Source organism: Bos javanicus, chromosome 3 (genome assembly GCF_032452875.1).
Source record: "Bos javanicus breed banteng chromosome 3, ARS-OSU_banteng_1.0, whole genome shotgun sequence".
Lineage (NCBI taxonomy): Eukaryota > Metazoa > Chordata > Mammalia > Artiodactyla > Bovidae > Bos > Bos javanicus.
The window spans coordinates 23,941,816-24,013,636 of record NC_083870.1 but is presented as its reverse complement, the minus strand read 5'-3'; the positions used below and the strand labels follow the sequence as shown (position 1 = coordinate 24,013,636).

Sequence of the window (71,821 nt, the reverse complement as noted above, 5' to 3'; positions counted from 1 at the left end):
AATGTGGAAGCATTTCTTTTAAAAGTTCATATTCCTTCATGTAGCTCAATAAAAATGATCAACGTTTTCATGACTAATCTGGAGGAAGCCGTGGTTTACGTGAAAACAGTCTCTTTTGTTTTCCCCTCCATTTCCAGATATCAGCCTTTCCTATTCAGAGAAGCAGCATGGGACTGGGTTGGGCAGAGTGCTGGGGAAGTGGACAATGGGATTGATGAGGACTTACTACGTTTTAGGCACCTACTGAATGACTCACTTATTTAACCCTCACCAGAAACCTACGAGGTAGGGATGACTGGCTATTCCCTTTTATGAATAAGGAAACATGTTCACAATCACACTAACTAGTGAGAGACCAGGACATTTAACCCAGAAAACCTTGAAAACCCTTATCTGCCACTGAATTGTGTCTCCTGCTGGTGAATGAGCTGCCAGGGTGCAGCGGGAGCTCTGGACATGGAGTATTGACTCTTGGGAGAGCCCAGATCTCTTGGGTCACCTCCTTCTTGCCCGGTCCTGTGCAGGTGTTTGAGGAGAGGAGGACTGAGGAGAGCCCCTCATGGAATCTGGGAGGTTTTCCTACCCTCGTCAGCCAGGAGGAGAGGGAGAGGCAGAGGTGCAGCCAGCCTCACTGCCAGTGCCAGTGTCCTTGAAGGTCCCTAGAACACACGTGGATGGATGCGTGTGTTGGCCACTCCGGTAACTCAGAAGTCAATAATCCAATGTTCTTTCAAATCACGGTGAAGCCACATGACAGGTTCCTAGGCAAGTAAAGGGAACAGATGTGAATGTCCCTGAAAATGTCTCTCCCACTCGGTGCAAAAGTAGAGATTTAGCTCCTCCAGATTTAGCTCCTGCTCCTCCTGCTTCTCCTTCCTCCTCCCCATCTCTCCCTCACCCTGCCTCCTCTCTCCCCTTCCCTCTCTCCTCCTCAGCCTCTTTCCCTTCCCTCCATCGCTCCCTAACCACTAGCCCTCTCATCCTTCTCAGGGTCCCCGAGGAAGGGAGGCCAACCGAGACATGTTTGGGGACTTAAATGATGACATGTTCATTAACTGACTGGAGGACAGGCAGTCAAAAGAGACCCTGTCAGACCAACAAGGACCGTGCGACCCAAAGCAGGAGAGGAGGTGGCCCGGGGAGGGTGGGGGGTGGGGGCAAGGGGTCGGGGGCGGGGAGGTGGGGCTGTCTCTTCTACTCTGGGGGTCGCCTGTCTTTGTGAGCCACAGCTACAAGAGTCACACCCAACACCAACATGGCCTCTCTCTTACCCAGGGAATTTACAGATTATGAATTCAGTTGAATTTGATGCGAAGGAGATTGTTTAAGTATTCACTCTTAAGGGGAAAAGGGGAAAAGCACTCTGGCCCGGAGGAACAGGTTTCATCACCTTCAAAACCCCAAAGGGGAAAAAAATTAAAAAAAACAAGGGACAGAGGATCAGCCCTGGGAGATCAGTAAATGGTCCCAGGGGTGAGACAAAGTGAGAGATGGAACACCCGCTTCCTCCAGTACACAAAACACAAGAGGCAGCCTCTGTCCAGCCTCGTGATATGCAAACCCTCATATGTTTATGCCGATAAGGAAGGAAGGAAAGGAGGGTGGTGGAGTCTGAGACAAAAGTTCCCTCCAGCCGTTTTTAGTCTAGTGAAATCCCACAAACATAAACCCGCCAGAGCTGTTCTCCCAGGGGAGGGCGGTGGCATTGTCACCAAAGGGCAAGCTGGTGTGAGAGAAGAAAGAGGAGAGCGGATCTGCCCGGCTGTTGGTCTCTACTGAATAAGCATAAAGACCTGGGAATGCTTTGACCAACGAAGCTGCGTCCTTACTGACACTGGGCTCCCTGACACCCGCGCGGGGTGGTCCGAGCTCGTGCACAGGAGCCCTAGGTGCACTACAGGGGAAGCACCGCACGGGGGCAGCAGAGACCCGGAGGGAAGAAGGAAACCGCCCCGCAGCACTACTCCCCTCCCCGCCCGCCCACCCCGACACACACCTGGGTGACTGCGTGGGGTACGGCCGAATGAGTGAACGAAAGCCAGCTACGTGCTCAGCCACCAGGTTAAGTGCTCTGGATACTGAGTCTGGAGAACGGAGCTGAACAGAAGTTACTGGGAAAAGCCTCAAGGACGAGGTGGGACCGCAGCTAGGTCTTGGAGGAGGGAGATGGGACTTAGGCAGGAAGTGAGTGAGCGGGTCCAGGCAGCGGGAAGAAGCTGAGTAGTGGTAGGGGCAGGCGGGGTGGGGCTGGCAGAGAGGAGGAGGAGGGAGAGCAGAGAGGATTCAGGTCCGCCAGGTGAGAAGGGTTTGCCAGGGGAGATTAGGTAGTTTAGACTGCCCCCCAAGCTTGAGGAGGCAAGCCTCAGAGGGCCGAGGTGGAGCTGGCAGGAGGGTGACTGGCCTGGGGAAGGAGGGGCAGAAAAGCAACAAAGGACCTAAAGGGGCTGGAGGAAGGCAGACCCGACAGCTGTGGTGGAAACTGCAGGACAACTACTATATTCTCAATTACCTTATTAACAAACAGATGAGGACAATGACAAAACCCAACCTCACAATTTCTCCTAAGAAATCCCAAATATCCCCCAAACAGTCAAAATCTGGGAGCTCTGGGATTGAGACCTACCTTCTCCCTGAAGGCCTAAATGCTTGTAGGCAGCCTGGCCCACCCCAGAATGGATGGAGCAATTTAGGTCTGGATCACACTTCATGTGTACTCCAGGTTTTTTTCTGCAGAAATTTCAGTGTGTTTAATGACAAGGTGCTAACCTGGATCTTGCTGGGGTGTACTGTAATATATGATACGTACCCTTATTACCTTGTTAAAATCCAAAAGAAATCTGAATTCCAAAATATATCTAGCCCTGAGGGTTTTGGATAAAAGAATGCGAACCTCAACCAGCAAAATTATGAATGAAGTATGGTTCTAACACACTTTATATGAGTGTGTGTGTGCTCAGTTGTTCAGTCCTGACTTTTTGCAGACCCATGAACTGTAGCCCGCCAGGGTCCTCTGTCTGTGGGATTTCCCAAGCAAGAATACTGGAGCGGGTTGCCACTTCCTCCTCCAGGGGATCTTCCCAACCCAGGGATCGAACCCTCATCTCTTATGTCTCCTGCATTGGCAGGCAGGTCCTGTACCACTAGCACCACCTGTGCCTGCTAAGTCGCTGCAGTCATGTTGGACTCTTTATGGACCTATGAACCATAGCACTCCAGGCTTCTCTGTCCATAGGATTCTCTAGGCAAAAATACTGAGGTGGCTTGCCATTCCCTCCTCCAGTGAATCTTTCCAACTCAGGGATCAAACCTGCATCTCTTGCATCTCCTGCATTGGCAGGCAGGTTCTTTACCACTAGTGCCACCTGGGAAGTCCCATATGTATATATAATAATACTCAGTCAACATCCAAAAGTAGGTAGGCTTATTATCCTAGCCTGATATATGAGGAAATGGAGACAGAGAGGTCAATAACTTGCTCAAGGTCATCCAGCAAGTTGTGGTTCAGTTCCAGTAATAAAAAGCTTTTGACTTCAAAGATCTTACATAAAGATGGCAAACTCACATGCCTGCAGGAGCCAGGTACCATGTGTAAATGAGGCAGGCAAGAGCTAAGAGGCCTCAGGGAGTGGTGAGGAATGTGGTGTGCAGGGAGCACATACTTTGTCTCGGGGGGGCAGCAGTCACAGAGCCCCCCTTCCCATTACTCAAGTGGGAATATACCCCAAGTCACCAGATCTTCTGACTCTTCAAGGAAAGCAAAGCTTCCTCATTTTTTATGTGAAATCTTTTGATTTCTAAATACTGTCAACTTATTCTAAATTTTAAAAACAGTGTGAAGACCAGTTCTGGGAATGGGACCAGTGTGGGTTAGTGCTCAAATTTTATGTGTAATAGCTTATTTCTTAAAAATGGGCGGTGAGGGGTTGAAGGCAATCTGTTCATTTTTGGCGCTAGGTCTCGAGTATACATAACATTATCTTCTATACTTTTCTGTATGTTTGATATAGGTTATAATTTTCAATACATTAATTTTGATTTTAAAAAAGAGTTCAAAATATCAAAACATATCTGTGGGCTGGACTGACACCTAAGGCTTCTGGTTTTGCATCTCTGCTCTCAGTCTAGTGGAAGTAATAAAATATGAGACATGGTGAGTTCTGTGCACAGTAAAATGTACCAAGTGCCCTTAGAAAGGTAAAATGCTTTTGGAGGGTCCTCTCTGGGTAGGGTACTCCACAGAGCCCTTGCACTGGGGCTTAATGTTGACAGATGGGTAGGACTTCAACAGGTAGAAACGTGGGGGAATATATGCCAGGCAGAGGTGATAGAGACAGGAAAGATACAGAGGTGAGAGAGGGGAGTCATTTTCAGGCAGCAAGGAGACCAGTGTGGAAAGAGCAGATGCGGGGGAGAATGGAGGATACAACTGGAAAAACAATGGGTTGCCTTGGGTCACCTATAGGAGACTGCCTTCCTTCCCCTTCCAGAGGCCATGTGACATTTAACTGCATGTCACATGTCTCACTGTCTCTGGAAAATTAACTCTTTAAGAACAAGGAGCTTGTCTCCATACCTGCCCCCTCTCCCCATGCCCCTCAACAACAAATATGGGTAGTCAGACTATAGAATGTGGAGGTTATTCAGTATACAGTGGGAAACCACTGAAGATTCTTGTTCAACTGTCCCTGGAAGATTACTTTGGCAGCGATGTGTAGAATGGATTGGAAAAGATTAAAAGGCTACTTCAAGAATGTAGGCAAGAAATAAAGGCTTGATTTATGTAGTGTTAACAAAGGGAACACACCGGGCAGCTGAGGCCAGCCTGAGGCAGAACAGACGCTGCTTTGGGCAAGGCCTGAGTGAGCAGCCCATGTACCCACTTCCTGAAGCCAGGGATCTCAGTGCCCTTCCCTTACTCTCCCTCCAGCCTATCATTCAATCTTATGGGTTTCACCTCCCAGACACCTCCCGAAGGTGTTGTCTACCTCCCTGGTAACCCAGCCTGGTTCAGACCTCCCTGCCTCAGAGTCATTATCCGTGAAATTCATTCTCGGTAGTTTTGCCAGAGTTATCCATCCAACATAAAAACTGACCATGTCACTCTCTTCTGTGAAACCATCCAGTGGAGGAGCCTCAGGACTCTTAGGATAATCCTGAGTGTCTTAAGACAACACAGAAAACTTCTCAACAGACTGGTGGTTGCCAAGATGGAAGGAAGAGGGGGAGGATAACTGGTTAGCAGATGTTAAGTCTTTATATATAGAAAGGATAAACAACACGGTCCTATTGTAGAGCACAGAGAACTATATTCAATATCCTGTTGCTACCAAACAGGGTTCTTGGCCTTTCCCAATCAATAGAAATTGACTAGAGGCCAGATGAGAAATTCAAGCAAGGCTTTATTGGGGTCCCTGCTGCGGCAAAGGGGAACGAGGACAAACAACATGTTCCCTTGCTTGCTCGTTCCCCTGCTGGGGGGGCAAGCTTGTTCCTTCTATGGGGTGAGGGTAGGGTGTGTCCAGGGGTCGGGTTTAAGGGGTGGCTTAGGTGCTGTGCCCACCCTTTTGGTGATATTGTGTGCAGGGGGCATGCTCCCCACCCCCAACTTTTCCTCAAGGCTCTTCAAAAGTGGCAGTTTTTTTTATTTCTTTGTATCTTTTGGATCCAGAATTTGCCCCAGCTGAACCCCAGTTATTTTTGCCCCAGGACAGAACCCCTAGTCCTGTATAGTTCCTTTGTATTTTATTTCTTGAGGAGAGGTGTGTCCAGGTGCAAGCATTGCCACAGTGCAGCAAAGTGTCCCAGGTCCCAGGCCTGTCTCACTATTATGAACCATAATAGAGGAATTTTTAAAAATGACTGTGTGTGTATATATATATATATACACACACACACATATTAACACAATGTTGTGTTAATGGCTGCTGTATAGAAGGGATTCAGTTTTGCACACATACATATATACATTTCTATGTAGGTATATATATGCTGCTAAGTCGCTTCAGTTGTGTCTGACTCTGTGCGACCCCATAGACGGCAGCCCACCAGGCTCCCCTGTCCCTGGGGTTCTCCAGGCAAGAACACTGGAGTGGGTTGCCATTTCCTTCTCCAATGCATGAAAGTGAAAGGTGAAAGGGAAGTTGCTCAGTCGTGTCCGACTCTTAGTGACCCCATGGACTGCAGCCCACCAGGCTCCTCCGTCCATGGGATTCTCCAGGCAAGAGTACTGGAGTGGGGTGCCATTTCCTCCTTCAGGGATACATGTATGTATGTATATGTATATTTATGTGTATACATATATATACATACACAGATATATATATATGTATGTATGTGTGCATAACTGAGTCACTTCTCTATAGCAGTAATTAACACAACACTATAAATCAACTACAATTCCATTTTAAAAGAAAAAATCTTAAGAGCTAGCCCCTTGTCTACCTCTCCAGACTAAATTCCTGCCAATCTCTGCCCTGTCTCCAGATTCTCCAGCTTTATGCTCCAGCAGCAGGCCAAAATTGGGAGCTGCTGGCATGTATCATCTTCTACATATTCCTGTACCAACGCATGGTGCTCCTTCTGCGTTGGGCTCGCCCACCTCTCCTGCCACATCCTTCTCAACTCCTTATTTAACATCCAGCGCTTCCCATTTCATCACCTCTGCACCGTGTGGATATCTCATTGCTATTCATGTATTCCGCCTCCCTCACTACATGGTTATATTCTTGAGGGTGAGAACTCACCATTTCATCTCTATGTCCCCTATGCCTGGTCCTGTGCCTGTCACAAAACGGTCACACGATGGACAGATGACAGGTGGATGAATAGACAGACAGACAAAACACACACAAACAACTGAATTGCTGAGGTGGGGAGTGAAGGGAGGCAGGGAGGCAGAAGAAATGACAGTTCTGGAAAGAATTCAGCGATAACGTCAGGGTGTTAATGAACCTGAAGAAGTTAGACCTTCATTATGAGAATCAGCAAAAAGAGAAGCCACACTTCTGCTTAGGGGGTTAGGGGTAGAAACATGAAGAGTGAGTGAGTGATGAGTAAGTGAAGAGAATATGAGAGGAAAGAGGCTTTTGTGAAGGCAAAACTTAGCTGCTAAGATTTTAAGGGTTCTAGAAATTAGATCGGAGAAGGCAATGGCACCCCACTCCAGTACTCTTGCCTGGAAAATCCCATGGACAGAGGAGCCTGGTAGGCTGCAGTCCATGGGGTCATGAGGAGTCGGACACGACTGAGTGACTTCACTTTCACTTTTCACTTTTCACTTTCATGCATTGGAGAAGGAAATGGCAACCCACTCCAGCCTTCTTGCCTGGAGAATCCCAGGGACGGCGGAGCATGGTGGGCTGCCGTCTTTGGGGTTGCACAGAGTCGGACACGACTGAAGCGACTTAGCAGCAGCAGCAGAAATTAGATACACAACCTGAAACAACCTCATGCCCAGAGAGTTTTTGAACTACAGAAGAAAGGGGATCCCACTTTTACTGAAAAGCTGAACTCATAAGAAAATCTCCCATTCCCTTAAGTGACTTGGGAAGCGTGCGTGCTCAGTCATGTGACTCTTTTCGACACCAAGAACCATAGTCCACCAGCCTCCTCTGTCTATAGGATTTCCCAGGCAAGAATACTGCAGTGGGTGGCCATGCGCTCTGCCATGGGATCTTCCTGACCCAGGGATCAAACCTGCGTATCTCCTGCATTGCAGGTGGATTCTTTACCACAGAGCCACCAGGGAAGCCCAAGTGACTCAGGGTAAGGACAGCTCAATCCCTCAAGCTATAGCAAGTGCTTCTTAAAGCATCAAGGGAGGGGACTTCCCTGGTGGTCCAAGTGGTTAAGAATCCACCTGCCAAGGCAGGAAACATGGGTTCAGCCCCTGGTTCGGAAAGATCCCACATGCTAAGAGACAACTAAACCCATGCACCACAGCTACTAAAGCCCACACCCCTAGAGCCTGTGCTCCACAAGAAGAACCACCACAATGAGCAGCCCTCACACTCCAACTAGAGAAAGGCCGCATGTAGCAACGAAGACCCAGGGCAGCCATAAACAAATAATTTTAAAAAGCATCAAGGGTGTCTGGGAGAAGTTCATGGGGGAGTCCTTTTCCTATGTCATGGCCCAAGATCCCAGGGGTCTTGAGCAGGGAGGGGATCTGGTATTTCAAGGCGTGAAAGAAGTTCATTATGACAGAATGGAGGCTGTGTTGGGATGGAATCCAAGAAAAAGTGGATTGACCACTCCATTCCCAAGGGCAGGGGGCCCTGATAAGTGATAAGTGAAGTTGCTCGTCATGTCTGATTCTTTGCGATTCCATGAACTAAAGCCTACCAGGTTCCTCTGTCCATGGAATTTTCCAGGCAAGAGTACTGGAGCGGGTTGCCATTTCCTTCTCCAGGGGATCTTCCCGACCCAGGGATCAAACCCAGGTCTCCTGCATTGCAGGCAGACGCTTTACCATCTGAGCCATAAGGGAAGCCCAGGGGGCCCTAAGGTTAGTCACAAACTCGGGTACAGTCACCAGTCTGTCTGAAAACTGAAGCTTCTCATATGCAGTCTTTCCATCATAAACAGAAGAAACTGCACCAGCAAAGACAGCCCTTCTTCCAAAATAGATGCTGGAGACAGGGGGTGGGCATGAGGTGGGCTACTGGCCCTCCTGGCATAGACATTGGCCCTTAAGGTAGGGAGAGCCTACTCACAGCCGGGGATCTATATTCCTTCCCCCACCAGCTGGAGTGTGAAGTCACTGGTAGTTATTAGCAGGGCATCTTCACCAGCATGTGGATTGTGAGGTGACCCGTGTTTGACTTCATGCTCTGCCGCGAGGGCCCCCCCTTTGATTTTGCAGAGCCCTGAAAATTACACAGCCAGCCCTGATTAGGAACATGTCTGTCAGCAGTGGGCAAAACAGCTCTTGCTTAATCATAGGTATACAGGGAAGGCTGTCTGCTGGGGAAAATCAAAGGAGCATCTTCTGCAGATGTCTGCTCTGAACTGCTTCCATTGAATCAATCCCTAGTCTCCAGCAACTTGGGGGGCCTGGAACCTTTCAGTCCGGATGAAATCCCTCCAAATACATAGGTGGGAATGCCAACCTGAGCACTGCACACACACTGATACCTTTTTTTCAACCTTCTTAAGCATAGGACAACTTGGTACTTGGGACACTTTGCCACCCACCTCTTTGGTTTCCAAAGCTGAGCATCTTGGTCACTGTGATGAGGTGACCCACCTCATCACAGTGGCTACAGAGGGCTGTGAACAGTGTGACTTGGATTCCATCGGGGCAGCTGGGAATTGAAAACCAATGGAATGTCTGAAGTTAGCAGAAGTGACCTTGAAACACAGGCAGGCAGCAGGGAACTACAGACACTTGAGCTCTGGCCGGGAAAGACAAGAGCACGACACTCGTCTGCTCAAGCTGGGACCTCCTCCTCTTTCCCTCCAGTGGCAAAATTTAGGAAGCAATTTGACTGCCAAGTGCAGCTGAGAAAAAGAGAAATGTGTGGAATTTTGCTTTGTTAAGTGAGCTGAGACAAGGGATGAAGGTCAGAAAGAAGGGAAGGCAGGCTTTCTGCAGTTGGCAAATACAGAGAAGGGCTGGTGGCAGCCAGCGATGCCCCTGGGGCATTATCTGGGGAACAGCAAAGACAGGCATTCTTCCTGACTCTTACTTATTATCTTTAACTATGTGGGGAAGGCATGTGTGAAACAGAGGCCTACCAAGAGTAGACAGGCAGCAGAGCCTGCTGTATCTGACAATGCCCTTTGCATCTGACCGGTCCCCTTTGTACCCCATGGCAGACAAAAGGATTTGCGGCTTAGGAGTCTTACCTAACCATAATCCCCAAGGAAGAAAGGAGGTGCTTAATTCATCCTACAGACCTCCCAATCCTGGCTGAGTTTCCATGAAATACCCATTAAATCACCTGGGAAGCCTTTATAAAATCATGGGTACTTGGACATCACCCCAGACCAGTTAACCAGTGCCTTGAACAGTTTGTTTGTTTGCGAGAGGGTTGTTTTTAAAACTCTCCAGATCAAACCTGTCAGTCCTAAAGGAAATCAACCCTGAATATTCATTGGAAGGACTGATGCTGAAGCTGAAGCTCCAATACTTTGGCCACCTGACAGGAAGAGCCGACTCACTGGAAAAGACCCTGCCGCTGGGAAAGAGGGACGACAGGAGGAGAAGGGGGTGACAGAGGATGAGATGGTTGGGTGGCATCACCGATTCAATGAGTATGAGTTTGAGCAAACTCCAGGAGATACTGAAGGGCAAGGAAGCCTGGCGTGCTGTAGTCCATGGGGTCACAGGGTCAGACATGACTTAGCAACTAACAAGGTAAACCTACTGTGCAGTTAATGTTATATTAAGAAAATCTGTCTGAAATGAATCAAACCTGGAGAATTCTAAGTTGACGAGACATACTTTCTCTAACTGGAACATGGATAGAGGCTGCTCTAATTAAAGTCCAGGTTGAGCATCCCCTCACCAGGCAGCACCTAAGGCCAGGTTTACTGTTGTGTTCCCATAGGGCACTGAACAGGTACTTCAAATGCTTGGTTTAACATAGCTTCCCAGGGTCTAGGAATTAGACTGGTGGTTGCTTCGGGCCAGAATAGTCAGGCTCAGGGAGAAATGCTGCAATCAGAACTGACTGCCTCCTTACGGGACTAGAACCCAGCAGTTGCTGGCCCTGCTCAGCAGCCCAAAGGCTGTGGATATTCACTTGAGGAGGTAGTTGCGATCACTAAAAGAAATTAAGCTGCCTTTCATGCTCTTTTCTATTACTTAGAACCCCTTCTTTTCAAACTGCTGTGTCATTGTTTTCATGGGCAGAGACTAGCTAGAAAATACTTTTAGCACAAATTCAGTCTAGCTGATAAGTTGCATTCCATATAATCTGGAGTCATTAAGCTATATTTTTGAAAACTGGGTGGAAGAAAATACTTTGTTGTGTGATTCAGGAATACATTTTTTACAGATTGGAAGCGGGACCTGAAACTGTTTCCCTCCTCCATCACTGTAGTTTTCCTGCCTACTGCCAAAATCCCCCACAGATTGCTTCTTACAAGGAATGAAGACAGGTCTTTGGAAACTGCAACAACAGTATAACATTAACACATTCCCAACAGCCCAAAGCCACGTTAGTGCAGAAATGTTGCTCTGAATTATTGGCTAGAATGGGCAGACTACTTAGACATCAGCCAATTCCAGAATGTTCTAGGATCCACCTAGACATTCTAAATCAGGAGTGCGCAAACATTTTCTGTAAAGATTCAGGTGGTAAATATCTTGGGATCGTGGGTCACATATAGCCTCTGTCACAACTACTCAACCTTGCCATTTTAGTGCACAAGCAGCCATAGACACTATGTAAGGAAGGCTAAGTAGAACTGTATTCCAATAATTTTTTTAAAAAAATTTATTTGTCTTTGTTGGGTCTTAGTTTCAGCACTCGGCGAAGGCAATGGCAACCCACTCCAGTACTCTTGCCTGGAAAATCCCATGGGAGGAGGAGCCTGGTAGGCTGCAGTCCATGGGATCGCTAGGAGTCGGACACGACTGAGCGACTTCACTTTCACTTTCACACACTGGAGAAGGAAATGGCAACCCACTCCAGCGTTCTTGCCTGGAGAATCCTAGGGACGGGGGAGCCTGGTGGGCTGCCGTCTATGGGGTTGCACAGAGTCGGAGACGACTGACGCGACTTAGCAGCAGCACCAGCAGTTTCGGCACTCAGGATCTTTTGCTGCAGTACTTGGGCTCTCCAGTTGTAGCGGGATCTTAGTTCCTTGACCAGGGATCACACCAAGTCCTCTTCATTGAAAGGTGGATTCTTAACCACTGGACCACCAGGGAAGTCTCCCAGTAAAATTTTATTCACACAAAGGGAAGGGTTGGATTTGGCATCTTGCTGACCGTTGTTCTACCAGAGCATAACTTCCATAGATTGAACTGAGTGCTATTTAATGGGTGACAAGTGCTATTTAATGGGTAAAGAAGAAAGACTGACATGGTAAAAGACTGATCTGGATTTAATGACAAATATTCCACACTGGTTGCTGAACACCAGAATGCTGTCCAAGGAACCATCATTTAAATAAAACAACCTGAAAATAAGGCAATTCTCACATATACAAGCACACACTCACACAAAACCTGTTATTTTTAAATCATTAAATTATTCACTATTATAACAAACAGTTGTAAAATAACATTACAGTGAAGGAAAATGTGCACAAACTTCAGAAACACAGTTCCGATTGTCTATGAACACAGGTTCTTAATTTGTACTTCTTCACATATGTATAGCCTCAGGATCTTAAAGAGGCCACATGGCTCAAGGGGTTAACTTATCTTCTCCTTCCAACTCAGCGCTCAATATTTAATCAAGCCATTTAACCTATTTAAACCTGCTCTCTGTTCTCAGAAAAGTGCAGCCTGCACTTGACCCAGCTCCCCAGGAAACAAATGATACATTTGCCTCCACCATCATGAATGAGTTGGGAGGAGTCTTCAGATGAACATTTTTAAGGGTGAACCACAGTTACCAGGGTTTGCTTTAGAAATACTAATTTTCTAGGACTAATATAAGAAACAACTTCCTGAATGCAATTAACCTCACTTAATGCAGCTATGCTCCCTGAAGAATCATAAGGAAAATGGAATCACATCTTAGATGCACCATGAGTAGGGTGCTGGTGGCTGGACAGTTTTCTTTTGCTAAGGGATGCACTCATAGAAGGGATCCTGAAGTAGTAGCTGGCTTTCTTATCTATAGTAACTTAAAGAACGGAGGAGGTCAGTGACATCCAAAGATTTCCACTGCCAGTAAATTATTGAACAACAGTTTCAGTCTCCTCTTCCCATTGAACCCATGCTTGACAGCTGGTGTGGATGAGACTGCAATAGTATGAAAATGTCAGCAAAAGACCAAGTGACCCAGAATGTGGATCATAAACCCATGAATAACCAAAAGTTGGATGAGATTTCATAGGCACAGACTTGAGAGAACTTAAAACAGCTGGAAGAGGTAGATGTGCATTTAAAAAAAAAAAAAAGGAACAAGATTACCTACAAATTGGCTATATTATTTTCATGTGAGTCTTACACACTTAGTATTCAGACTTCAAGAGTCAGAATAAATAATGGACACTTGCTTTGCTCAGATTACTCTCAACCAAAATAAAAAAGGAATTAGTATCTTCCAAAACTATCTATAGTTTAAAAATCTATTTGCATTTGTGAATAACAATAAACCAATTTAGAGAGCAAGATCAACAGGCATTATACAAACCCAGATTTCTCAGGAATTTTTTTTAAGTGTTATGATGGCAAAAACATGCTTTCCTACAGTCCCCAAAGAAGTTCTTTGCTAAAGTACAACCGACCAAGTATAACTTACCAGCATCCATAGAAAGTTTGCTAAAACAACAAAAACAATCTTGTGGATTTTTTTTTTCCTCGTCAAGTGTGTCCAACAGTTTGTGAAGATGCTTTCATGAAAAGTAGAGGGTAACAATCACTAATAAAGAAAACAAAACCGCTTTCCACAACTCTACCTTCTAAAGGCTAACCCTAAGGGAGGGATTTTCAGCATAGGTCACTGAAGTCTGTACAAGAGTCATCTACAGCCCCGACTAGAAATGGAACATGTCCAGGACATGCTAATTACATGACAAAGACCAGCTTTGTCAACAAGGACATCTTTGGCCCTTCTAGACTAGCCTTAAGTTTTTCCATCAAGCATAAGAATTTTCAGTGTCCTTATATTACATACATCACAATAGGTCAGTCTTCCTAGCAGCTGAACTGGAGAGCACAGTAGGTCAGACCCACCTATCCACACTGCTGTTTGCCTCTCTTCAGAACCGCCTGTCGCACTCCTGTCCCCTGGCCTTCCCTAAGACAGGGGTCATAATACTGTCCTACCTCACAAAGACGTGAGAAACAACTAACAATCATTCAAAAGCATAAAGCACTTTACAAATAGAAAAGTGCTATTTTGGCTTTTACAGAACCACCAGACAACATTTGTTGCTTGTGCTATTTGGCAATTTTGCATTTATACCTCTCCCTGCTTGTGTCCTCCTTGTGTAAAGTCTTGAGCTTTCTACTGTGCCTCCCTGTGTAGGAAAGAGAGATTTCTGCTCAGACCAGAGCCCATAACCATATGGGTGGAGGTGGGAGCTGGAATAGCTCCCCAGTCACTGCAGAGGGGGAGGGGTACACAGATACAAATGAGACAAGGGAGCCTTGTGGCCCAACACGGGAACATCTTGATTTCCTGGATTTCTCACAGAAGGCCAGCAAAAGTCTGAGCAAACTGACTTTTGCAGCAGGTCACTAGGGCAACCATTGATGGCCCGAGTTTCACTTGACACAAGCATCAAGCTGACCTGGGGAAAGGAAGAGTCACACATGGCTGGAATTGTTCCATTTCCCAGCACTTAAAGACCACAGATGAGACCTGAAATAACACTGGGCCTGGAACACACCTGACACCAGGGGTGGGGGTCTGGTCATCCACACAGACCAGCCTAATCCAGCATGAGGCTAGATTGTTTTAAAGTAGCAAAGAACCAGGAGCAGTACCAAGAGCTCCCTGATCTGAAAACCAGTTACGAATGATTTTCTAAACCTCAGAGATTCTGCCCTGGAAATGAGGGTGTGTAGCTGAAAATTCTGCCCAGTTTCCTCTGGACGCCTCAATATAGCAGCTAACTGTGGCTCAGAGAAAGGAAGGGAAGAGTACACAAAATATCCACTCCTGTAGGACTGACAAAGTTCCTCTGCTTTTTGTGGGACTGCAGCTGATGTGGGGGGAACAGGGCAAACAGTGGCTTAATACCTGGTGAAGCCAGGACAGAATTACTCATGCACACCTTTGATTTTATCCCAGAACTCTCACTCCATCCACACCCTCTCTCTGCTTCCCAGAGGCCATCACGGCCCAACCTACTGTGCTGCCTGCCATCCTGTACCCTCCCCCACCCCACTATCTCCTCTTCATAAAAGTCCTCAAAATGCCTGCTCCTCCACACCCTTCACTCCCTACAGCGTGCACTGGATGAAATCACCACGCTCAAGCACATCTCCCAAACATTTCACCGTTAGGGAAGAGGCAGGCAAAATACAGCCCCTCCCAAAGAACAATTCTTATTCAACCCACCCCTTCGGGACTCCTAACACCTAAAAGGCTCCCCAGTCATTCTCAGATTGTGCCTCCCGCCCCCCTTCCCCGTTTCTTTCTACAGGGTCTGTCCCCAGGACACCTATTCCCCACGTGATTTCCCACCCCCCGCCCCGCCCAGGGTAGCCTCCGCTGGGCCCAGCCCTAACACAGGTGCAGCTTCTGATGCTGCGCCAGGTGCGTCTTGTAGCGGAAGCCCTTGCCACAGCCCGAGCACTTGTGCGGCTTGTTGCCTGTGTGGATGCGGCGGTGGCGGATAAGGTGCGAGCTCTGGATGAAGCTCTTGCCGCACTCGATGCACGTGTAGGGCTTCTCGCCCGTGTGCGTGCGCTGGTGCTGCGTGAGCGTGGAGAAGTCGCTGAAGCGCTTCTCGCATTGGCCGCAGCGGAAGGGCTTCTCGCCGGTGTGCACTCGCAGGTGGTTCACCAGGTGCGAGTTGCGCCCGAAGCCCTTGCCGCACTCGCGACACACGTAGGGCCGCTCGCCCGAGTGCGTGCGCTTGTGTGTGAAGAGGTGCGAGCTGACGCTGAAGGTCTCCCCGCACTCGGAACACATGTACGGCTTCTCGCCCGTGTGCACGCGCTGGTGCTTCACCAGGTCCGAGCGCCAGCTGAAGCGCTTGCCGCACTCGCTGCAGCCGTGGGGCTTCTCGCCCGTGTGGATGCGCTGGTGGTTGGCCAGGTGCGAGCGGCGCACGAAGCCCTTGCCGCACTCCCCGCAGGCGAAGGGCCGCAGCGCCGCCGGCCCTGCGCCGCTTGCCGCGGCGTGCGCGCGCCGGTGGCTCAGCAGGTGCGAGCTGAGGCTGAAGGCCTCGCCGCACTCGGGGCACGGGTAGGGCTTCTCGCCCGTGTGCAGCCGCCGGTGCTTGAGCAGGTCGGCTCGCCAGCTGAAGCTCTTGCCGCAGTCGGCGCACAGGTTGGGCCGCTCGCCTGTGTGCAGCCGCAGGTGGTTGGTCAGGTAGGTGTTGCGGCTGAAGCCCTTGCCGCACTCCCCGCAGCGGAAGGGCTTCTCGCGCGGGGGCCGGGCCAGCGCGGGCCCTGCCCCGAAGCCCCCGCCCACGCCCATCATCCCCACCACCGCTTCGCACTCGCCAGCGAAGCCGAAGGGCTCCAGGCTAGCGGCTGCGGCGGCCTCGGCCAGGCGGTGGATGCGCTGGTGCTGCAGGAAGGCGGCGCCAGGGCTGAAGCTCTCCCCGCAGTCGGGGCAGATGGTGGGCGCGTCCATGATGCTGGCCATCAGGCTGTCGAGCTCCCCGAGGTCCATGGACATGGGGTGGTGGAGGCGGCGGAAGCGGCGGTGGGCAGGCTTGTCGCCCCGGTGCCGACTCCCCAGGGAGAGGTGCCGCCTCCAGGGAAGCACGGCAGGGGGCGGCTGCTCCTCTTCCTCCTCTAGCCGGTTCTCCCCTGCGCTCTCCTCTTCCTCCTCTTCCTGGAGGCTCCGGGAAATGCTGTCGGACTCAGACAGCCCTGGGAACATGGCCATCTCAACTACGCCAGATTGGTCATCCTCTTCCTCACGGCTTGCAACCCCGTCTTCCTCGCTCAGCAGCCCCTCTGCAACAGAAAAGGAGGCCATGGGGATGACTAGGCTTGACGCTCAAGAGATAAACCCAGAGGAAGCCTGTCACAATAAGAGTGTGGGTCACAAGGTAATCTCCTCCCCCGGAACCTCTTAACATGTCTCTCCAAGGTCCGTGCCCACTCAATCCTCAATTCCAGCCTCCTTCCCACCTGGAGACTCAGGGATGGCCTAAAGCTCACCTTCCCCTTGCCCCTCCAGTTCTTCAGGCAGCTGTCTCTGGACCTGGGGCTCTGCTCAGCGTGGCTGCCTGAAGGCCTGGCAACGCGCTTGAGATGGTCAGCTCTGGGCCAGGTGGGACTTTCTGTGACCTCAGAAGAGACCTGCTCCACTCTGCGAGCCAACAATCCCTTTCACAGCCCTAGCCTCAAAAGACAAGGCCACTCTGGCCAACCACAAGAAGAGATCACCTGGCCTAGCTCACTGGTCTGTTTTTTAGTATGATTGATCAGTCTGCAACAGCTTAAGGTGGAACAACAAACCAAACACATCCCAACTTAAGGGCTTTACTCTGTGGGGGGGCGGTGTGTGTGGGGGGGCAGTGTGTGTGGGGGCAGGCGCTGTTTGGGTGGGGAGTAGGGAAAAGGGGAGGTGAGTGCAGGATCTGGAGCTAGCTGATGAGTCCAGCCTGGAGGCTGATCCAGAACACATATCTATCTGCCTCTGGTTGCTTATCCCCAGACATATGAAAGACCATTCTGTGCACTGCAGGGGAGGGCACAGGAGGTCTGGGAGATGTCCTGGGGAAGAACTGTAACCTCAGGATCCTGATCGTAAGGTATTTCAGCTCATTTCAGTCCCCAGGGCATGAGCAGGATCAAGCAACAAAAGCCCAAAGATGGAACCAAGGAAGTGGATGGATGCCCAGTATTTACTCTTTCTAGATGAAGAACTGCAAAGATTTAGGAGAGCCCTTGGGCACTTATCTTCCCTGGTGGCTCAGATGGTAAAGCGTCTGCCTACAATGCAGGAGATCTGGGTTCAATGCCTGGGTGGGGAAGATTTCCTGGAGAAGGAAATGGCAACCCACTCCAGTATTCTTGCCTGGAAAATCCCATGGATGGAGGAGCCTGGTAGGCTACAGTCCATGGGGTCGCAAAGAGTCGGACACGACTGAGTTACTTCGGTTTCACTTTCACTTGGGCACTTTGGGTATTAGCCACGTGATCCCAGGCAGGTCTCTTGCCATTGGGTTTATTTATCTGCAAGCAGGGATGATGACTAACTGTAAACATCTGGATCTGTGCTAAGCAATTCATATAACTCTCCAGCAACCCCAGGAGGGTAGGGCCCAGTATCACCTGTGTTCCTTCTTGTGCTGTTACAAGTGTCATTTTATAGCAATATTTTGTATTATAAAGTGCACACCAGTGAGTTACCCTCTTCACCCTTGTTTACCAGCTACAGCTCCTCCCCAGACCAAAGAAAAGAGATGTTCCTCAGACTTAAGACAGTGTGTGTGCCATCGCTCAGTCATGTCTGACTCTTTGTGACCCCATGGACTTTAGTCTGCCAGGTTTCTCTGTCCATGGGATTTCCCAGGCAAGAATACTGGAGTGGGTTGCCATTTTCCTGCTCCAGGGCATCTTCCCAACCCAGGGATCTAACCTGTGTCCCTTTGCATTTCCTGCATTGGCAGGCAGATTCTTTACCACTGCACCAGCTGCTGTAAGGTGGTACAGAATCTGCTTAATGGTCTCCAATGGAGGAGCCTGGTAGGCTGCAGTCCATGGGGTCGCTAAGAGCCGGACACGACTGAGTGACTTCACTTTCACTTTTCACTTTCATGCATTGGAGAAGGAAATGGCAACCCACTCCAGTGTTCTTGCCTGGAGAATCCCAGGGACGGGGGAGCCTGGTGGGCTGCTGTCTCTGGGGTTGCACAGAGTCAGACACGACTGAAGCGGCTTAGCAGCAGGAGCAGCTAAAAAGCTGCCTTCTAAGAATGCTGCCCATGATTATCACTCTAAAGGAGCTAGAAAACAGTGTGAATGGGGTAACTTCCACAGAAATTCCCCAGCTCTTTCCTCACCTGTGCAGATGTTAGACATCAGTTCCCTCTCCTCTGAGTGTCCTCTTGGAGCTTCATCCTGTGGGTCGGAGCCCATCTCCTGCCCCAGGTGCCCTTCTCTCTTGTCTGCATCCTGTGGGTTAGAACCCATTCCTCTTTCGTCTGGGTCCCCTTCCCTGTCTTCACAGTTCTCAAAATCAGAGCCCATGCCCTTGTCTTGTGAGTCCTGGGCTTCACACACACCCTGTTTGTCGTCTTGTTCCATCCAGGAAGAACAGGATGAGGGAGGTGACCAGGGATACCTGCTCCAAACAAAACAAACACAGATCAAGATCACGTGGGTCTGGCCTCATCCCCTTACCAGGTCTGGCTTTGATTGCCATGAAAATTGATGGCACAGTCCAATAAAATGTATAGAGTTCCAAGCCCTAGGTGGCAGATCCTAGAGACTCCATTTCATGCTTTAAAGTAAATAGAATCAATTGAAAAGGAGGCTGATCTAGGTGGCAGAGAAACAGTAGTAACTCACAGGGCCACATGCCAACTGCCACCAGATTATAGTCGATCTGCTTCCATCTATGAAATGGATGGGTTTCCCTGGTGGCTCAGAAGGTAAAGAATCTGCCTGCAATTCAGGAGATCCGAATTCAGTCTCTGGGTTGGGAAGATACCCTGACCAGAGAAGGGAATGGCTATCCACTCCAGTATTCCTGCTTAGAGAATTCCATGAACAAAGGAGCCTGGCGGGCTACAGTTCATGGAGTCGCAGAGAGTCAGACAAGACTGAGTGACTAACACTTTCATGAAGTGGATTATTCTATTAGCATGGCTCTATAGCTTTAACAGTGGGTAACAGTGGTATTCCCATTTTACAGATGAGAAAACTTGAAGCTCAAAAAGAGGACTCCACAAGGCCAACTTGTAAGCAGTACCATTCTGGGTACCATACCCTGCCATCTTAGTTTTATGAATTTCTGGTGACACTTATTTGATTTCTTTACTGATATAAAAATTTTTTTTGCTAGTGTTAATTATAGCCGCTCAGCCTTTTCCAGGGGATCCTCCTGACCCAGGGATCAAACCCAGGTCTCCTGCACCGCAGGCAGACTCTTTGCCGTCTCAGCCAGATTGGCAGAAATTGGGGATTAAACTAATCATGCTGCCTCAAAGTTCCATGAGTTCTTTACTCTTGTTAAAGCTTGCCCTTCTCTAAACATACACAATTTTTATTTGTCAATTATATCTCAGTAAAACTGGGTTGGGGGGCGGCACACATCTTGACCTCCTGAAACCCACAACAGTCTTTGTGAGGATTTTAGCTACTTAGGAGGGGGCCTCGAAGGAACCAGAGGAAAAGTACAGTCAAGACACAAGAGTAACAGAAGCATCAGGATACTGACTTCTCCTCTAAGACTGCGTCACTACCAGCGGCAGCACCCAGCTCTGCAGTGAGGACCTGCCGCTTCCTGAGTAGTGAGCCAAGAAGTTCAAGCTTTAGTAGGTCTCCTGGGGACAGGTGGGGGGGACGCAGGGACCCTCTGTATTAGAAGCCATCTCTAGAACCTGATGACATATTTTGCCTTATTTATGCACTTTAATTGTAGATCGACCATAATAGGAACATCCCCTGGCACAATTGTCAAAATTAAAACAGAAAGGTATGGTACCCAGAATGGTACTGTTTACAAGTTGGCCTTAGGCTTGTGCAGTCCCCTTTTTGAGCTTCAGGTTTTTCATCTGTAAAATACGAATACCACTGTTACCCCATCATTAAAGCTATAGAGCCATTTTAATAGAATAATCCACTTCACAAAAGTGTTAGTCCCTCAGTCTCGTTCGACTCTCTGTGACCCAATGGACTGTAGACTGCCAGACTCCTCTGTCCACAGAATTCTCCAGGCAAGAACACTGGAGTAGGTAGCCATTCCCTTCTCCAGGGGATCTTTCCGACCCAGGGATCAAACTCAGGTCTCCTGAATTATAGGCAGATTCTTTACTGTCTGAGCCACCAGGGAAATGCATCCACTTCATGGATGGAAGCGGATCGAACTGTAGTCCAGTGAGAGTTGCTATGTGGCCTCATGAGTTGACACTGTTCCTCTGCCACCCAGACCAGCCTCCTTTTCAACTGATTCTCTTTACTTTAAAGCATGAGGTGGAGCTTCTAGAATCTACCATCTACAGAGCCCCTCTACAGAACAGGCCATCATGTGAGCTGTAGAGAGAAGATGACATCAGATTCCTAAACCTTTTTGTAGATGTCAGGTTTATATATCAAATGTATAGGGCACCCTGCCAAGTCTGAGCACTTGAGCCAAAAATAATTGACCCCTGCCATCTATCACTCTTACAGCTTAGCTCAAGGCAGCAAAACAGTTTATAGGTCAAAGATCTTGGACTGACTTAGAAGTGTCCAGCTCTTTCTCTGCCTCGGCAGTCCCCAAACAGGACTTGCAAGAATATGGCTGAGCAGTGGGACTTCCCTGTTGGCCCAGTGGTTAAGACTTTGCCTTCCAATGTGGGGGGGTGTGGGGGTGGGTTCAATCCCTGGTCAGGGAGCTAGGATCCCACCTGCCTCACAGGCAAAAACCAAAACATAAAGCAGAAGCAATATTGTGACAAATTCAACAAAAGAGTTTAAAAATAGTCCACATCAAAAAAAATCTTTGGAAAAAAAATTATGGTTGAGTACGATGCCCCTACTTCGGCTTTTCCTGCCTGCGTCCTCTTAGAGGGCTTCCCAGAGGCAGCCCGGGCTCTGCGACCAGACTCTTGGGCATGGAAAACAGGAGTTATGGGCAGCTGCCATTCCAGCGGGGCCAGCCTTCCCCCAGAGCCCAAGGCAAGTCAGTAAACCTCTTATTGTTTCAATGCCCTCATTGAAAGGTGCAAGGAGGGTAATGCTGCTTAACCTTTCTCTCAGGGAGGGTGTCAGCAGGAAACATTAAAAAAGCACTTTGGAAAATACTTGAACTTGATATCCTGAGTAGTCCAGATGTGGAATTCACAGTCTTCATCTAAGTCCTGATGCCATTTCAACAGCCCTCAGAGAGACCGCAGCCCCTCCTTAATTTTGACGGGCTCATGGCCCTAAAGAACACACTATATCTATCCTCAGAGTTGATGATGTGTCATTTCAGTCGTGTCCGACTCTTTGCGACTCTATGGACTGTAGCCCATTAGGCTCCTCTGTCCTTGGGAATCTCCAGGAAAAAATTCCGGAGTGGGTTGCCATGCCCGCCTCCCGGGGATCTTCCTGACCCAGGGATGGAACCCACGTCTCCTGCATTGGCAGGTGGGTTCTTTACCACCAGTGCCATCTAGAGTTGAATGATATACTCCTTCAATTAGAGGGAAAAATCAAGCCTTTCTCTTAAACACCACAGGAAAATGGCTGGGACTGAAGATGGTCACTAAGCAGTATCCTGAAACACAGCGGAGTCCCTTTAGAACTTGTAACCAGGTCCCAAACGCAGGATTAGGCCATAGGAGAAAATCCCTTTAAAGCCATAAACCGTTTAAGACGTCTATCCCTCAAGGGACTCTTGACCCTAAATCACTTCTACCCATCACTCTCTTGTCTCCTGGAGCTCAGTCTCCATAATAAACAGCTACATCCCTTGAGTCAGCAAGTGTAATACATCCTGAAGGTAGTGGGGTAGAGAGGTAAGAGGAAGGTTTGTGACCTACTGGTTTGCTAGTGACTAAAAGCAAAAGCAGCAGAGGTGGGGGGAACTTAAAGGGAACCTAGTCAATGATTTCTGCCAACCTAAGACCAGCAAGAAGAATTTTATATCCATAAAGCAGAGGAATCAAATAAGAATGAGCCTCACCAGAAACTCATAAAACTAAAATGGCAGGGGATGGTACCCAGAATGGTACAGAAATGACTGCTGCTCTCCACCATGAAGGGCAGGGCTTAAGGGTCTACCTTGGGCAGCAGGACATCTTAGGGTTTTACCTCTAAGCCTTTTAAGAAGGACAGAGCGCCTTCTGAGAGAACACAGCAGACAGCAAAAACGGAACAGTGGACTTTCTGATTGTGATTTCTTGGGAACCAAGAGACAGTTCATACCAGAAATACTAAATAAATAAACTTTTTTTTTTTTTTTTAGATTTAAGTGGGGAGACAGGAGGAGAGGCAGAGTCTGAGTTCCCCATTTAGGGCTGGTGTATGAAATTCATAATACTTCCCTACTCAGAGTTAAGGAGGCTCTGAGCTCCCAAAGGGAAGATGTCCAGATCCTTATTCACACCAGGGGAGGGAGGATTAGGTTCTGATAAGAGTGGGAAGCTTCTGTCACCTTGAGAGATACATTCATGGTACAACATTCACTCCAATTTGTTTACAAATGCATTATGTTAGTGCAAAACCAGAATATAGATTCAGCTCCATCCATCATATTACAAGGTTCTAGGCAGCTATCAAGTAACAGAGAAGGCTATTTAGAGGTAAGGAAGGGCAGTCACAATGTATTATTAGAAGAAAACTAGCTGGTTTAAAAATAATCCCATTTATTAGGATATGCACACTAGCATACATATCGTTATACATTTACACAGGTTCAGAGAAGAAAGTCTGAAGATTACTTATTAAAATGTTAAACATCTCTTGGTCATTTCTAGGGACTTAACATCATTTAATCTTAACAAGAATGTAATGAAGCAGGGTGTGAATTTCATGTTCAGGAGGAAAATGAAAATGTTGGTCACTCAGTGCCCAACTCTTTGCAACCCCATGGACTGTTGCCCACCAGGCTCCTCTGTCCAAGGGATTCTCCAGGCAAGAATACTGGAGTGAGTTGCCATGCCCTCACCCAGGGGATCTTCCTGAACCAAGTATTGAACCTACATCTCTTACACCTCCTGCACTGGCAGGCAAGTTCTTTACCACTAGCGCCATCTGGTTCTAATCACTGACCTAGCAGGGAGAGCCTTGGTTTTGGCCATCACAGACACTGTGCTATGTGACTCAAAGTATTTGCCCCTCTGGACTTCTGTTCAGTGAGGAGATTGGGTTTGAATGTGCCTGAATCCGCTTCTCAAAGTCATGTGACAAGAAAAGAGCGTGAATCCAGACATTTCCAGCCCCAGCTTGTGTACTTGACTCCCACCACAAGCTGCTGGCTCCCTCAGTGCCCACCAGCACCACCACAGAAACCTTCTCCAGGGTCAGATCACTTCAGGGTGGGATCAGCCAGCTTTGCCAAGACTGTTCAGATCCTAGTTTTCAGAATTTGCAATATGTTCATGTTGCTTTCTTCTCAACCCACACCCTCCCCACATCTCAAAATAGTGTAATGTTTCTAACTCTGTAAAGTCAGTAGGCTCCAGTGCCTTCCAGACAAACTCAAGCCCATCTGAAAGATCAGTCTGAAGATGCTGCTACAGAGTGGAAGTGAATGTGATCAAGTATGGTGGAAGGAGGGAGGGAGGGTGGGAGAGAATGAAGTAGAAGGGGAAGTGAAGCCAGCAGCTGGCCCAGAATTAGAATTTAACCTGCCTGAGTTTATTGGCACCTTCTCCCAGTAGCTCCTCTCTGGACCTCTAGAAAGGCAAAAGCCATTCCTTTCCAACAGCAGAAGCCTCAGCACTTTATGGATTCAACCTCTCTTCCTGCCAAGAGGTGGAAGCTGACAAGCACACACCTCGCCCCCACCATCTTATGGATGAGCCATTGACCCTCCTTGTCTGGGGCCTTGTGCAGGGAACCCGAGTCCCGCCACCTCCTGGTGGGGATGGGAGGGGTAGAGGGTGGTGCTCACAGCTCCCCAGTGGCCAGATGTCTTCCACTGGGACCACCAATGGAGCCGACCCTGCACTCGAGGGCATCCCTCTCATTTGAGTAATTCTGTTGGGTGAGCACCGAGGGTCACCCAGTTTTCCACGTGACAAGAACTTAGGCTCGCTAGCTGAGCTCCAGATGACAGGGCTCTGAGGTATTGTCAGGCCTCTCCAGTCGCCTTGCTGTGGCATTTCTACTCCCAGGGAAGAGGACAGACGCCCCTCACCCCCAGGAGCAGGTCCACCTGCAGCTCCCCACCCCCCCTAACCCCCCAACCCCCAGGCAGGGCAGGCGGGACCAAGCTGGGGGAGCCGCCGCCTGAGCACAGACCTCTCCCCGCCCGTTCTCAGACAGGATGGGGAGTCATGTGCCAAGGCCACTGCCAGGTGGCGGGGAGCCAGGCCGGCGGCGCTGTCATGTCAGGGGAAGGAAGCGGCCAAGAGGCCGGCCAGGAGCAGCTCCTTTCCTGTCCCCTCTGCTGTGGCGGGTCCCTTCCTTACCTCGGAGCGGCTCAGTCTCCCGCCTCCCCCACAGCCCCGGTGCCTCCTCCCTTCACTTCCCACGCCCCCTGCGCACCAAGCTCTCCCCTGGGAGAGTTCCCAGGGTAGAGTCCAGCAGGGACGCCCGGCTGGGTAAAATGCTGGAAAAACAATTTAAGTCTGTGGCTCCCGAGGCTGAACTCATGACTGTAACTGGGGTCTAACCGGGAATTCCAGGGGGTTAATCATTTGTCAGTCTTCAAGCATCAACTGGGTAAACAATCAACCAGGGGGATATGGCCCTGGGAGTCCTGCCTCCTCGTGAGTGAGCCTGTGGTCAGAAAGGATGCAAAGGGCAAAGAACTCCACCCCCCATACAAGGAGGAGATGCCTCCAGTGAACCCCGGGAATGGGTCCACATCCCAAGGGGCAGCTGACTTCCCAGGCACACACCCAGACCGTCCAGCCCCACATGCCAACCTCCCAAGTGGCAGACTGCTGCGGTGAGGTGCATGGTAATTCCAGACAGAGCCAAAAGATTATTGCAGCTAAGTACTGACCACTCTCCAGACAGGAGAAGCTAAAATAATATGGTTTCCTCCTTGTGGTTACTGTTTTTTTTGTTTTTTTTTTTTTAACCTGGAGAGGGAAGCCCAAGTGGGAAAAAAAAAAGAGAGAGAGAAAGGCTCAAAACCAAGGCAACAGAGAAATCCATTTACAACCCTGTTGGCCAGAGCTAGTCTGAGATTCTTTCCAATCTTTATGGTCAAGAATAGCACATATGTCCTTGGGGTCAGGCATTTCCTGTTGGTTGGGCCAGAGCCCCTCAGTTTGGCCGAAGGGCCTCAGCTTGTCACAGCTGCCAAGCCTGCACCACCATCCCACGCCTTCTGCACAAAATAAAAATTACTGCAATGCAGAGACAGATCCTAAGCGCCTTCAAAGTTAGACCATCTGCCCTAAGATGGGAAGGCACAGAAGCTGAAGGTTTTCATGCAGGTGTTTACTCATCCATATTTTACATTTAACTGAAATAGAATATTCTACCTGATGCGCAGAAAATCCTTCTGTTTTTTTTTCTTTGCTCTGCCCGCATCATCTACCACTATTCCCTGTGTACAGCCTCAGCGTTTCTTCTTATCTAGCAACTGGGCAGTCCTCAGAAGAATTCAGGTAACTCCTCAGGATGCTTCCCAAGTCGCACTAGTGGTAAAGAATCTGCCTGCCATTGCAAGAGGACCCAGGAGACACAGGTTCAATCCCTGGGTCAGGAACATCCCTTGGAGAGGGAAATGGCTACCCACTCCAGTATTCTTGCCTGGGAAATCGCATGGACAGAGCAGCCTGATGGGCTGCAGTTCATGGGGTTGCAGAGTCAGACATAACTGAGCACACACACACACACACACAACTCCTTAGCAGCTGGCTCAAATGTTCAATGTTTGTACTTCATGGAATCATACACTCGGGAATCCCTTTGCTGAAACTCCTTCCACAGACAGGAAATAGGGGCTCAGAGAGGGAAAGCGACCAGATCAGAGACTGAAAGACAGTTTGCTAGAAAAGTTACGGCCAGAATCTCACTTTTCTAATGGCTTCTCCAGTGATCTTTCCATCTCTTTAATATAAAACATCACTTCGAGAACAGCCAGATACATTTAGGGCGTATACTTACTTGTCTTTTTCCCCCACACTATTTGTCAGAACCAGTTTGACAGAACCAATAGGATGTGTATAGAGAAAGAGAGTTACTATAAGGAATTGGCTTGTGTGCGTATAGAGACTGGCAAGCTCCAAACTCCACATGGTGGGCCAGCAGACGAGACTTGGGAGAACTGATGCTGCAGTTCTAGTCTGACGGCTGTTTACTGGAGAGCCCCTCCTTGCTCAGGGGAATCAGATTTTTGCTCTATTCAACTGGATGAGTCCCACCCACATTACGGTGTTCAGTCTGCTTTCCTCAGTTTGTTGCTGCTGTAGTTGTTCAGTCACTAAGTCACGTCTGACTCTTTTGTGAGCCCATGGACTATATGGCCCACCAGGCTCCTCTATCCATAGGATTATCCCAAGCAAGAATGCTGGAGTGGATTGCCATTTTATTCTCCAGGGGATCTTCTCCACCCAGGGATCAAACCCATGTCTCCTGCATTGCAGGCAACACCAGGGAAGCCCAGTTATGTGACTCCTCCAAGTTTACCAACTTAAAGGTTAACCTCTTCCAAACACTCTGTCACAGAAACACCCAGAATAATGTTTGACCAAATATGTGTGTACCTGCTGGCCCAGCCAAGTTGATGCATAAAACTAACCATCGCACCGTGGCTAAAAAACACAGTCTGCAATAATCCCGTCCTATGTGGACATTTACTCATGAAAACATCTTATTTTTCATAAAAACTATTATTATTATACAGAGAGTGAAACGGAGTCTCAGGGTATATGCACTGTAGAAGGGAAGTGGGGGAAGAGTCAACATCAATCTTAATTAAAGATCTACAGACACATGCATGTATATAGACACCCCTCCCCCATAGCAGAAAGAGATGCAATTTAATAATCTACTTCACTGAAGGACAAGAGAGAACACAGACTTAGAATGCACAGCAGGGAGGTTGGGGAATATGGGAGCTGTTAACAAACAGCCTTGTTCTGGGAGAGTTGGGGCTGGAATCCCTTAAGGTTATTTGATGGGGTCAGGTGACCTCAGGAAGTCTTTTCCAACCCACATTATTCTGTGATCATGTTCTACTGGAATGAACAGCCATCAGGAGAATGTTAATCACAGTGAATAGGGAGAGAAGAATGTTGGGACCAAAAGGTTTGAGGCACACATTCAATCACCTGAGTTTCCCACTGCAAATTCAACAGGAGAAACAGCCCTTCCAGTTATCTGCCTAAAATAACCATTTGGCGTCATTGATGAAGAATGGCTGGTATGTTTCAGCCCAGTTCATTTCAGCAGTGGGTGACACCTCTCCATGTAACCTGCCAAGGTGTCTTCCAGTGAAGAGAAAGCAAGAATAAACATGGTAGTGATGTCACCTAATCCTTCAGTGTTTCCGCCTAATAAAATTTTAAACTCCGTAGTTAGACTGTTTTCAGCATAAAGTGAAACATTTACATACACTTAACTATACCTTTTAAAAATTCACTAACTTGTGTTAGTCTTATTATTTCCTCAAAAATAACAGTATCAGCAAAACCAAGACCATAGAAAAATTTAAGACACAATCCAGTTTCTTCAAAAGTGGCAACAACAACAACAAAAAAATGGTAACAAAAATAGCAAAATACAAAAGGAGAAAAACATACAAGTTAAAACACTTGGAATGTATCACCCAACCTCAATGTATAGACCTTATTTGTATCCCAAATAAACAGACTACAAAAACAAAGTATAAAACAATTGTGGACTTGTGAATGAGGGTTAGTTATTTGATATTGAGGAATTACTCTTGTGTTTTTAAGAAATACATAAGAAAATATTTACAGGTGAAATGCTATGTCTGGAATTTGCATTATTTGAAGTGATATGTCTGGAATTCCAGGACAGAGGGGAGTACATACAGATGAAATAAGATAGGCATACACTGATCTCTGTTGAAGCTAGGTGGTAGTAGATCTGATTTTACTCCTGCATTCACTAGAAAACTTACCAATAAAGTTTAAAAACAGAAAACATAAATCTTTTTTTTTCTGAAATTTAAGGCTGCTTATATTCATTTAGGGCTTCCCAGCTGACACTAGCGGTAAAGAACTTGCCTGCAGTAAGAGATGCAGGTTCAACCCCTGAGTCACGAAGATCCCCTGGAGGAAGGCATGGCAGCCCACTCCAGGATTCTTGCCTGGAGAATCCCGTGGACGGAGGAGCCCAGGGTCAGTCACGACTAAAGTGACAGTACACGCGTGTACTTGTTTACATTCTGAGCAGACCATAATACAATGTCAGTAACTTCCACAAAAGGGTTAGTCTGTGTTTTACAAAGTGTGCCAAATCAGGTGTGATTACAATCCTTAATACTGAACAGAGCTCATGGGTATTGAGAGGAGAGGCAGAAGGGAAAAAGATGAAAGAAATTTAAGTTTCACGATTCTGAATCTCTCTTTTTTTTCCCTATTTATGAAATAGAGGAACAGCTGTTATATACAAAATAGAATCAGAAAACTGTTTCTGCTTTCATAACTACTTGCATTTTTCCCAAGAACTCAAAGAAGGAGTTCTTAACACCACAGCCAGTGCTTGTTTCTTTCTACCATTATTAGTTCAGCCACTCTACAATCAAGAGAGAAGACGAGGGAAATCCCTGGAAGTCCAGTGGTTAGGACTTTGCAGTCTTACTGCCAAGGTCCTGAGTTCAATCCCCAGTTGGGGAACTAAAATCCCACAAACCAAGTAGTGAGGCCAAAAATGGGGGTGGGGTGGTGGTGCATGGGAATAGAGAAAATAAACCTGGCTGGGAGCCCTGGCTGTGACAGCTCTGGTAGAGGAATGCTGTATCCCCAGTAAAGTCAAGCCGACAAACCGATGCAATGGTCCAACAGATGAAGTACATCAATAACTGGTCATCTCCAGAATGATCTCCTAAGGCAGGTGTCTCCAACTTCTGGGATCTAATCTGAGGTGGAGCAGATTTAATAATAATAGAGATAAAATGCACAGCAAATGTAATATGCTCGAATCATCCTGAAACCATCCTCCCCCACCCCTCCCAGCCCCACACTGCCTGGGTCCATGGAAAAATTGTCTCCCACAAAGCTGGTCCCTGGTGCCAAAAAGGTTGGGGACCACTGTTCGAAGAGGATTAAAAAAAAATGTGTGTAGATGAAAAGAAAGCTAATACACTAGTGATTTATGAAAATGTTATCTCCATGAGATGCACCCTGGCAGGAACAGAATTACCTTAGCAGCCCAAACTGAGGACTTTTAAGTTGTGTCCTTCTCAGGGAACCACTAAGGATGCCATCCAAATATACTCGAGATACCACATTACAGAGAGAACAGCTAGACAAGATCATGTTCCCACTTCATGTTGGAAACTAAAGGCTTGCAGATAGTTTCCATCTTAACCAAGAGTACAGGCAAGTCTGTGGCGCATGGAAGCCACAACAGGACACAACCTTCATCTAAGCAGTGGGGCATCTGTCTCAAGAAGGAGGTCAGAGTGTCCAGGGCCCCCTCATGGCCTGAACATCATAGTTCCTAAGTCAATCATCAGGCCAAGGCTGTTTGGGTTCCTTCTGTCCTTTTACCTCCAGCTCCTGGCATTTCCTGGAGAGAGCAGTAGTCCTAAACAAGCTTATAAACAGAATAACTGTATTTTCCTTAGGCCTAGGTTCTTAGCCTGAGGGCCCTGAGAGTCCACGAACTCTGGATACCTTACATGAAAGTGTTTGCAGAACCTTTCTTCTGATGAGAAAGCCCATAGCTTTCCCTCGGGCTCTGAAAGCATACAGGACACAAAAACAAAGCAAAATCCCTGACATGAACCTCTACTAAGAGGATTCATGATGCCTTCCTATCATTTCAGAAAACCTCCAGAGCAGTTTCGGGTTAGCGAAGTAACAGCAGTTTCACACTCTATGCCACAAGATCTTCTGGTGGGCAGGTGGAGAAGAGATGATAGGGACAGTAAACTCTGAATCAGGCATTAGCACAAAAAACATCCGTATGTTTCAAAAAGGATGGAGCAGAATGAGGGGCATGGCAAATGCAACTTGCTTGATCCAATTTGCTGGTTTAGTCTGTCTGTGCTTAGTCACTCAGTCATGTCCGACTCTTTGCAACCCCATGGACTGTAGCCCTCCAGGCTCCTCTGTCCATGGGAATCTCCAGGCAAGAATACTGGAGTGGGTTGCCGTGCCCTCCTCCAGGGGATCTTCCCAACCCAGAGATTGAACCCAGGTCTCCCACATTGAGGGTGGATTTCTTTACAGCTGAGCTACCAGGGAAGCCCTGGTTTAGTCTAGCGTCCTATGTGACAGATGAGTCAGGCAACAGGGACCCAGAAAGGGTAAGTGAATTACCCATGAATGCACCAGTTGAGCACAGACAGGAGCCTAAATCCCTGGCATTTCAACTTGTGTTCTAATCCCCTTTCTGCTCAACCTAGCATTGCCTATGGTGCTTGGCTGAAATACTCAGGCTGGCGACTTGGCATCAGTAGTTCATCCACTTTTCATGTCCTGATCGCTTGTGTTATGTGGCAGGTGCACTGAGAGGATGTTAAATTGCTCTTCCAGCCTCTAACAGCCTGCCTCTCTGGGATGTGGCTAATTTATACAAGTTTGACCCTGGGTTTATGGCTCCCATCAGCAGCTTATTTGGGCAGTGAGTCAGAGCACGTTAATCAAGCCATAACCTACCCAGGACACAAAATGCTTTGTTAGTTAATCCTTGTCTTCTCAAAAGAAAACGAATTAAAATCTGGCCAAAGTCACCAACTCATTCCTAACAAATCATCAGAGTGTTCGCAAAGTCATCCTGCCTGCAAATACATAATAACATGGAAATAGCCATGTGAAGAAGGGAGTTCTGGGATAAACTCAAACTCCTCAGTACAAAGAGCCCAGGTCACATGAAAGGATCATTAAGGAAGGGTACCACCCACCCATACTCATCCAACATGGCCCATGACTACAAATACAGTTTCTCAGACTCACCCTCTTTTCTATCATTATCTTTTTGCTTGTTTTAATAGCTCTGCATTCTGCATGGAAGGTGGTGCTGAAGTGGGCCAGGTGGCAGGAGCAAGCCAACCATAAGCTAAGGGAAGAGACTCCATCCACAGATGAGAGATCTCATGTGTTTTTGTTGAACATTTCTTTAAAGGATCCACCATTTTACAGATAAGGAAAATGAGGACCAGAGAAGATAAGTGCCTTGTCTGAATTCACAAACACGAGCTGGTGGCAGAACTGGGACTACCACTCAGGTTACCCGATTCCTTTTAAGTTCCATCTCCCCTGCGCCAGACTCTCCCAACCAGCTCTGTCATATTCATGGGTTTAGTGCTCTGGCTTTGCTGACAGCATTCATTGACACTACCTTCTTTCTTCCTATTTTTCTTGTTCTCTTCTGGACTCTTGCCTCCCCTGCCCCACCATATTCATTTTAAACAGCTTTCCTCTAAAAAACATAAAAGATATTCTTCAAACTTAAGTTCATGTGATCCTCAGAAATTATCTCCGAATTAACAGATTTTGGATTACCTACTGTCTTTCTTAGAGAAAAAAGACATCTTGTTGCCCAGAAAAAAGCAGTCATTCTGAATTAACATTGACTTAATGGGAGTGTTATGGTAAACAATGAATACGTCTGTCTTTGGTACAGCATTTGAAAAAGAAGTCATCATAAAAGACAGACAGCTGGAGAGAAAAGAATACTTATGGAGCATCAACCTGAACAACTGGTATGTCATTTTCAAAGAATTTTAGGGAGTTCCCTGGTGGCCTTGTGGCTAGGATCCAGCACTTTCACTGCAGAGGCCATAGGTCAATTCCTCGTCTGGAAACCATCCCACGTGCCATGCAGTGTGGCCAAAAGGCAAAACAATTAAATTAAAATTTTAAAAGAGAATCTTAATAGAGTATTTCCATCATGCAATTAAAAATATTTTTAAAGACTCTTAAAAATTCAAACTATGAATGAAACCCTTTCATTGAAAGGAGAGACTTTTCTTCTGCAAAGACTTTCCTTCCTTTTCATTTTTTAAATGCCTAAAGCCAGTTATCAAACAATATTATATTTCCTTCTGCAGAGCCAACAGGTCTTACAAGCTACTGGGAAAAGCAGGGCTGGGGTCAGTGAGCCCTGATCAGTTCTAACCTCATCACCACACACATCAGTTTCCTAGTGAACCATGGTCTTCCCAGGTGTGTAACATCTCAGTAGATCACAATCATTGCTAACATTGAGTCTGGCTCACATCAGCATCAGCTATAATTTTCCATCTTCCAATCCAACATTCAGTCTCTTCTATGATCTCACCATTAACACTGGAATGTGCTGGACATACATAATCAAGATGCAATAAATGACTACAGAAATCCTGTTGAGATGCCGTCCTTGAAATTCTCTCATACCTTAGCACCCACTGTTCTAGGCGTCACCACTTCTCTTAGTACCCTGCTTCTCTTATCTCCCAACAGGTCGACCTCCCAGGTTTCTGTTTACATTTTCTTCTCCCTCTCCTCTCAATCACGATACCCCTTCCCCTAGTTTTCAGTAAATACCTCCTCTGTCCAGAGACCCCACGAATACAAAACTCTCCCCCCACCCCCTGACCTGTATTCTAGGTCCGTATTTCTAATGGTGCAGCAAGCGTCACAGCTGAGGAGCTTCAGCGTCCCTTCCGTACGGAAGTGCTGCCCTGTATGTCACATGGGACTCGGGACGCGGGGCCAGGGGGCGGGGGGCATCGGGGATGGGCAGTCCAAACTGGAAGGAAAGCACCGGTAATGGCACCAACAGATCTGGCTGCAAACAGAAGTTTGTCACTTACACACTCTATGCTCCTAGGATGGCTGTTCACCAAACTAAGTCTTACTTTTCTCATCTATACAAAGAGAGCAACAAGTTACCTTGAAAGGTTGTTGAAAACTCGAAGGGGCTTTCCATTTGGAAAGGATCTGGCCCTTGTCATATTGAAAAACATTAGTTCTCCTTCCAAACCTCTCTTACAAATCACCTGCCCATTTCTGTTAAAAGCCTCTTTGTTCTTACTCATTAGGTTTAAAACCCTGGAGTCAACCTTGGCCCCTCCCCTCACCCTTTTCAATCCAATCAGCTGCCAAGTCCTTCTTTTTCAGTTCTCTCCTCTATTTTCTCTTATTACTGTAGTAGACGCTTCCGGAAGCATCTTAAAACATAGTTGCCACTCCATTTACCATTTGCCATTGGCCATTCTCCTGCTCAGAAACCTCTAACTGACTTTGCCATTCTGTCCAGAGAAGTGCAAACTCCAAGCCTGAGACAATGTAGCTGAAAGCACTAACCTCTCCCTGACTTTTCTGCCAGCTAACCTCAGCCTCAAAAAGGCATGATTCAAGCCTCCCAAAAGGCACCTTGTGCTTCTCCTCTCTCACTGTGCTGTTCTCTCTCAAGAAACAAGTCTCCCCTTTCCTAGTGGGAAGCAATACTGGTAGTGGTTAAAAGCTCAGATGGTGCTCTGGGATGACCTAGAGTGGTGGGAAGGGGTTATGGGGAGGGAGGTCCAAGGGAGAAGAAATATATGTATACATATGGCTGATTCACTTCATTGTACAGCAGAAACTAACACAACATTGTAAAGCAATTATACTCCAATAAACAAATGACAGCTCAGATTCTGGAGCCAGACCACCTGTGTGAATCCAGTCTCTAGCCCAATCTCTTTGAGCCTGGGCTTTTTCATCTACAAAATGAGAGAAACAACTGGGTCTACCTTCTCAGATTAGTGTTAAATGCTCAAGAATTATTATTATCTCACTTTGTATATGATTCTTTAGGGTACTCCTCCTTATTTCATTCTGCCTAACTCTTGAGACTCCCTTGGACAGCAAGGATATCAAACCAGTCAATCCTAAAGGGAATCAGTCCTGAACATTCATTGGAAGGACTGATGCTGAAGCTGATGCAAAGAAATGACTCATCAGAAAAGACTCTGATGCTGGGAAAGACTGAAGGTACGAGGAGAAGGGGATGACAGAGGATGAGATGGTTGGATGGCATCATGAGTTTAAGCAAAGCTCTGGGAGTTGGTGATGGACAGGGAAGTCTGGCATACTGCAGTCCATGGAGTCCATGGAGTTGCAAAGAGTTGAATATGACTGAGTGACTGAACTGACTGAATGTTAGTTTTAAAAATATAATCATAGTTATAAGTTGTACCTTATTGTTTGCCCTCTCTCCCTCCCTCCCACCTCCCAAATGTAAGTCCTGGTGGGAACATATTGCTTTATGCAATTTCATGATTCCCCACAAAATGAGCCTTCAAATAGTTCTTCAGTACAAAAATTTATTGTATTGAGGTATAGTTGATTAACAATGTTGTATTAATTTCTGTTGTTTTATATATATATAGATGGCTTCCCATATATAGTGGGAATAGTGGTAAAGTGGTAAAGAATAGTGGTAAAGAATCTGCCTGCCAATGCAGGAGAGACATAAGAAATCCAGGTTTGATCCCTGGGTTGGGAAGATCCCTGTAGGAGATTCATTCCAGTATTCTTGCTTAGAGAATCCCATGGACAGAGGAGCCTGGGGGGCTACAGTCCATAGGGTTGCAAAGAATCAGACATGAATGAAGTGACTTAGCATGCATGCATATATATATACACACATATATAATACACATGTATATATATATATATACACACCATATATATACATATACATTATTTTTCAAAATCTTTTCCATTATGGTTTACTACTAGATACTGTATATAGTTCTCTGTGCTATACAGTAGGATCTTTTTGTTTATCCATTCTCTCTATATTAGAATATATATATTCATTCTGTATATATTATATTAACATCTGTCATTCCCAAACTGTTAAATAGTTCTTTAAATGGATAAAGTTAGGGCTAATTATTTCCTTCCTCAGTCTCAAAATGAAGGACTAATAGGACCAGGAAATCTAGTGATCTGGCTAAGATTATGTCAGGCAGAGAGCCCTGGAAACAAGCTAGCTCTCCTAACTGGATCCAATAACCTGTCAGCACCAGGAGCCAAGCATGCTTAATTATCCTGCTACACAGGTAGATATGATAGTGGTGATTAGCTTCAAAAGTTAGAACCTTCTCAAAAGAGAATCCCGAGTCCCATGGCCAAATGACAGCAGCCCTTGTTGGCATCAAATAGTCTTGTGCGTGCCCTGCCTCCTCTCCAAGGCTTTAACAAGCAACTCGGTGGTGCAAAGAAGAGGTGGCCCAGAGCTGTGTCTGGATCCATGGTTGTTCCTGGGCTTTCCTAGTCGTACAGGACAACTGCTTCTCTCCCGTCCCTGCAGGAAAGACAGGGCTAGAACCAACAGGGCTAGAAATTAAATGAGGATGAAAAAAGATCAACATTCAACGTTTACAAAGTAGTCAGGAGACTAAATAAAAAGTTGCTTGGGAGGAGAGGGCAACAGGAAGCACAATCAAATACAGGAGAAATCTGTATTCAATATTTATTATTAGAGCATCTACTCAGACCAAAGTTTATTCTCCAGCAGTTTTCTTGGGCTTTGGGATTCTGTTTTGTTTGCTGGCTCTGACAGGAAGGATCTGCACATCTTGACTTCTCTTCTCACTTATAGTCATCAGCCTATGGAAACCCTTTCCTGCTGCTGCTGCTAAGTCACTTCAGTCGTGTCCAACTCTGTGAGACCCCACAGACGGCAGCCCACCAGGCTCCCCCGTCCCTGGGATTCTCCAGGCAAGAACACTGGAGTGGGTTGCCATTTCCTTCTCCAATGCATGAAAGTGAAAAGTGAAAATGAAGTCGCTCAGTCATGTCCAACCCTCAGCGACCCCATGGACTGCAGCCTACCAGGCTCCTCCGTCCATGGGATTTTCCAGGCAAGAGTACTGGAGTGGGGTGCCATTGCCTTCTCTGAACCCTTTCCTAAGGGCCCATAATTAAGCTATGAGACAAACATAGGCTCTTAAAGAAGTTTTTTAAATGGGTATGTGCCGCTTAGGAAGTAGGTGACCAGAAATATTTACTAAGCCACTAATTCAATCAATAAACACAAGTACCTATGAGGGAATGGGGAAACAGAAATAAAAAGAGCTCCTATAGTAACTGCCCCCAAGCTCATTAAAGGCTGTGGCCACCGTCTGGTTAAATTTAATTGGCATTTACCTTATTTAAAAAAAAAATAAAAAACAGTAGGGGACTTCTCTGGTGGTCCAGTGGTTAACAATTCACTCACCAATGCAGGAGACACAGATTCAGTCCCTGGTCTGATTTCCCATGCCTCAGGGCAACTAAGCTTGTGGGCCACAACCACTGGGCCTGTGGTCTAGAGCCTGGGAGCCACAGCTACTGAAGCCCATGCACCTAGAGCCTGTGCTCCACAAGAGAAGCCACCACAATGAGAAACCTGATCACCACCGCTGGAGAGCAGCCCCTACTAGCTGCAACTAGAGAAAGCCCATATGCAGCAAAGAAGACTTAGCACAGCCAAAAATAAATGAAATAATTTTTTTTAAGCATTTCTTCAAGTTTATTTCACACTATCTGTCTTCATTTCTGGGGTAAACCTGTTTTATATTAAAATAAATCTGGTATACCTCTCAAAAAGAAAAATATAAGAAAAGTTCATATATATGGAAATATATCAAGAGAATCAGAACCTAAGCTTGGAGAAAATATCTGCACAACACATATCTGATAAAGGACTGCTTTCCAAAATATACAGAGAATCCTTAAAACTTAACAGTAAGAAAATGAGTAACTTAATTTTAAAATAGGCAGGGATTTCCCTGGTTGTTCAGTGGTTAAGACTTCACACTTCCAATGCAGAGGGCACAGGTTTTCTTATGTCACTATGGAACTGTAAATTAATGATATACCACTGAAGAATAGATGCTTTCAAATTGTGATGCTGGTGAAGACTCTTGAGAGTTCCTTGGATAGCAAGGAGATCAAACCAGTCAATCCTAAAGGAAATCAACCCTGAATATTCATTGGAAGGACTGATGTTGAAGCTGAAGCTCCAATACTTTGGCCACCTGATGTGAAGAAATGACTCATCGGAAAAGACCTTGATGCTGGGAAAGATTGAAGGCAGGAGAAGAAGGGGATGACAGAGGACGAGATGGTTGGATGGCATCCCCGACTCAATGGACTTGAGTTTGAGCAAGCTCTGGGAGATGGTGAGATACAGGGAGACCTGGCCTGCTGCAGTCCACGAGGTTGTAAAGAGTCAGACATGACTGAGCGACTGAACAACAACAACCTATTAGAATAGCAAAACAGCCAAAACATTGACAACACTACATACTGGTGAGGAAACAGCCAAAACTGTGACAACACTACATACTGGTGAGGATGTACAAGAACAGGAACTCTTATTCACGGCTGACAAAAAAGGCAAAATGACACAATCACTCTGAAAGAGAATTTGTCAGTTTCTTAGAAAACTAAGCATGTTATGTTTTTGTTCAGTCACCTAGTCGTGTCCAACTCTCTGTGACCACATGGACTGCAGAAGGACAGGCCTCTCTGTCCCTCACCATCTCCCAAAGTTTGCTCAAGTTCATGTCCATTGCATCAGTGAAATCTAGCAATTGTATGCCTGGCTATTTATCCAAATAAGTTGAAAACTTACATCTCCACAAATGGACGTTTATGGGAGCTTTATTCATAATTGCCAAAACTTAGAAGCAACCGAGATGTCCGTAGTAGGTGAATGGATAAGCTGTGGTACATTCAGTTCAGTTCAGTTCAGTTCAGTCACTCAGTCATGTCCAACTCTTTGAGACCCTATGAATCACAGCACGCCAGGCCTCCCTGTCCATCACCAACTCCCGGAGTTCACTCAGACTCATGTCCATCGAGCCAGTGATGCCATCCAGCCATCTTATCCTGTGTCGTCCCCTTCTCCTCCTGCCCCCAATCCCTCCCAGCATCAGAGTCTTTTCCAATGAGTCAACTCTTCGCATGAGGTGGCCAAAGTACTGGAGTTTCAGCTTTAGCATCATTCCTTCCAAAGAACACCAAGGACCGATCTCCTTTAGAATGGACTGCCTGGATCTCCTTGCAGTCCAAGGGACTCTCAAGAGTCTTCTCCAACACCACAGTTCAAAAGCATCAATTCTTCAGCGCTCAGCTTTCTTCACAGTCCAACTTTCACATCCATTCATTCAAACGATATTATTCAGAGTTAAAAAGAAATGAGCTATCAAATCATGAAAAGACACAGAGAGCATATGGGAACTCTCTGTACTTTCTGCTCAATGTAGTTGTGAGGGCTTTCCTGGTGGCTCAGTGGTAAAGAATCCACCTGCCGATGCTGGACCACCTGTTCAATCTCTGGGAAGACCCCACGTGCCACAGAGCAGCTAAGCCGGTGTGCACAACAATTGAGCCTGTGCTCTAGGACACACGAACTGCAGCTACTGAAGGCCACCCCCCCTAGAGCCCGTACTCCACAATAAGAGAAGCCACAGCAATAAGTCCATACACTGCAATCAAGAGTAGCCCCCCACTCACCACAATTAGAGAATACCCACGCAGCAACTAAGACCCAGCACAGCCAAAAATAAATAAAATTAAAAATATACTGCTGTGCGCCTAAAAGTGCTCAAAAAAATAAAGTCTAAGGGATTTCCCTGGTGACCCAGTGACTAAGAATCCACCTTGCAATACAGGGGACACAGCTTCAGTCCATGGTTGGGGAGCTAAGATCCCACATGCCATGGAGCACCTAAGCCTGGCTGCCACAACTACTGAAGCTCAAGCACTCTGGATCCCACAAGACACAACCAGAGAGTCTGTACACCGCAAGGAAAGATCTCACCTGACACATCAGAGATTCTACGTGCTATAGCTAAGATCCAACACAGCCAAATAAATGTTTTTAAAATAATTTAAAAGATTAAAAAAATAAAATCTATTTTTTAAAAAATTTATATGTACATATAAAATGTCCTTTCCCCATCTAATATAACACATAAGCTACACCCTTTGCCATATCTCTTTATAAAAAATTGGCAGTACCATCATATTAGGAAAGCATCAAAGTAAATGTTTTAAAGTGTAATATATCCATTCATTCAGCAATTTTTTTTTTTAACATGTACCGTGCTACCCATTACACTAAGTTCTGTCTTATGGAGATTACATTCAGATGAAATCATTTCTAAAACCCACTGCTTTCAAAACTACCTACTGCTACCAGAAATCATTGTCAATACCTGCATGAGGGTTTTTTTTTTCTTAAGAGATTCTTTGAAATTCACCAAGGTTCTTACCTGTTGGAAAAAAAGTTGAATAACTGGAAAGGTGTTCTTCCCAGAGTGCCCTGTTTAAGCATGATCAAGCATCAGAGATAAGCTAACCTCCTGAATAGGTAGGACACTGAGACCAAAGTAATGTTTCTTATTAATAAAACCTAGAAAGAATGGTTCTTGTTTTGTAAGTCTGGGTAAGATTCTGACAAAGTTCTCGGGAGAAAATATATCTCAAATGCCTCTCTGAATGAATGTATGCTCTCTTCCCCTTTATACACATTTTAGCAAATTAGAGCTGTGTGCACATGACCCCGACTTGACCCTCTGCAGGAAGGGGAAACTAGAGAACTGCAGGTGGTGCTCCACACATCTGACTGGAACATTGTTGCCAGCCTCTGGATGTATTGTGCATGACTTGCTGAACAAGTGCAGGGACCCCAAGAACTGTGTACATGCAAAGTTGCTTCAGCTGTGCCCGACTCCTTGTGACCCTGTGGACTGTAGCCAGCCAGACTCCTCTGTCCATGGGATTCTCCAGCCAAGACTACTGGAGTGAGTTGCCATGCCCTCCTCCAGGGGATCTCCCTGACTCAGGGACTGAACCTGAGTCTCTAGTCTCCTGCATTAGCAGGTGAGTTCTTTACCACTAGCACCAGCTGGGAAGCCCAAGAACTGCCCTGCTGCTAAGCTGCTAAGTCGCTTCAGTTGTGTCCGACTCTGTGCAACCCCATAGATGGCGGCCCACCAGGCTTCCCCGTCCCTGGGATTCTCCAGGTAAGAACACTGGAGTGGGTTGCCATTTCCTTCTCCAATCAGAACTGCCCTATCCTCATTTAAAATGACTGATGTGCTTTTAAGAACCCCCACACACTGTGCTTATACCAAGGCGTCCACAGCACTGTGGGGCCTTGAGGTCAGGGAAAAGAAGGCTCAGGAGATGGCAAAGCCATCTTGTGGCAAAGCCTCTTCACCCACAGAGGGGCAGCTGCTGATCTTTTTAACATCCCCATTAATACATAATGCAACAAAACCCAATTCCATACCCCATACAAATCATGCTACTCTTCTCAGAGGTAAAAACAGAAGGAACTATCTTCCTTCCTCATTCCAGCCTTTTTTCCCCCCCATATCTGCAGCAGCAGGGAAACCCCTCCAGTTTTCTCTGACGTGCACCATAGAGGCCTCTCCTAGGAGATGTGGCAGAAGGTGTGCCTGACAGCAAGGATTAAGGTACTGAAGCTGTGACCCCACCCAGGCTGTGAAGTGAATGTTGCTCAGCCGGGTCTGACCCTTTGCAACCTCATGGACTGCAGTCCATGGAATTCTCCAGGCCAGAATACTGAAGTGGGTTGCCATTCCCTTTTCCAGGGGATCTTCCCAACCCAGGGATCAAACCCAGGTGTCCCGCTTTGAGGGCAGATTCTTTATCAGCTAAGCCACCAGGGAAGCCTATCTACCCAGCATCAATAAAACACCATCATCGTTTAGCACTGATCAAGCTCGTACAACTGAGCAATACCCAGATCTGCTCTCATTTATTTCCAGAGGGTGCTTAATTTTTCGGGCAGTCTGGTGAAAAGGATGAAAATTATAATAACTAAGAAAATGACCCTCCGATCTCTCTCTTACAAACTAGCAACATGCAAATAATGTTTCATGCCTGCACTTTTGCATTTTGAGTCATTACCAGTTCATTACCAACTCACAATTCCTGAAAGTCCACCATATGCCGGGGTGTGTTCTGGACATGCAGTCCCTGCCTTGCGCAGAGAATAGGCAAATTCCAGCACACAGTGGGGGCTCATTCAAGTCTACATTCATCAAGAAGACACTGAGCCTCAGGTATTTCAGGCAATGCCAAAGGTTAGAGGAGAGCCTGAATGTGGCCTGGAGTGGTCAAGAAAGGCTACAGAAGGGGGAAAGCGTGAGACTTGCCCTGGAGGGAAGACAGAAAGAATTCAGATAATAGGCTGTGAGAAAATGGGAAAGAATTCCAGGGAAGCAGTTCTATGACCAAAGGTCTTATTATGGATTCTGAGCCTGGTCTTTCCAAATGATGGCCATGGGATTGTGAGGGCATAAAAACAATGAGTGTATGAAGAACCCGGGCCTCTCACATGAGATCCATTAGGATGCATTTAGAAGCCCAACAATATTCCAGGAAGGAAATCCGTAAAGTGAAGAACCTCAGAGGAAGAACATAGATCTAGCAGTTTTCTCCCAGGGAAAACAAAAACACACCCGTTGTGAAAACAGACCTAAATTCCGGTCTATCTCTAGCATCTGGGACTCTAAGCAAGATCCCTAATTTCTCTCTGAGACCCAGTTTCCTCCTTTTTTAGAACAGAGATGATTGTAATATGTAAATCATCAGATTAAGACAATGCATAGAAATTCTCTAGTTTAATAACTGATACATAGATGTCCAATATACAGTAACTCTTTCATCACGTTAAAAAAAAAAGCATAAAAAACAGGTGTATCAGTGGTAAAGAATCCGCTTGCCAAGCAGGAGATGTGGGTTCAATCCCTGGGTCAGATAAATCCCTTAGAAAAATAAATGCCCACTCCAGGATTCTTGTCTGGGAAATCCCATGGACAGAGGAGCCTAGCAGACTGCAGTCCATGGGGTCACAGAGTCAGATATGACTTAGCAAATAAACAATAATCGTTGATACATAAATGTTCAATATACAGTAACTCTTGTCATCACATTAAAAAAAAACAAAAGCATAAAAAGCTTTCCAGTTAGAGATAAATGAGCAACTACAAACTGCAATGTCTTTAAGCAAAGTTTGAAAGTCTGATTTGTCTTGAACTTCTATATGCCACATTTTAATCCTAGTAGACTGCTTGGGCTATAAAAGTCAAAGTGACGTGATGGAGTCATTGGCCTAGTTGGAAATAGCAGGATGATCTTCGTAGTGCTACTTTCTAGAAAGCACATTGAACTTTCACAACTGAGAAGAAAATATCACCTCCAAGAACATGGCAAAAGTCATTGTTTATCCCCTTGGGATTAATCCATTTTATATCCTGCCTATAGAGTTTTAAAATTTAGGCTAGCTAAGACCCTATTCATGGAGAAGGCGATGGCACCCCACTCCAGTACTCTGCCTGGAAGATCCCATGGACAGAGGAGCCTGGTGGGCTGCAGTCTATGGGGTCGCTAAGAGTCGGACACGACTGAGCGACTTCACTTTGACTTTTCATTTTCATGCATTGGAGAAGGAAATAGCAACCCACTCCAGTGTTCTTGCCTGGAGAATCCCAGGGACTGGGGAGCCTGATGAGCTGCCGCCTATGGGTTCGCACAGAGTCGGACACGACTGAAGCAACCTAGCAGCACTAGCAGCAGCAGCAAGACCCTATTCAACAACTCTTAATGAGTGTCTTTGTACTAGACACTGTAACAGACCCATTTAGGGTCTCCAAACGCAAGAACAAAATGAAAAGGTCTAGATGCTTTAGAGTCACATCTGCAGTGAATCCTTACAGGTCTGTAAAAAGGCTTCATCTTCCTTTTCACAGAAAGAGATAAATTAAGACATATGTATTCTTTCAGTTCTTTCACTCATTCCTTCATTTAGTCATGTTTTTCATATAGCATCCTCTGTGCACTTGTTAGGTTTAAAGTATAGGGTACAGAGCCATTGCCCTCAGGGATTTACTTTTTGAAGGGGAGAAGGAGAACGTCTAACTATCACAAGGCAGACCAGAGATGGGTATTCTTCAAAGGATGCAGAGTACAATGGGGATAAGATGGATTCTGACTCGGAGGTCTAGGAAGACTTCTATAAGACTTCGGCACCAGCTGGGCTAGAATTTGGGGACAATAATCAGGGCAGGGCAGGGATGCCCAACAGGCATGGAGTTCAACTTGAGGAGACACACAGGTGGAAGAATGCTACATCTCAGACTAGGGAGCTCTTTGCTGCAAGAATGGATAGGTAATATGAGTGGCCCAGGTCCAGTGGAGAACAGAGGTAGGTAAGCACTGAATTGTTAAGGGTTTTGAATGCCAAACTCTGGAGTTACCTTTCTGATTACATTAACACTACATACTATGTACTAAGAAACCTGTTAGGAAAGGGGTGGGGCGGGGCGGGGGTGGGGGGGGGCTGCGCAGAATGAAGGAAAAGAAAAAAAGAAGTAGGAGCACAGATCAAAGGAAAAGCCCAAATGGCATTAACACAGGATCAGGCTCCAGACCTCTTAATGACATTGCAGAGTTGTTGTTTTTTTTTTTTTTTCTCACTCTACACGAACAGGCAAGATCTTTCTTGCTTTAAGTTATCATCTTTAACCAGCTTTTACCCTTTCTCCTTGCCTTAACTAGACATCAGAAATTGGGCAAATGTGTAGCTACAGAGGAAATCCAAAGAGCTTTGAGGGGAAGGAGAGGAAATGTGATGCAACCCCATCATCCTTAGTCATGCAACCTTCAGCGAGGTCACCCTTCCCAGGCCAATTCAGTTCCATCACCAGTGCTTCTCAACCTGATTTCTTTCCATTCATTCCCTTAATCCCAGTCATTTTTGAAGGCCATCTATGTTCTCCTTTCTGTAAAAGGTAGCCTGACTTCCCATTTATGACCTTTGTTTACTATGGTATCATCATATTTTTCTTGGGACCCAGCTAAACTTTGAATATCAAATTTCCCCCAGCGATAACCTCCACGTCCAACACGTGCACACACACAGCCAATATGCTCCAATTGGAAATCTTCTGAATTCACAGTGTATTCTCTTTATTTCACCATTCTCATGTCCTCAGCCTCAACAACTGGGTTTTTCCCCACTCCATTCTTAAATCACTACAGATGCCTCATCTCTTCTAGAGAAGCCAGCCGGAAAGGTTTGTTTTTCCCCATAAGCTATTTATATAGGAGACAGGACTCTGTGCCTACCACATCATCATGAGCCTTGGGTACTCCTGCCTCACCACCCAAATGCCATCTTTAAAGATTCATTTGGCTCTTAAAACACCGCACATTAAATAATATCCCTATGTTGGCTTAAGAGAAGAAGGCTTTCCTGGTAGCTGAGCAGGTAAAGCCGCCGGAAATGCAGGAAACCCGGGTTCGATTCCTGGGTTGGGAAGATCTGCTGGAGAAGGGACAGGCTACCCACTCCTGTATTCTTGGGCTTTCCCGGTGGCTCAGAGAGTAAAAATACTTGTAGAGCAGTAAACTACACAGAATTAGGGGACGAGGGTGGGGGTAGAAAGGAGAAACGGGCTGCTTAGGCGAGGGAGTTCAGGTACACAGCCGTAACACCTGGGCTGTGTTCAAAGTTGCCCACTCATCCATCACAGTAGCCATTATCCAACCGCCTTCACCACACCCTGAGTCCCACGAGAGGAGGATAAAGCCATCGGGGATGCAGAGTATTCAAGTCAACCTACAGGTAAAGGACAAACAGGCCAGGTATCAGAGCAAAGATAAACACCACCAGACACCACCAGATTGAATCCAGCTCACGTAGCAAGGGTGGGTGATTCATTATTTGGGGTAGGGACGGGGCGGTTAGGAAAAAGGAAAATCGGAAAGTCCCAGAGGAAGTGGCCATCCGATTCTCGAAACGTGGCCATCAGGTACTCTCAGCTGACTCCCTGTTGCACTGACTCTCCCCCCTCAACCTCTTACTCGTCCTCTCCTCCCACCACGCTTCACCCGGTGCCTCCACTGACAGTCCTCCGTCTCGGCATTCCCCCTGGATGACGGTACCAGCCTGGCCACACCGGCGACATGGGCGTTTCGGGGTGCGAAGCCTACCGGAGCTAAACGGCGGCGACCACTCCCAGGACAGCGAGCTGCTGCTGCCCCATCTACCCTCTCATCCCCATTGTGCCATTTGTCCAGTCTGATGGCAGCCCAAGCCGCTACTCCGAGTCAGGTTAGAATGCAGCTGAGAGGAAAAGGGAGCACACGTTTCACAAGGACCCGAGATGACCCGCTGGCCCTCCTCGGAGTCTCCCATCCCCACTGTCCATAGCCCCAAGTGGGGCTGGGGGCGCGGGGAGACAAGGCGAGGGGGCTGCAGTCGGTACCCGTCCGCAGCTGCACACAAAGCCCTTCACCTTCTCCTTGCCTCCCAAGCTCCTCCCTGGGCTTCGTTTTTTTCCGAGGGTCTCGGATGCCCCCTTCGGTGGTCGGCGGGACGGTCTGACTGCCTCTCCAAACGCTGCCTCCTCCCTCGCTACTCAGCCTCATTCTCCCCGCGCCTCGCCACAGATCCCTAAAGGAGCTCGGTCCCGGCTTGGGGGGCCTTAAGTACACCCCCACCTCGCGCCCACAGCCCCGGGGCCCCTGCGACCGGGGTGAACAGACAACGGTACAAGTTCGCCCAGCGGTATGGCCACCCGCTCCGGGGCGCACGCCCCATCCCGGCAGCAGTCCGGTCGGGTCCCGATCAGCCCCATCCCCGGGCGGCGTGGGAGCCCAGCCGCAGCCACGCTCCTACCTGCGCGGGGTCGGGTGCGGCAAGGGGCGAGGGCACCGCACGCCCGGGCCCAAGCCCCGCGCCGCGGCGCAACTGCCCTTGTGCTGCTGCTGTTGCGGCGGCAGCGGCGGCGGGTGCAGCGGCCGCGGGCTGGCTGGCAGACTGGCTGGTGGCCCGGCTGACTCCTCACTGGGGCTTCCTGTAGGGCTGGACAAAGGACATTTCCTGGGAGGAGCAGGGGAATGTTCCCAGCATGCCTCGATTTGTAGTTCCTGGGGACTTCCTGCCACCACGGCAGCGGGCGCCCGGGAGGCAGCCCCGGCCGGACTAGGACCCCGGGCCTGGAGGAGAGGCGCTACCGCCTTCCCCGAAGCGCTCCCGGGAAGGGAGCAGCGGGCTGGTCGGACCCTGGGCCCCGCCCTGCGGCTCGCGCCTAGCCCGCGGCTCGGGTGGGCGCCGGGCGCCCTAGTCCCTGAGTAGAGTCCTGCCACTGACCTGTCGCTGTGTGCGGGGGGACTGCGATGGAAGAGGCCTTTTTTTTTTTTTTTTTTAAGAAATGAAGAAGCTGGGGATGGGTTCGCTTTAGGTCAACTGGGTTTTTTTAAATAGATTTTCTTTTTTCTGTTTTAAGTCACCGGAATGCTGCTGGGGGCGAATGAACGAAGTTGACTGCTCACCAGGAATTCAGATTCCTTAAGATCTTGGCGCTTCATCCTTAAAACCAGAAGAGCTGATTGTTCCCAGATCCTGACCCAGTGGCATTCCTCCCTACGATGTTGGCCTTGTCCCAGGCATCTTTTCAAGAAAAGTAATTCAACTAAGAGATTGAAAATAAACTACATGAATTAACTATAAGACACGTAAAAACCCATGTGCTCTTGAATGAGGAACTTGCTGGACTCTCTGCCTATCTTTTCCTTTCACATTTTAGGATTCAGTTTCCTGGGTTCTACAAAACGGACGTGGTGGCCACTGTAGAGCCTGTGAAGGGGTTAGGGAAGGAGGAGCTTGGCTACAACAGAGAAACTCTGCTTTCAGACTATCAAGGGTCTGTAACATCCTCCACCAATTCCTGTGTAGTTCCCAGGACCCTCATGGGAAAATCAAGGAAGGGCCACTTAGAGACTACATGACTAACCACAGGCATGGAATGGGCTGGATTAATTTAAGGTGTAGAATTGATGAGAAGCACGAAGATATGCTTGCTTCCCTTCCAGGAGTTCCTGTTGCATGGCACTGTGTTCATTGTCCACCTAAATAAACCGTGCTGTGATCCTCGAATTTTCCATTCCCTACAAATTACTATTCCTTAATGGTTTGCAGTCTGGTAACATTCCAGTGAAAGCGTGCCCCTCTCCCAAAAGATAAATTGGTGATAATGGTTTGGCAAATCTGTCGACCTTTTCTAGGGTTCAGCTTGGGGAAAAAAATGATATACTCGCTTGTAGCATTTAACATTATCTACCAGGCTTTGTTGAAGCTGTTTTCTGCCATGCTTCTAATATGATACCCTCTCCTCCTTCTACATCTCTAACTTCAGCTCATAATACCTGAAACTTCACTATTTCCAGGCAAGAGTGCTGGAGTGGATTGCCATTTCCTTCTCCAGGGGATCTTCCCAACCCAGGAATCGAACCCGGGTCTCCCACATTGCAGGCAGACTCTTTACTGTCTGAGCCACCAGGGAAGCCCCCCACTATCTCTATCCCATATCAAACCTCATCCTCATTTTATTTTGCCAACCCAAGTTAATTCATCACTTTAACAAAGATCAGTTTAACTCTTACTAGTCACTATGCCTAGAGTAGACAAATGATAACATTCAACAGTAGGATATCTACTGAGTAACTTAACTACAGGCTATGTCTTACCCTCTGGCTTCCCAGGTGGGCAGTGGTAAAGAATACAAGTGCCAATGCAGGAGATGCAGATTTGATCCCTGGATCGGGAAGATCCCCTGGAGTTGGAAATGACATCCAACTCCAGTACTCTTGTCTGGACTATTCCATGGACAGAGGAGCCTGGTGGGCTGCAGTCCATAGTGTCGAAAAGAGTTGGACACAACTGATCCACTGAGCATGCATGCCCTCGAGTCTTATCCTCAAGAAGCTCACTCTAGTTAACATCACACAGACAATTACCACACGGTATTTAAAGAAGATGTCTGTGTTCCCCAAAAGTGGTGCTCTTTCCATAAACTTTTTGTTCCAGTGAGAATAGGAGTAGGACAGGAGTGACCAGAAGAGGGAATGGGAGACAAGAAAATGCAGATAGTACATTGGGATGCTTAGTGTGTGAAATGTAGTTTTTTAGGGGGTGTGGGGAGCTGGGAAGGAAGTAGGATCCAAGGAGGATTCTCTGCTTGTAAGAGTTTTATTTGGTTTTTAAGATGAGAGCTCCTTGGGGATGTTTAAATGCTGATGGGAAAGGACTAGGAGACAGAGAGGGTGAAGACAGAGAAGAGAGAAAGGGTAAGGGATTAGGCATTCAACAAATACTTGTTGAATTAACTAATTCCTGTTACGGATCATTGCTGAAGATATTGAGGTTGCAATTAATAAACTGCACATTCCCAGCAAAAATATGCAGAGTCTGAGACCAGACAGAAATGACATTCCTTTCTCCCTCGTCATCAGCCCTCACCCACACTCCTTGTCCTCAGGGGAAGGTAATAGATAATCCAATAAAGGGGGGGAAAGAAGGGCTCCCCAGCTGTTAGAGGATGGATGTCAAGTTCTCCAATTCAATGACAAGTTCCAAAAGCACTCAGCAACTTGAGAAAAGTCTAAGCTTTTAAGACTGTGGGTTTGGATATTATTTTATTAGTAAAGTAAGCAAATATTTTACCCTTGCTTTTTTTTTTTTTTTTTTTTGACTTTACTTTGACATAGACTAGATAACTGTTTTCATCCTCACCTTTCAAAATGGGAAATTGCACCTACATTTTTTAAGCTTTCAAGTATAAGGTGGACCACTATTGTTTTTCTTACCCTTGAGAGGATCCATCTCCCTTTTTTGATAACAGCAACTTTGGGAAAATAATTCCCTTCCCAACCCTTAGTCATTGTGGTTTAGAGAGTGGCAGATCACGGTGGATACAAGATCAACATGTACCAACAGAATAGATTCTGTTGCTGTGCAAGGGATAAGCTAACGGAAGAAGCAGAACTGAGAAAAGATGTGTGTGGGGGGCGGAATACTATCACAAGCAAATCCTTATGCTATTGTTGATTATGCCTGAAGCCAAAATACTCCCCGACTTTTTAGTTATGTGAGCCAAAACATTCTCTTTGGCCTTACGTTATTTTGAATTAAGTCCTGTCTCTTACGGCCAAGAGAGTTCTATAGAGCTAGCTGGTCATGGGGGTATTGTGATGCAGATTCTTAAATGTGCAATTGGCTAAGTTGAGGAAGGGTGACAGTAGAAAGGACCCCTCTGTACAGGGCTGGAGAATTGGAAGTACTTGTGATATGGTAATCAAAAAATTGAGTGAAAGGTGTCAGACCCCAGCATTGCAAGGGTGGAGTTTTAGAGGTCTTGATTGACATATGTCAGGGTTTGCAAAGGTTTGGGCTCCCTGTAGTTTTTATAAATGTTCTAAAGAAACAGACATGCTGATACTGAACCTGAGCCTATGTAGAAGCAATGAGGAAGGAATTACAGTCTGGCTAAAAGATGCTCTTTCTGCTTCTAGCCAGGAAACTTAAATGGTCAAGAATCAGATGTATTGAGCCATGCCAGATTGGAAAAATGAAATTCTCTGTTCCTTCCGAGAGTGACAGCAAAGGCTTGAAGATTACAAAGCAAAAACAAACCTCTGATAATGCAAAGACTGTTTGCAGAGTCTATATCAGACTCCTCCTACTATGCCATTCCTGTCTAAGAAAGGGAAGAAATAACCCCATTTTAAGTAGGGTGACTATATAATTTATCATCCAAATGGAACAATTTTGAGTGTGAGTAGGGGTGCTATTAATAATTACACTGGAGTGACAGCTCTAAAACAGGTCACCCTAATTAAAGGAGCTATACACTAGAACACAGCCTCGGTTCAAGAGGCCAATCTTTAGTCTTCTTTACCCCCCAGTTCATTGATTCAAATTGCCCCTAGGCAGAGGTCAAGATGGCAGTCATTAAATCTTTAGGCAGCCCTAAAATCTTTCCTTAAAGACTGAGCCCCTCAGGTCAATGTTTAGAGTGCAGCAGAACTTCACACCACTGAACTACATTAGCAAGTGGGAGCTTAAAGTAATGTAGTCCCCAAATGGGGAACTCTCCCAAATTCCCATTGCAGTTGTGGTCACATAGGAAAACAGTCAATAAGAATCTTTCTTGAGAGTTAAAGTGAAAATAGCTAAACTGATCAAAGAACTGTAGATTGTCTGTAAGAGGCTGTCACCCTTCCCCCACCCGTCTCTGCATCCTCAGTTCCAGGGCTGGGTCTGTAACCTAAGCCCGCCAGTCAGCACCTCCCACATCCCAGACCAGCAATGGGGTCAGACTTGGGCATGTGACCGGGAAGCGAAGGTTAAAGACGCCCTCATTCCCTGTTGAAATTGCTAATTGAAAAAGATGCTGGAGGGTGTGGCCTGAAAGTGGAGTCAAAACAAAGCAAAGCAGAAAGAGAGAGGAAACAGTGTTTATATGAGGCCTTCAATTCAGTCTTTCCTAATCTATCCCTGTTCTCCTCGGTTACATGAATGACTAAATCCATCCCCCGACACAACATAATGTGATCGAGTTGGATTTCTGCCTGTTTCAAGAGAAGTAATTCTGACTAAACGCGGAGATTCTGACTGCTTCTCAGGGTTTCTCATGGTGGAAATTCTCAGGAAAGAGGCGAGAATGGGACAGGGGGAGACTCACAGGGCAACACTATCAATGAAGTGCTCTCAGCAGACCCCCTGATGTTGACAGTACCAGCTCTCTAATCCGATCATCCAGGCTGTATGATAAACTGACTTCCTTCTAGGATGGAAATGACCCAGACACATGGATCAGTCAGTGCCTGACTGTTGGGAGAACTCAGTCATGTTTTCCTCATTTTACTGGCTCTTTTGTTAAAATATATATATATATATATTTTTTTTTTTTCTTCAATTCTTACAGTTATTGTTTAGCCTGATTGACTTGTTAGTAGGTTTTTGCCTAGAGTCAGCCCCAACTCCTGTCCTAACCTTTCTGAGGGGAGCTCTCTCTCATCTTAAACCTAAATGTCGCTTCATTATAGAGACCTTCTCTGACCACTCTATCTAAAACCATCTCTCCCTCTTCTTTGTTAGTCTTTTATTCTCCATATTTGAAACATTTTATCCCTTGTTTTCCCTGTTTCCTTTCTCTCCTGCAAGTAGCCTAAAACTCCATGACAGTAAGCTCTATATCTGTCTTATTCATAGTTTTGTCCCAAGAATCTAGCACAGTACTCAGCTTTTATAGCAGAAAAGATATCTGTGGAGCACATTTAATAAAGAAATATGTTTTAAGCAACTGAGAAGGAGTATCAGTGTTCACTTGTGGGCAACCTCTCTTGGATACACCTTTTTAAAATGGAAATATAGTTGCTGTTCAATGTTATATGACTTGTAGGTATTCAAGGTAGTGATTTTTAAAGGTTATACTCCATTATAGTCATCACAAAATATTGGTTATATTCCCTGTGTTGTATAATATATCCTTGTAGGCTTATTGTATACATAATAGTTTTCATTTCTTAATCCCTGTCTCTATCTTGCCCCTGCCCCCTTTCCCCTCCCTACTGGGTACCACTAGTTCTCTATATCTGTCAGTCAGCTTCTTGTTTGTTGTATTCGCTAGTTTGTTATATTTTTGTTTGTTCTTGTTTAATCGAAATATAGTTAATTTACAATCTTGTGCTAATTTCAAGTATACAGCAAAGTGATTCAGTCATATATTTATATGACTGTATCTATATATTCTTTTTCAGAATTCTTTTCTAAGTTAATACAAGATACTGAGTATAATTCCCTGTGCCTCACAGTAGGTCCTTGTCGTTTGCCTATTTTATGTGTAGTAGTGTGTAAGTTTGTTGAATTTTAAAATTCCACCTATAAGTGATATCATACAGTTTTTGTCTTTTTCTGACTTATTTCACTAGCGTAATGCCTTAGAAGTCCATCGGATGCACTTCTCTCTCTCTCTTTTTCTGAAATTTATTTTTGGCTGCACAGATGCTTAGTTGTGACACTCAAGCTTAGTGGCTCTGTGGCATGTGGGATATAGTGGCATGTGGGATATAGTGGCACGTGGGATTAGTTTCTCCATGGCTTGCGGGATACAGTTCCACGACCAGGGATGGAACCTGTGTCTCCTGCATTGGAAGGCGAATTCTAAACAACTGGACCACCCAGGAAGTCCCCGTTGAATACACTTTTTTAAAGTAAACTTTTTATTAAACTATTTTGTATAAAAATGACATCAGACTTTTATTAAAGTCTGATGTGTTCAGATATTGAATATCTTAATCCCTGGAAGAGAATTTGGGGGAGGGGAAAGTGGGAATATTTCCCATCTGATCAAAAGCAGTGGAGGAAAGAGCACATTTTACCAGGATTAGCTGGGCCAGGGGCTGGCTTTCAAATAATCTGCCTCCTACACGTGACTCCCCTGTCCCCCAGAGCATGATCAGAAGACTGTGTTTGTTGTCATTGCTTTGCTGAGCTCCATACAGCCTGGAACCCCTTATCCCTGAAGGATGGGGAGAGAAGTAAAACAAATTCTGAGCCACAGGAAAATAAATAGTAACACAGACTAAGGTATAGTTTTCCATCACCTATGTATGCCAAAAATTAGAAAGATATTTGGTCCACTAATCTTCTAAAATAAGTCTGTATTTGACTGAATGGAGAAAGATATCCTCTCTCTAAGGTTAGAAGCAAAATAAGGACCCCCAATATCACTACTATTCTTCCACTTGGTACTGGAAATCTATGGCAACCCAACAAGAGGAGAAAAATCAAAGGTATAAATATTAAAAATAGAGAAACAAAACTGTTATTTACAGATATGTGATCATCTACGTGGAACTTGTTGTAAACAATGAATCATCTATTTGCTTAGATTCACAAATTGTCTCTGTTTCACAAATAAGGAAAATGAGTCTCTGAGATAAACTACATTTATCCAAGTTTGCTCAAAAGTACACCTCAGAGACTGAATTTAAGGCCTCATGACGCGAGAAGGAAGAACAAGAACACTGACAGTGAGACTGTGAAGGGGAGAGCAGTGCCGTTCCATCCATCCATCCATCCGTTCACTCAGTGGTTGGACACTTATTGTGTTAGCGTATATTTTCTCCCTTCTGTGCACACTGCTCGGTTCCAGTGATGCCAAAATGAAAGCCGTGTGTCCTGATAGCAGTCTGGTGGGAAAATGACACTGCATGAGAAGATGGCTGTGCCTGAGCTCACATAGCAAACTGGGGCACAGGAGAAGCTGGGATTCTCAGAGATTGCTTTCCCAGTGCTGACACCAGAACTGAGTCTTAAAGAATACAGGTGGGTGTTCTTTTTTTATTGGAGTACATATATATATATATATATGTATATCCCTCATTTTTGGATTTCCCTCCCATTGAGGTCACCTCAGAGCACTGACTAGAGTTCCCTGTGCTCTACAGTAGGTTATACATTCGTATATAGTAGGTTCTCATTGTGGTGATTTAGTCACCAAGTTGTGTCTGACTCTTGTACCCTATGGATTTTCCAGACAAGAATACTGGGGTGGGTTGCCATTTCATTCTCCAGGGGAATCTTCCCGACTCCAGGATGGAACCTGGGTCTCCTGTATTGCAGGCGGATTCCTTACTGACTGAGCCACCAGAGAAGCCCTCATTAGTTATCTATTTTATACATAGTATCGATAGTGCATATATGGCAATCCCAGTCTCCCAGTCTATTCCACCTTCAGTTCAGTTCAGTTCAGTTGCTCAGTCGTCTCCGACTCTTTGCGACCCCATGAATCGCAGCACGCCAGACCTCCCTGTCCATCACCAACTCCCGGAGTTCACTCAGACTCACGTCTGAGTAATGCCATCCAGCCATCTCATCCTCTGTCATCCCCTTCTCCTCCTGCCCCCAGTCCCTCCCAGCATCAGAGTCTTTTCCAATGAGTCAACTCTTCACATAAGGTGGCCAAAGTACTGGAGTTTCAGCTTCAGCATCATTCCTTCCAAAGAAATCCCAGGGCTGATCTCCTTCAGAATGGACTGGTTGGATCCCCTTGCAGTCCAAGGGACTCTCAAGAGTCTTCTCCAACACCACAGTTCAAAAGCATCAATTCTTCGGCGCTCAGCCTTCTTCACAGTCCGACTCTCACATCCATACCCTCCCCACTTAATATCCATACCCTTGTCCTCTATGCCTTTTTCTCTATTTCTGCTTTTCAGATAAGTTCCTCTATACCATCTTTCCAGGTTACACATATATGTGTTAGTATACGATATTTATTTTTCTCTGACTTATTTCACTCTGTGTGACAGTCTCTAGGCCCATCCATGTCACTGCAAATGGCACAATTTCATTCTTTTTATGGCCAAGTATTATTCCATTGGATCTTTCACTGGAGATAAACTAATCAATCCTAAAGGAAATCAACCCTGAATATTCATTGAAAGGATGGATGCTGAAGCTGAAGCTCCAATACTTTGGCCACCTGATGCAAAGAGCCAACTCATTGGAAAAGACCCTGATGCTGGGAGAGATTGAAGGCAGGAAGAGAAGAGGGCTGCAGAGGATGAGGTGCTTAGAGAGTTTCACCAACTCAACGGACATGAACTTGAGCAAACTCCGGGAGACAGTGGAGGACAGGCAAGTGGGGCATGCTGCAGTTCATGGGATCACAAAAAGTTGGACACCACTTGGCGACTGAACAACAAGTATTCCACTGATGTATGTACACATCTTCAACAGAGGAATGGATATAGAAGTAGCTTTTCTGAGTGAGGAGCTGGACATCAGGTGAGGGAGATGCTGTAGAGTAGGGGATGGCACAGACGGTCCTGCAGGATGGTGATGACTGAGGCTCGAGAAGTAGGCATAAACCAGGACCTGCATTACACTGTGTGTATGGTAGTCGCTCAGTCATGTCCAACTCTTTGTGACCCCTTGGTCTGTAGCCCACAAGGCTCCTCTGTCCGAGGGATTCTTCAGGCAAGAATACTGGAGTGGGTTGCCATTTCCTTCTCCAGGGGATCTTCCCAACCCAGGGATTGAACCCAGGTCTCCCACATTGCGGGTGGATTCTTTACCATCTGAGCCACTGGGGAAGCCCAAACATGAGCATGATGCATTGGCTGGGAATCAAACCAGGGCTCCTGCGTGGGAGGCAAGAATTCTACCACTGAATGATTCTGTAAACTTTGCTAACTAAAGAGTGTGGGCTGTGGATGCAGTACTGAAGTAATGAGACAGATTGAAAAGAAAATGGCTCAGTCCTTATAGGTTGAAGGAGGAAGTGGAGTTACACTGTTTTTTCTTTTACTGTGTGTGTCTACATGCAACAGCAGCAGTTATCACCTCCATTGGCATGCCAATTTTCCTATAGTTTACCACTAGTCACAGCTTTTTAAATGATGTGACCAAAAACTTTATCCTAATTTGAATAGTGTTGCTTTAGCATCAGCAGACTTGAAAGGTACCTTCCACCCATTGGGCCTCTCTTTTCTTTGAAGCATTGCGGCTTCATCATTAGGTTTATCAGGTAAGAGGGTCCCCCAGTGTAGTTCCAGTGAAGCAGAAAAGATAATTCCATTTATTAAAAAATTATTTATGAAACATTTGCAGTGCTAGGGTACAGCAGTGAATAAAACATGCTCCCTACTCTTGAGGAGTCTTGTAGGCTCAAGTTGACTGAGCAGATAATAACATTTAACACCAGAATCAGCAAACATTGTATGATACTATGCACCAAATCTTGTTCTATATGCTTCCATACATGATTCCTTCAGTCACTTAATATGCTCAATGACGCTATGACAGAGGCTGTTTAAGAGGCAATCCCTGCCCAGCTCAGCCTGCTAGTGGGCTAGGAACCCCAGCAGTAAAGCTCCAGGGTCTGTGTTCTGATCCCCTTTACCTTAATGGCCTGATGACAATCTAATGTGATAAATAGCCTGATGCAGACAAGCTGCATCAGAGTAGCATCCGAAGTGCTACCAAACCAGTCTTAGGGTTCAGAAAACATTTTCTGGTAAAGTTTCAAGGTGAGCCTGAAAGGAGGAGTAGGAGTTAGATAAGGTGACAGAGGAAGGGAGAGTTGAAGAAATCTTATATGCAGAAACTCTGAGCTTAGAAACGACTTGGCATTTACTGCAGAGCATCCTGGAAAGTAAAAATGAGGATGAGGGGGTGGGCATGAGGGTAGGGAGGAATAGAAGTAAAATTGGCGTTACCTCACACATTAGGGCTAGAAGAAATCGCATAGACAAGTTTCAGAAAATCTTGAAATTGAATATTATATCCTGGTTAAGGCAGGATGACCACTGTTTATTCAAACAGAAATCAGAGTCATTCTTTGGATTCATGGATTCATTTAGGTAATGTCTTAGACAAGTATTTCTTATTAATCACCTTATTAATTATATGGAGTTTTATATCTAAACATTCATTTTTGTTGAAGTGAATAAAATTACACTAAAATAAGTATAAAATCAGTTACTACTGTGATTGAATGGTCATTCTTATATTCAGCATTTACTTATTGAGCATCTACTGTGTCGGGCCTAGTGTATGACACCAAAGGACACCAGTGAGGATGACAGGTCCTTGAACTTTCGCTATGCATATTTCAGCAAATCCTAACAGAGAAACCTGGTGGGCTACAGTCCATGGAATCACAAAACAGTTGGACACGACTCAGTGACACAACAAATATCTTAGAAAGTCTGAAAGCGCGGTTTTCATATTTATAGAATGTATAAGGCTTTTTTGCCCAAACATCTACTTTTACAGATAAAGAAACAAGGAAGATTAAGTGATTTACCCAAATTCATATATCTCAGTGTAGTGAGGTGATGAAACTTGACCTTGTACTTCCAAGCCATTACTCTTTTCAGCGATACCTCACCACCTTATATATTCTGAGCCATGCGTTCAAGAGAAGTGTTGCCAAGAAGTTGAGGGGTGCTATAAGTCAGGATTCCCATTGGAGCCCTTCTTTGCCAATCTAACATTTCCCCCTCTCACAAGGTAACAGCCTACCTATAACCAACTTTGTCCAGTTTACAAAAATGTTTTCACATTTTTTATCTCAGGTGAGCTTCAGGGGACCCAATGAGGTAGATTCTGTAGATACAAATACCCCCATAGAGATGAGGAAATGAGTTTTAGAGTTTTAGCGGCATGAGCACAATCACAAATGAAGAGCCAGAAAGGCAGGGTCAGCTCAAATCCACAGAGGCACTCAAATATCCTGGGAATAAACTTGAGATTCTGTTCCATTTCACTCATGTTTCTACCAACACTCTCCAAACTAGTGACGAAATGTAAACTGGTTCTACTCCCACTCAAGAAGGAAGCTTCCTTGGATAGAAATGTAAAAACATTCTCAGGGCCACAGATGTATCTTAGCTGAGATTTTCTGTGATCTACACAGGCCTGTTTCTTGGTGTAATCAGAGTCCTGCCCTAGTTCCAAGAGGACCTGAAATTGGCAGCTGAATTCTGAAACCAAAAGTATGTGACATTGTGCAGGGAAACAGATTTAAATATATATATATATATATATATATATATATATATATTTTAATTCTTTTAATATACTTCACATAAAACTCATCTGGTTGGAAAGGAAAAATGAAGAGAGAACAAAAGCTGTAGAAATGTGGTAAATGTTTTATTGGTGTGAAGCCAATAAATAAGTATTGGAAAGAAAACTTTAAAGCACTTACACACACACACACATATATATATATATTCACATTATAGATTATACAAGTGATGCGTGAGTACATTCTTGTTAATGTCTGGAATGCTAATGGAGTTAATTAAATATTTAGATTAAAAATAACAGTCACTTTTCACATACTATGAGACCCTTCCAGTGATTTAAGAAAAATATTTTCTTAGAACCATATCTTGAACAAGTCTGTGTAACTAGACCTGAGTAAGTTTTCTCTGCTCATGGCTAAGTGTGAGTGACTAATGCTTTCCAGTTCTGAATGCTGGAAAAACTGTGAAACAAAAGACAATTCCAAATAAGTAAAATATTCTGTTATACTTGGTGCAAATAATAAATCCTTCATTTGAGCCTAAAAAGAGAGTTCATTTTCACTGATGGAAATGGGCATAATCTTTTGTCACCCCTCTATTAAACAATATTGACTTAAAGGGACACCACATTACCCAGGCTCTGGATCTGCCCCCTTGAGGCCTCAATTAATTGGCTGAGGCTCCATTCTTTTATTCTGCAGATGTTTCTTTTTTTTTTACTCTAAATTCTTTGCTCCTTCCACTATCATATTTCCAACCTTGTGAATGCTTGTTCTGATAGACTGTACCACGAAAGACTTGTGTTTTACTTTGTACTGTTTTCATTGGTTCATGAGATGTTTTGCGCAAATCATTGGTCTGTCTTCGTAGCTAAACTCAAAGCTTCTTGCAGGAGGAATCTCGCTCCACGTCTGTCCTCTCCCTGCCTTCCCACTGAGTGCCCTTGCGGCAGTGTGCACTGGGCTGGTTCACAATCTCCGGAGGGATGTAGAACCTACCTACCTACCTCTTTCTCTTCGACATGACGGAGTGAGACAGGCTTGGACCTGGAACACTTTGCTGCAGAGCTTACACCTGGACAAGTGTCTCCTTGGGAAACAAAATACAAGGAAACTATAAAAGCTAAGTACACACATGTATAACCAGGGCAAATTATCCCAGGTGGATCAGCCGTAAAGAACCCGTCTGCCAATGCAGGAGATGCAAGAGTTGCAGGTTCGATCCCGGGGTGGGGAAGATCCCCTGGAGGAGGGCATGGAAACCCACTCCAGTATTCTTGCCTAAGAATTTCATGGACTGAGGAGCCTGGCAGGCTACAGTCCACAGGGTCGCAAAGAGTGGGATATGACTGATCGACTAAACTTCACGCTTCCATGCTTTCCCGGTGCAGAGCTACATGTTGGCCGGCCTTGGGTGCCTGGGCGCCGAGGGCAGTCCCCCTCCACAGACTCACTAAGCCTCTTCCTGGACCTGATGCCCCAAGTCAACTCTTTTTGGACCTATAGTCAGCACTCCAGCTGCACCAAGTTCCTGGCTTAATTCCTGACTACTCTCAGCCAGAAATCCTTTCTGGTCCTGGACTTCACCTACATTCTCTTCTTTTGCTAACTTTGTTCCCCTCTCCTGCACTGTATAAGCTTGTTTCTTCTGGCTGCTTCCAAAAACACTTCATCCATTGCCAAAGGGCTTGGTAGTAGTTCTTTTAATCATTAACACCGATAGTTATTTATAGAGATTACTGACACCAGTCCATGAGATGTTTGACTCCAGTCAGGTCCATGCAAATGGAAATTCTATCCAGGATGGTTGTGTCTTGTGTGTTTGGATGGTACCAGCATGTTCTTCTGCCTACAACACGGTCTGTCCAAAGTTTAAGTGATTTCACTTTGAAGAGAAAATAATGCACTTTTTTTTTTCCTGTGAGATTTTATTCATGATCATTTGTTTTGGCCATTGATAAAAAGAAACCAGTTTAACAGCTTCAAAAGGTCAACTGAAAAAGGAACTAGTCAACCTGTGTACTCATTAAAAAATAAAAGGAAGAGTTATGGAGAGTTATTATTACACCTTATATCAAGATTGTTTGGTGGGGGCGGGAGGGGTACTTTCTTGGTGGTCCACTGGTTGAGATTCTGCCTTGCAATGCAGGGGGCGCAGGTTTGATCCCTGGTCAGGGATCTAAGATCCCACATGCTGTGGAGCAATGTAAGCCTGCACATTGTAACTACTGAGCCCGTGTGCCACAGCCAGAGAGGCCATGCCATGTACCACAACAAAAGATCCCAGATGATGCAAGTAAGATTCCATGTGCCACAATAAGACCTGGCACAGCTAAATAAATAACTGAATTTTTTTTTAAAGACTGCTAATTCTTTTTTTTTTTTTGGAGGGGGAGTGGAATGCTGACCAGGTGGTAAATTGGGATTATGCCCTTAGCTACATCTCTGTGACATTTGGGTTTATACATGTGAAAACCAGAATAAGCATTTATCCCAGGCTGGGGTCTCAGGAGATAAATATTATGTGTAGGACTTTAAAAGCAAAGAATCCAGGGGAATGGAATAACTATTCTAAGAATTCAGATGGTTCCAAAGAATGCAGTTTTAACTAGAAACAGAAATAAAACCCCAGGCTCACCAGAAAACACCAGGTGTTTTCAAGGACCTTGTTGAAAAGTTGGCTGACCAAGTAGAAAAGCAAAGAGCCTGGAGCTGTAAAGCCCAAGCTCAGTGACTTAGACCAGATTCAGTGCCCATGCTTAATACCAGGAACTTATCTATCTGTTCACTGCTTACATCAACCCCAAATCCTCATCCTGCAGGAGAGTCTGTTTTTAAATCTGAAAACGCAAGTGTGTCCTGGAACTGATAAACAGCTGAGAAAGTGTAGAGAAGAAAGGAACAGGTGGGCAGGGCTAAGCCTGAGCCCCAGGTTAACAACAAAGTAAAAATGAGTAAGTGGATTCTTCTGGAGGTGGTGGATAAAGGGAACCTGTTGTTAACAGAGAGTTCCCTACGCAAGAGACCTGGAGGCACTATATTAGCAGACTAGCTCAGGCGACTCTTTCCCAACTGTCTCCAGTTTGGAACCACATGCCTGCTATAAATGGTGTTTGGAGAGTGGGGAGGAGATGACAGGTCTGCGTTTCTGCTTCCTATGGCTCTATTAAAATGTAGCTGCCGTGGGTAGGGCATTCATCATCTCCTTTCTTGGTGACCCCACAAACTGCAGAGGGCTAAAATGACAAATAGATTTGAGGGACTAGATGAGATAGACAGAGTGCCTGAAGAACTATGGATGGAGGTTTGTGACATTGTACAGGAGGCAGGGATCAAGACCATCCCCAAGGAAAAGAAATGCAAAAAGGCAAAATGGTTGTCTGAGGAGGGCTAACAAATAGCTGTGAATAGAAGAGAAGCAAAAGGCAAATGAGAAAGAAAAGATATACTCATTTGAATGCAGAGTTCCAAAGAATAGCAAGGAGAGATAAGAAAGCCTTCTTTGGTGATCAATGCAAAAAATAGTGAAAAACAATAGAATGGGAAAGTCTAGAGACCTCTTCAAGAAAATCAGAGATACCAAGGGAACATTTCATGCAAAGATGGGCACAATAAAGGGCAGAAATGGTATGGACCTAACAGAAGCAGAAGATATTAAGAAGCTGTGAAAAGAATACACAGAAAAACTATACAAAAAAGATCATCACAACCCAGATAATCACGATGGTATGATCACTGACCTAGAGCCAGACATCCTGGAATGTGAAGTCAAGTGGGCCTTAGGAAGCATCACTATGAACAAAGCTGGTGGACATGATGGAATTCCAGTTGAGCTATTTCAAATCCCAACAGATGATGCTGTGAAAGTGCTGCACTCAATATGCCAGCAAATTTGGAAAACTCAGCAGTGGCCACAGGACTGGAAAAGGTCAGTTTTCATTCTAACCCCAAAGAAAGGCAATGCCAAAGAATCCTCAAACTACCACACAATTGCACTCATCTCACACACTAGTAAAGTAATGCTCAAAATTCTCCAAGCCAGGCTTCAACAATACGTGAACCATGAACTTTCAGATGTTCAAGCTGGATTTAGAACAGGCAGAGGAACCAGAGATCAAATTGCCAACATCTGTCGGATCATCAACAAAGCAAGCTGCTGCTGCTAAGCTGCTTCAGTCATGTCTGACTCTGTGCGACCCCATAGACGGCAGCCCACCAGACTCCCCCGTCTCTGGGATTCTCCAGGCAAGAACACTGAAGTGGGTTGCCATTTCCTCCTCCAATGCATGAAAAGTGAAAGTGAAGTCACTCACTCGTGCCCAACTCTTAGCTACCCCACGGACTGCAGCCTTCCAGGCTCCTCCGTCCATGGGAGTTTCCAGGCAAAAGAACTGGAGTGGGGTGCCATTGCCTTCTCCAGAAAAAGCAAGAGAGTTCCAGAAAAACATTTACTTCCGCTTTATTGACTATGCCAAAGCCTTTGACTGTGTGGATCACAACAAACTCTGGAAATTCTTCGAGACATGGGAATACCAGACCACCTGACCTGCTTCTTGAGAAATCGGTATGCAGATCAGGAAGCAACAGTTAGAAATGGACATGGAACAACAGACTGGTTCCAAATCAGGAAAGGAGTACATCAAGGCTGTATATTGTTACCCTGCTTATTTAACTTATATGCATAGTACATCATGCAAAATGCCAGGCTGGATGAAGTACAAGCTGGAATCAAGATTGCCAGGAGAAATATCAATAACCTCAGATATGCAGATGACACCACCCTTATGGAAAAAAGCATAGAAGAACTGAAGAGCCTCTTGATGAAAGTGAAAGAAGAGAGTGAAAAAGTTGGCTTAAAACTCAATATTCAGAAAACTAAGATCATGGCATCTGGTTCCATCACTTTATGGCAAATAGTTGGGGAAAAAGTGGAAACAGTGAGAGACTTTATGTTTTTTGGGCCCCAAAATCACTGCAGATGGTGAGTGCAGCCATGAAGTTAAAAGACACTTGCTCCTTGGAAGAAAAGTTATGACCAACCTAGATAGCATGTTAAAAAGCAGAGACATTACTTTGCTAACAAAGGTCCATCTAGTCAAAGCCATGGTTTTTTCAGTAGTCATGTATCGATGTGAGAGTTGGACTATCAAGAAAGCTGAGCACCGAAGAATTGATGATTTTGAACTATGGTGTTGGAGAAGACTCTTGAGAGTCCCTTGAACTGCAAGGAGATCCAATCAGTCCATCCTAAAGGAAATTAGTCCTGAATATTCATTGGAAGGACTGATGCTGGAGCTGAAACTCCAATACTTTGGCCACACGATGTGATGAACTGACTCATTTAAAGAGACCCTGATGCTGGGAAAGATTGAAGAAGGCAAGAGGAGAAGGGGACAACAGAGATTGAGATGGTTGAATGGCATCACCGACTCAATGAACATGAGTTTGAGTAAACTCCGGGAATTGGGGATGGACAAGGAAGCCTGGCATGCTGCTATCTATGGGGTCGCAAAGAGTTGGACACAATTCAGCGACTGGACTGAACTAAACTGAATTCTGTAGTGTTGTTTGTTGACCTGGTCAGGATGGATGGCTAATGCACAGCAGTAGGGTGAACGGGACCCAGTCAGTCCTAAATGCCGAGATCTGGTGCCCATTTAAGGACAGAGCTTTGGAAAAATAATGGCTGGGAATAATTAAAGAGCTTCATTCATGCAGAGACTCTGCAAAGAGCTTTAAGTGCATCTCACTTTTCAACTATGGACTGTACCCTGCCAGTGGTCTCCTGCATTGGCAGGCAGACTCTCCCACTAATACCACCTGGGAAACCCCCCTTCATTCCTCACAGCAAACCAATTAGTCATTACTGCTTTCTCTATTGTAAATGTGAGGACACTGAAACTCAGAGGGCTCGGTAATTTGCCCAAGGTCACACAGCCAACAACAAGTAACAGGGTCAGATTTCAAATCCAGTGTCTGATTCCAGACCTCATGCTGCTATTTCCCATATTGTCTTAGGAAAGGCACCAGAAGGGAAACCTAGTCCTGTGATCCTAGATGAAAAAGTAAGGGTTGGCTGCTTATTTCCTTTCCCTAGTTTTCTTCACTTTATCACATTCACACCTCATATTCAGATTCCAATACTGCATTTTAGTGATGTGCTGAGTTGAGTGGAAGAGTGAACAGAATTTATCTCTGTGGAAGAATGTTCATGGATCAATGGGCTTGCCATTACATGTCCCCATGTGAACGATACAGTCTCCCAGGGCGTGGGGTGCATACAGTTCTCACTCTCAGGAGATTTATAACCTCCTTTAGAAGACAAGACAGGCCTATCAAAGCATATCCAAGGGAGCCTATCATAAGGGCTAAATCAACAGGACGGAGGACTGCTGTTCACGTTGGAAGAGAGATCACTTTAGAATAGACGGTCAAGGCAGGATTCCTGAAGGATGAGGCAGGATCTCAAGAGGCAGAGAGAGTATTCATTTGGAGTAGTGAAATCATGAAACGGAAATATGGAACGAAGAAGCAAAAGATGTGTTTGGAAACAGTGAAGGCACCAGGTCACTTGAGCGAGGCTGACTGGGAGAGAGGTAGGAGATGAAGCAGGAAAGGCAAGCTGAAATCAGATGGTGCAGATCCTGGAAAACAATGCAAAGTAGTTTGAAATCATGATAATAAATGAGATCCACGGTGGGAAATACCAGGCCTGGGTAGGCACTTGATCACCCACTGGGGTTGCTGTGCAGTAAAAGCAGAAAGAGCAAGTGCATTGGACAGAAGGTCAACTTTGAGTCAAAGTCGAACTCGGTAATTTTCTAACTGTGAATTTGACTAGTGACTGAATTTTTCTGAGTTGCTGTTTATTCATTAGAAATTCCCGTCTCACCTGGTTATAAAGCAGGAGTCAGCAAACCTTTTCTGTAATGAACGAGATTGTAAATATTTCAGACTCGGTGGGCCATATGGTCACTGCCATTCTGCAGTGAAGGCACACCGATAACTGGTAAACAAATGAGCATGGCCATGTTCCAGAAGCATTTCATTTACAAAACCAGTCATCCAGACAAATGTGACCTTGGGATCATGGTTTTCTCACCCATGTTATAGAGGATTAAGTGAAATAATATCTGTACAACACCTAACATAAGATCAACTTTAAACAACCACTCCTGTCTCTGCCAAAGTGGCTTTTGCCCCTCCCCACCCCGCAAGTGGCTTGCACCCCATTACCACACTCTACTGTAGTTGATACATATGAATATGTTGTTTATCTATCATTCATTTTTCTGCAGTTCTGGCAATAATATTATCCCATTAAAAATAGGCTTCAAAATCAATAGATTTCCTAAGGTATTGTTTGCTAAAGAAAAGCGACTCTTTCTGGTCATAAAATTAAGAGAACTGCGTCCAATTTCTAGACTGAGGAGGCATAAGATGTACCCTCCATTTCCTTGCCACTTAAAGCTAAGAAAAAAGCCTTGGCATTCAACCTGCTGAATTTAGAACAGCTGAGGGAATTTGGAATGAAAGGGGGCCCCCTAATGGAGATTTACAGAACTCAGTTCAATTCTCTGTTTCATCCTCCAGGAAGAACTGACCAAGATGAACATACTTTAGAGCAATACACGTTTTTACAAGCCACCCGCATGTGACCTCTTCTGATCAACACCTGTGTGGTGGGATGACGTTGCTTCCGAGGAAACTGAATAAGAAATGGTTAAGGACTTCACCAAGATCACCCTTCATGTTGTAAACCAATAGAGAAAGAGAACGGACTGGATATTGGGGGTGGACAAAGAGGATACGGCTTAACCAGGGCAAATAGTGGGGCATTTTGCCCACCCTCTGAGTTTTGCCTGTTGCCAACACCAGAGCAAATGGATCTACAGTAGGAAACCATCAACCCATTTCCCTGAAACCTTTCCTGCAGCAAAAGGGTTGTAACTGAGCTTGATAGGCTCTAGGCAAAGGAGTTTTCTAGATGGTAAGCCAAGCTATCCAGCAGGGAAGAACTAATGGTTCTTTCCAAAGCCACTATTTGGAGTCATAGGACGCTTATTTGCAACAGCTTTGCTATCCCCCTCCCCCCTCGCCAATAATTCACTTCCCTGGTTGCTGAGTGAGGTTTGTTGACTATGGGACTAAGTCCATGCATTGCAGAGAGTATACACAACCACTCTGGATCCCTCTGGGAGCCACCTGGGAAAGAAACTGGAAGCCTAGGGTAATAAGTAAACATAATCATTCTTAAAGGAGAAACCGGCTCTCATTCCATACAGTACATGCTCAATAAATTGGACATCTTTGAGCTGTCTGAATAACAGGATTTCCAAGGTAAACGAATAGCAAAGCAAAGATCACGATGGTAGGAAATGTTTAACTTAAGAAACCACATCTAAAACAAGCCAAAGCACAAATCCTAATGAGTTTTACTTGTTCCTTAGAACAGTGGTTCTCAAGTTCACCTCCTACTTATCCCATAAACAAGAAGGCTTCCTGAACTGATGTTGAGCCAAGTCATGAAATTTCCCAGAAAAAAAGGAAGTCACGGGAAATAATGTTCTCGGTCCCATTCAAAATTATTTCTCTCACTTATTCTAAAATCTAGGATCAGAAGAGACGTATTCGTTTAGTAAACATTTAGTATAGTAGTATTTGGGGTGGGGGGAGGACTTTTTTTTGTTGTTTTGGGAGTTTTTTGCTTGTTTTTTTTTTTTTTGCTGCAATACTTTGACTTCAGACTGTTCTTCATCTTACTGTGTTTAAGGACCACTACCTAAAATCACTACCTAAAGTCAGTTCTGTTCACTGTGTCATCTGAGAATAATGGGCTAGTTAGTATTTAATTATTTGACAGCTTTCATTCTAATGCTGATGAACCTCCCAACTGAAGGCACTTCAGCCAATCCAACCTGTTTACTTCAAGCTTCAGGGCATTACAGTGAAAATTTTCTCTCCTTGGTTGACACTCATTCTAAAGAACTGAGCCGGAATTCCAGGATCACTTGTGCTGGGTCACCAGGATGTCCAGGCTGTCTGTTGCCAACGTCTTTGGTAATGATCTGTGATTGTTCTCCTCATCTGGCTCACTTCCCTGGGAGTCTTGCTTTTGTGCAAATGATTGGCCTGGAAATGGAAGATTCTTCAGGTCCAGGCTAAGAACTGGATAGACGTGTTTCATGTTGGCCAAGAAGAACTGTTTCCTTCAGATTTAGGTCAGACTCTTCAATGGACTGTGGGTCCAAGGTTTTTGTGTTTTGTAATTCTCAATTTCTCGACTTTATTCTCAAGGTCTAGCCAGTAGATGCCATGTAAACACAAGCAGTGGGCTGGCTCAGTGGTAAAGAATCTGCTTGCCAATGAAGGAGATATGAGTTCTATCCCTGGGTTGGGAAGATCTCCTGGAGAATGAAATGGCAACCCACTGCAGTATTCTTGCCTGGGAAATCCCATGGACAGAGGAGCCTGGTGGACTGTAGTTCATAAGGTCCGCAAAGAGTTGGACATGACTAAATAACAATAACAACAATAAAGATAAGCAATACTGTCCCGTTAATGGTCCCGTGTGTACACTGAGTGTGTTAGCTTCTCAGCTACCATAGAAGATTTGGGGGAAATTAAACGATGTTCAGCTACTCTAATGGGGTCAACCGGAGCCAGGTTGGTGGGGTGACTAATCACCTTGGTTTGCCTGGGACTGACTGGGGAGGCCCTGGGGATATGGGCTTTTCAGTGCTAAAACTGGGAAAATCCTAAGCAAACTGGAATGAACTGGCCACCCTACTAGTTAGAAAGAACTTCAACCTTGTTTGTAATTGGAGTTCAGAAATATATAGGATATCTTGTGAACTAGAGAACCCTGAGGGAGGCAGGACAGTAAGGACTTCCAGACTGCCCCCTAGAGAGCAAATGGCCAGGAATGAAGAAGTGTGTCTAGAATGGGACCACCTGAGTTAGCAGGAGCAGCTGTTCTAGGCATCACGTACAGTAGTTATCTCTACTCTTCCAACCAGTCCTCATCATTCCAAGAGTATCTGTGAGCCCTGAATAGGGTAGGACTGTGGTAGAAATGCTAGAATCATATCTCTAAGGGTTCATAAAGCACAGACGAACTGGACACGTTGATATACTGGCCAGAGAAAAGCAAGCACAGGAGACTGGGAGAGACTCAGATGTCCAGAGAAGGACAGCAGTGGCAAGATCAGATCTCAGAGACGATCAAAGTGATGGTGGACAACAGAGGGGAGGCTCAGAAGGGGCTCTGGTTATATGTGAGGTGATGGTCTATTTCCCTAATGACTAATGATGTTGAGCATATTTTTATGCACTTATTGGCCACCTGTATATCTTCCTTGGAAGAATGTCTACTCAGATCCTTTGCTCTTTTATGAAAATTGGATTGTTTTCATTATTGAGTTCTAAGAGTTTCTTTTGTTATATTCTGGATAAATCTCTAGTAAGCTTTATAATTTGCAAATATTATCTTACATTATGTGAACTATCTTTCCATTTTCCTTATGGTATTCTTTGAAGTACAGAAGTGTTTAATTTAAAGAAATATAATTTATCTATGATATGATATTATTATATTAACCATAGTCAAAGCTATAGTTTTGCCAGTAGTCATGTATGGATGTGAGAGTTGGACTATAAAGAAAACTGAGCACCAGAGAATTGATGCTTTTGAACTGTGGTGTTGGAGGAGACTATTGAGAGTCCTTTGGACTGCAAGGAAATCCAACCAGTCCATCTTAAAGGAAATCAATCCTGAATACTCAATGGAAAGACTGATGCTGAAGCTGAAGCTCCAATACTTTGGCCACCTGATACAAAGAACTGACTCATTGGAAAAGGCCCTGATGCTGGGAAAGATTGAAGGCAGGAGGAGAAGGGGATGACGGAGAATGAGATGGTTGGATGGCATTACCAACTCAATGGACAAGAGCTTGAGTAAGTTCTGGGAGTTGGTGAAGGACAGGGAAGCCTGGTGTGCTGCCATCCATGGGGTCACAAAGACTCGAATATGACTGAGTGACTGAACTGACTGAGCTGAATTTATCTATTTTTCTTTCATTGCTTGTGTTTTGAATATTGCATTTAAGAAGGCTTTGCCTTAACCAAGGTCACAAAAATTATATCCATGTTTTTTCCCTAAGAGTTTTATAGACTTTGTTCTTAAATTTACATCCATGGCCGACTTTTTAGTTAATTTTATGAATGAATTGAGGAAGAGTCCAACTTTAGTCTTTTACATGTTGATATCTAGTTGCCCCAAGGCTTCCCTGATAGCTCAGTGGTAAAGAATCTGTCTGCAATGCAGGAGATGTGGGTTCAATCCCTGGGTCGGGAAGATCCCCTGAAGAAAGAAATGGCAGCCCACTCCAGTATGCTTAGCTGGGAAATCCCATGGACAGAAGAGCCTGGCAGGCTACAGTCCATGGGGTCACAAGAGTCAAACATGACTGGCTAAACAACAACAGTCTAGTTGCCCCAGCATCACTTTCTTGAAAAGACTGTTCTTTCCCCCATTGAATTGTCTTGATTACTGTGGCTTCTACTAAGTTTTGAAATCAGGAAGTATAAATCTTTCCATTTTTTTCCTCCTTTTTCAAGGTTGTTTGGGCTATTTTGGGTGTCTTGCATGTACATATGAATTCTGGAATTCATTTGTCAATTTCTGTTCAATTTTTAGGTATATTGAATAAGTATATCAATGTATGGAGTAATGACATCTTAACAATATCAAGTTCTCTTATCCATGAACATGGGAAATCTTTCCATTTATTAGGTCTTAAGTTATGCAGATGACACCACCCTTACGGCAGAAAGTGAAGAGGAACTAAAGAGCCTCTTGATAAAAGTGAAAGAGGAGAGTGAAAAAGTTGGCTTAAAGCTCAACATTCAGAAAACGAAGATCATGGCATCTGGTACCATCACTTCATGGGAAATAGATGGGGAAACAGTGGAAACAGTGTCAGACTTTATTTTTGGGGGCTCCAAAATCACTGCAGATGGTTATTGCAGCCATGAAATTAAAAGACGCTTACTCCTTGGAAGGAAAGTTATGACCAACCTAGATAGCGTATTGAAAAGCAGAGACGTTACTTTGCCAACAAAGGTCCGTCTAGTCAAGGCTATGGTTTATCCAGTGTCATGTATGGATTTGAAAGTTGGACTGTGAAGAAAGCTGAGTGCTGAAGAATTGATGCTTTTGAACTGTGGCGTTGGAGAAGACTCTTCAGAGTCCCTTGGACTGCAAGGAGATCCAACAAGTCCATTCTAAAGGAGATCAGTCCTGGGTGTTCTTTGGAAGGATTGATGCTAAAGCTGAAACTCCAATACTTTGGCCACCTCATGCGAAGAGTTGACTCATTGGAAAAGACTCTGATGCTGGGAGGGATTGGAGGCAGGAGGAGAAGGGGACTACAGGGGATGAGATGGCTGGATGGCATCACCAACTCGATAGACGTGAGTTTGAGTGAACTCTGGGAATTGATGATGGACAGGGAAGCCTGTTGTGCTGCAATTCATGGGGTCGCAAAGAGTCGGACACAACTGAGCAACTGAACTGACTGAAGTTCATTCAACAATATTCTGCAGTTTTCAGAGAACAAAATTTATATGTCTTTTGCTAAATTTATTCCTAGTATTAATTTATAATCTTGCTTTATTAATCTTGGTGCTGTTTTAAATTGTTTTCTTATTTTTTTAGATTTTTCATAAAGTGTATTGAAGGGCAATTTTTATATAATTCTCAAATCCTGCAATTTGGCATTAATTCCAATAGTTTATTGGTTTTTTTTTTTTTTTAGTAAAGCCCTACTATTTCCTTTATGCAATATCATATCATCTACAGATAGAAATAGTTTTACTTCTTTCTTTTAATTTTGGGTGTATTTCATTTCATTTCTGCCAGATTTCCCTAGCTAGCACCTGCAGTACTCATGATCTTAGGAAGAGCTCAGTCAGTCTTCACCATTAAGTGAATGTTAACATTAATGATGTTACCTCTGGGTCTTTCATAGATTCCTTTATCAGGTTGAGGAAGTGCCCTAGCTGTTGAGCCTTTCCATCATGAAAGGGTACTGGATTCTATGAAATCTTCTTTCTGCATCTATTAAAATGACCGTATGGATTTTGTACTTTAGTCTATTGATTGTAGTGTAATATATTAATTTTTACATGCTAAATCAGTCATGTATTCCAGGGATAAAAGTCACTTGGTCAAGGTGTATAATTCTTTTTACATGTTGCTGGATTCAACTTGCTAGTATTTTGTTGAGGAATTTGGTGTCAGTGCTCATTAAGGATGCCATCACTTCATGGCAAATGGGGAAAAAATGGAAAGTGACAGATTTTATTTTCTTGGGCTCCAAAATCACTGCGGACTGCCATGAAATTAAAACACGTTTGCTCCTTGGAAAGAAAGCTATGACAAAGCATATTAAAAAGCAGAGACATCAGAAAGCCCATGTGGTCAAAGTTATGGTTCTTCCAGTAGTCATGTATGGATGTGAGAGTTGGGCCGTAAAGAAGGCTGAGCATTAAAGAGTTGATGCTTTCAACCGTGGTGCTGGAGAAGACATCTGAGAGTCCCTTGGACTGCAAGGAGCTCAAACCAGTCAATCCTAAAGGAAATCAACCCTGAATATTCA

At 45.4% G+C, this 71,821-nt stretch overlaps 2 protein-coding genes and 2 long non-coding RNA genes across 5 annotated transcripts in view; 2 read left to right on the top strand and 2 right to left on the bottom strand.

Annotated features, from left to right (window-relative positions):
- LOC133243066 (3 beta-hydroxysteroid dehydrogenase/Delta 5-->4-isomerase) overlaps positions 1-77 on the top strand; it is a 9,987-nt gene extending 9,910 nt beyond the window's left edge. For both annotated transcript variants that reach the window (XM_061409527.1, XM_061409534.1), the window contains one exon: positions 1-77. This exon is cut by the window's left edge and continues 1,142 nt beyond it. The gene's annotated coding sequence lies outside the window, so the exon portion shown is untranslated.
- LOC133243083 (uncharacterized) overlaps positions 1-5,981 on the bottom strand; it is a 6,011-nt gene extending 30 nt beyond the window's left edge. The window contains exons 1-2 of the long non-coding RNA XR_009734972.1: positions 1,997-5,981; positions 1-761 (exon numbers count right to left, since the gene is read on the bottom strand). The exon at positions 1-761 is cut by the window's left edge and continues 30 nt beyond it. This is a non-coding gene — a long non-coding RNA (uncharacterized LOC133243083). The remainder of the gene's footprint in view (positions 762-1,996) is intronic.
- A 6,058-nt stretch (positions 5,982-12,039) lies between these two features.
- ZNF697 (zinc finger protein 697) lies at positions 12,040-46,802 on the bottom strand. The gene is made up of 3 exons (XM_061409515.1): positions 46,457-46,802; positions 18,826-19,106; positions 12,040-16,768 (listed from the first exon to the last, which is right to left on the bottom strand). The coding sequence occupies exons 2-3, from the start codon at positions 19,067-19,069 to the stop codon at positions 15,360-15,362; spliced, it is 1,653 nt and encodes a 550-aa protein (XP_061265499.1). The 5' UTR covers positions 19,070-19,106; positions 46,457-46,802; the 3' UTR covers positions 12,040-15,359.
- On the top strand, positions 44,253-47,436 carry LOC133243080 (uncharacterized). The gene is made up of 2 exons (XR_009734966.1): positions 44,253-45,889; positions 47,067-47,436. It is a non-coding gene; the product is annotated as an uncharacterized LOC133243080 (long non-coding RNA).
- The last annotated feature ends 24,385 nt before the right edge of the window (positions 47,437-71,821 follow it).

Coding starts and splice junctions, on each gene's coding strand:
- ZNF697 (XM_061409515.1), bottom strand. CDS start 19,069: ATGGAACAAGACGACAAACAGGGTGTGTGTGAAGCCCAGGACTCACAA. Junction 16,769..18,825: donor GATGTCTAACATCTGCACAG/GTGAGGAAAGAG, acceptor TTTCTGTTGCAG/AGGGGCTGCTGAGCGAGGAA.